Here is a 55,963-nt window from a genome sequence, read left to right as displayed (position 1 = left end):
CCTGCCAGAGACATGTGCATCATTATTTATGATATTAAAAGACTGTAAGACCACCCTGTCAGATGATCTGTTTTTCCCTTCCCACCAAAGCATCATAAGCACGGAGGAATGTTTACCCACACCTTTCTTGCCCCACTGATGCTGAGAGACAGAGAGAGTGGCCTCTGGCTCCTCGGCTCAGCAACGCTGAGAGCCACCAGCCATACAATGCTGGCCGGGTCCGGGAAGAGGGAGGGGGAGGGGGAGGAAGGGGCCTGGCTAAGTTGGAGATCTTTGACACGGTCATCCCTTTGACTTAGCAATTCACCTCCAGCACGATCACAAATCGCAACCAAAGACTGGCTGACCAGGATGTGTACTGCAGCATCATCTCTACAGCAAAAACTGGGGACTTAATAGATACCCTTTAGCAGGGAAACTAGTAAATTATGACGCACCCAAATGAAGAACAGCTGTTCCAAGTTCCTTACTGAGGAGACTTATCAAGCTGCCCTCTCAGCACAGCCAGCAGCACGTCGTCTCCTAACCTGAAGAAATGCATTGATGCGGGAAAAGACTTATGTGATAAGAGGGGTGAAAAATGGCATGTGCCAGGTAACCTTAACCGTGCAAAAATAAATAGAAAAAAAGACTGGAAGAAATATACCGCAACGTTAAGGGGGGTTATCCATAGCTACTGAGTCTTTTTAAAAGTTATTTTTTTATATTTCTAATCATTCTACGATGACATGTACTAATTTTAACACCCAAAAGAAATTCTTTCAGAAGTGAAAGAATGGCCGATAGCAGGAAATGCTGCAGAGGGGCTAAGCATAGTGTGAACTGAAAAGGAGTCACAGAATTTGGGAACCAGAGGTGGTGTTTCAATAAACGGGGTATCAGACCCCAGGTATTGGGCTTGGATTACGGAGGCAGGCTTGGGTTGAGCCGTAGCCCTGCTACTTCACATTTCGGTGACACTGGACACGTCAGTTCTCTAGACGTCAGTTCCTTCGCTGCAAGCCCTGTGTGTGGCGGAGACACGGAGCTGCTCACTGTGGGCGGCAGCCTGAGCTCAGCTGCCTGAACCACCCCCCACCACACGCCCCTAGGTCGGCCTGGCCGCGCTCCTCCACCGCGTCTGCCAGCGCCCGCGTACCTGCTACTCCGGTGGGAAACGCTACCAGGCGGTCGAGTGGAGTTATCCACCTACTCGGCACCACGGCCACAGGGACAGCGTAGTACGTCCAGATGAGCGTGACCATCAGGGCAGCCTGCAAAGACACGGCTGGTGAGTGGAGACAGCCTGCCAGCCACACAAACGATCACCACGGAAGATGAGGAAACCCGGAAACAAGCCAAGGAAACTCTCCACATCAGTGACCTCCAACCCTACCCATCCAGTCCTCACAGCCAGCAGATACACGCACACCATCAAATTAGCTGATAGAGTGACCAAGGTCTCCCACAGCGCGAGTGTTCCTTCCTCATCGAGCACCTCCTCTAAGCAGCCAGCTTACGCTAACTACACCTCATCAGTGACAAAAGTGATCTCACACCTCTCAGGTCCTTGCAAAACTAGCTACCGCTCCCACCCGCACACCCAAGTGCAGAGGTGAGCCCTCTGTGAGGTTAAGTGGCGGGACGAGACGCGCTGCCTGCCCTCTCCTCCTTTCCCAGCAGTGCTCGGTCAGCTGTCTTCCATCCCCTTCGTGGCCTTGAACGTGCCACTCGAGGAAGCGGACCTCAAAGAGCGCGGCTTGCTCGACTCCTCTCCCCGTGAGACCTCGCTCGTACCAAAGTGACAACGCCTCAGGATCAACGTCCTCAAACACACCCAAACCACCTGGGCTTTGGGGGGCTGGGCGCAAATCTTTTCCCCCAGGAAAGATCACACGTAGGACTGAAACTCGGAGACCATTTAAAGCAGCCACTAAGTGTGCGAGCGGCACATCCACACCCTCGGGCGAAGGAAGCAGCAGCAGGAGCAGGGATTGTTCAGCAGCAAAGGGAACAAGTAAACATCCCCCAGGCAAGGAAGCTGGGAATCAAAGGTCCTGGACTGAGGTGAGAATGACGTGTTCCCGCCTGGAGAGCAGACATCTACACATCACCTACACGTCTGCACACCCGGTGACAAGCAACGGCCACAGTCACCGACCGCCTTAGAAAATACGATGTCTAAATAAGCTCTCTCACTCCATACCCGCCCAGGCTCCCAACGCTGCACTGAAACAAAGGCAAAATGAAAGAACTCCAGAGAAGCGCGTCTGCTAAAAAATCCCAACATTTAACAACTCTAGAAGACAAAGGCTAAAAGAGACTAAGAGAAACAAAGGCTTCATTTTAGTCTACTTTAGAAATTCACAGAGTGTTCAGAATTACATGCTAGCAGGACCACACAGCACAGCAGCTGAAAGCGGAAAAGCCTGAATTCCCAGGCCCGGATTCTGGGCCACATGGTTCTGGAGGACAGTCCGTTACCAACTTCAGTGACCCCAGGTGACAGAATAGGACACTTACTTGCAGTATGTAGAAAGCAACGCTTATAACCCATTTTATCTTGGCCAACTGAGCTGTCCGTGCTTTCACTGAAAGGAAAAACAGGATGAAATGGTATCAGTCCTAAAAAAAATGAAGAAGGTATTCAAGCACACAGAAATGTTATTTCTCCTCATAAACTATTTTCTAACTATGTACGTAACATCTGCTCAATATACTTAGACAAGGGAGTTCCCTGATGGGCCAGTGCTTGGGACTCTGCGCTCTCACTGCCGAGGACCTGGGTTTGATCCCTGGTCGGGGAACTAGGATCCCACAAGCTGCGCAGCACAGCCAAAAAGCAAACAAACAAAATATACACACACACACACACACACACACACACACACACTTAGAAAATATAAAATAGGATTTCTTAAAAGTCACCCACTGTGCCATTATTTAAAATAGAATCACACACAGGTTATGAGATTTGAAGCTTTCATTTTAAAAACTCTTAAAGCTATTCATCTAAATCAGAGATTCTTTTACGAGGCGCTTACCAACAGGACTACCTTTTTCTTCCTGGATTTCCCAGGCCACACAGCACACTAATCCGTAAGTGGGAGTCTAGTTTGTCTCAGGCCTGGGCAGGCCCCTCTGCAGGTTTCACTAGCCACACACTCTCTCAGCACACAAGCTGACCTCCTATCCATCAAAGGAGACTGTTAGGAACGGTGGCAAACATAAAGCTGAGTAAGACCTGATCCCCAGCCTGAAGTCTACACTTGGATAAGGACACTGCTGGGCATTTTTTAGAGCATTCACAAAAGCTCCTGGAAATCCACCATGAGATTTTTCTAGGCTTCTCTCAGAAAAGTGTTGAATTTGAAAATGTCAACCTACAGAGAATGAAGAAAATCAAAGATGTTAGAGGTTTCTGTGTGGTTGTGTGGGGTTTTTTGTTTTTTGTTTTTTTTTTTTGGCCATGACTCTCGGCTTGTGGGATCTTAGTTCCCGGACCAGGGATCGAACCTGGGCCCACAGCAGTGAAAGTGCCAAGTCCTAACAACTAAACCGCAAGGGAAGTCCCCAGGCTTCTGTGTTTAGAAAGCAAAGGTTCACCAGCAAAAAAGGAGGAAGTAACAATTATTACTGGGTCTCTTCTAGACAACTTAAAACTCTCTGTCAACATCAGAACCTCAAAGATCAAAGCACATATGCCGTGCCTCTTTCTATAAAGATTTCTCTATTAATCAGCTCGTAGGAAGCTTCCCACACTACAAATGAGAACAGTACCGTGAGTTTTGAGCTTATCAGTCATCTTGTTGATCTTTCTCTCCAGCCTGGCGTATCTGGCAAACTCGTCCATCATGTTGACGGTGGAGAGCTCCTGCTTCATACCCTGGATCTCCGCTCGCATCTGTGACTCCTGCTCCACGTCCTTCTGCAGCACCCTGGACATCTGGTGGAGGTGACAGCCGGGATCAGCCTTCGCCCCCCATCCGCTTGCTGCCTCCTGCAACTGGGCACGCTACCCTTTACCCCCATGGCCAGGCTCTGCTGCCGGGTCCCCGTCCTGCTGCCCCCGACCACAGAAACGAAAACTACCCCCCCGCCATGAGTCTTTATTCAATTACGTTTTTCCTTCTGCAGATATGCCCACGGACTGCTACAGCACAAATGTATGTATCCTTCACTTTTACAGCAAAATTGTGATTACAGGGTGAAAACTGATTCCATCCCCAGAGCTTCATTCAGGTGACAAGGACCGTGCACGCCCCTCATTCCTGTAGAATTCTGTGCTAAATTAGGTGGGCAGAGCAAGGGGGGGTGCCGGGGGTCAGGGATGAAGCGGTGGCGGGTGAAGAGGGCATTCCCGCAGAGGCGCTGCCTGGCATGAGAGTCGGGGTTCCACAGCAGGAGGGGCACATGTGACAAGAGGAGGTGGTAGTGGAGGCCGAGGGTGAGTTACAAAGGACTGAGCAAGTCACGGAGACCTACTAAGGGTACTGTGAGCCAGTTTTCTCACTGTGAGCAAAGGGAGTGAGAAACATGCATCGGGAGAGAACCAGAATGAATCCCGTGGGACTGGATGAGAACTGGAGGTGCAGGTGGGAACTCGTGGTTTTCCATAGATACACAGACAGATGAAATAACAGACGTAAATGTTTGTGAAGAGCAGCCTCTGACAGCCAGGGCCCACATGGGACACGACCGGCCCAGGCGCCCTCCCCGGGGCCCTCCTGGCCGCCCGGATAGTGGAGGGGACCCAAGTGTGAGGGCACCTGCCCGCGCCGTCCCCAGACGCCCCCCACAGACACACACACCGGCCAGGACACTGCCAGCGGCCCGGGCTACACATGCAGTGGCTTCCAGGTAGCGCCCAACAACCCCCCGGGACAGGTGAAGGTCCCAGGAGAGCGAGGGGAGAGCAAGGGGACCACCCTCGCACCAGAGCAGGAAGGCCCACGGGCGACCTCGTAGGGGACTGAGAATTCCTCAGGGACTGACCCGGAGTGATGAGTGTACCTCCCCAAATCAACGCCCACGGTACCTGGTGAGATGCAAAGAGAACACAGCATCCTTTATGTGACATCCTCGCCAAACACTGGACAAGGATGTCCACAGAAGGCCATTGTGCAAAATCACTGCCCTGCGATATTTGGAAATGTCATCCTCGCAATTCAAGGAAAGACCAAGACTCCTTCTAGACTGAAGAGACATGACAAGTATGTGCTATGCATGGTGCTGACTGGGGTCCTTCTGCTATAAAGGACGTCACTGGGACGAGGAAACCCTGAACGGGACAGGAGGATTGTACCTGACAGCTGTACTGCGGGCAAGGCCACTCTTTATACACTAAAGCACTGGGGAAAGAGGGCACTCGGGTTGACAACTTACTTTCAAATGGTTCAGGAAACAAAACCAGTTCTTTCTAATGAATGTATAACTTTTCTGCACGTTTGTGTTTGTTTCACATTTTTAAAAATATATTAATAAAGATACATTAATAACCTATATTAATATACTTCTCTGTACTGGTACACAGCAGGTACACAATAAATCAGTCTGTTCCTCTAGCCCCCGGTTCCCCCCCGCCTGGTGCACAGTAGGGTGACGCTTCAGTTCGAGCTGGCCAGCCGCGCCCCTCTTCCGGGTCTCCCAGGGACGCCCGCACAGCCTCACGGGACACCAGCTGAGGCCCCCTTCCAGCGCCCGAGCAATGAGGCCCTTCGGTCTCCAGAGGGCGCCTGTGCGGCAGCACAGTGTGCTTACCACTGCGCAGCCTCCTGGAGTAGGGGGGTCTTCAAACTCAACTGTCTTGTCCCCACTACCCAACACTCTAACTAAAGGACATACACGCTAGCCAGATCCACCCTAGAGCAGAAAACAGGAATGCACCAAATTATCTTTAAAAATCACAGAATCATCTTAAAGAGCAAGGAGTTCATAGATGCTGCTTAAACTTTGTAAATCAAGAAACAGGTGCAGGGACTTCCCTGGCGATCCAGTGGTTAAGACTCCGCGCTTCCACTGACGGAGGTGTGGGTTCGATCCCTGGTCCGGGAACTAAGATTCCCGAATGCCATGTGAAACGGTGCGGCACAGCCAAAAAATCAATTAAAGGTGTATTTTTTTTTAATTTGATTTTAAAAAAACAGGTGCAGGGTGGGGAAAGGACTTTCAGAGGTGATGGAGATATTCTTTACCTTGTTTGTTTCGGTGGTTACCCTGATTAAGTGTGCCAAAACTCATCAAACTGCCCATGTACAAGAAGTGAATTTCACTGAATGCAAATTACACATCAATAAACCTGACTTTTAAAAGTAAGATTTAAAAAGAAATAGAGGGGGGACTTCCCTGGTGGCGCAATGGTTAAGAATCTGCCTGCCAATGCAGGCAACACAGATTCTAGCCCTGGTCCGGGAAGATCCCACATGCCGTGGAGCAACTAAGCCCGTGCACCACAACTACTGAGCCTGTGCCCTAGAGCCCGCGAGCCACAACTACTGAGCCCGTGAACCACAACTACCGAAGCCCATGCGCCTAGAGCCCGTGCTCCACAAAAAGAGAAGCCACCGCAGTGAGAAGCCCTCGCACAGCAACAAATACCCAACACAGCCAAAAATAAATTTAAAAAAAAAAAAAAAAGAAATAGAGGGGCAAACACGTTACGTACATAGCATTATACAGAATACAGGCTGTGCTTCACAGATTTTTTTAATCGAAGGCTTGTAGCAACCTTGCATCAACCAAGTTTACTGGCACCATTTTTCCAACAGTATTTGCTCATTTCATGTCTCTGTGTTACATTCTGGTAGTTCTCATAATATTTCAAACTTTTTTATTATTGTTATATTTATTATGGTGATCTTTGATTAGTGATTTTTTTTTTTTTTTTAGGCCACACCACGTGGCTTGCAGAATATTAGTTCCTGGACCAGGGATCGAATCCTGGCCCTCAGCAGTGAAACGGCAGAGTCCTAACCACTGGATCAGCAGGGAATTCCCTAATTAGTGATCTTTGATGTTACTACTACAACTCACTAAAGGCTCAGATGATGGTTAGCATTTTTTAGCAATAAACAATTTTTTAATTAAGGCATGTACACTTTTTTTACACAATGCTATGCTACTGCACACTTAATAGACTCTAGTGTAAACATAACTTTTTTATGCACTGGGAAACCAGAAATTGCATGTGACTCACTTTACTTCGATATTCACTTTATTGCAGTAGCCTGGAACCAAACCCGCGATATTTCCGAGGTACGCTGTACATAAAACAATTAAAAACTGCAAAGGCCAAAAATGGTTACTCAGGAGTGGAAAGTGAGTGAGGGCAGGAGAATAAACTTGAGGGGAACTGAAGAGATTTGTGGTTAAAATTAGGAAATGCAGCGCTTGAAGAAAAAATGAATATATCACATCTACAAGTACAAAAAAAGAAAATTTGGAAGTGTTTAAGTTTGCAAATAGGTACCGTTAATCCAAGACCTCCTTACAAATAACTGTTAAAATATACTAGAATTATGAATTGAAATGTAAGATTTAAGGAGATCTGAATTTTTTAAATGTTCTTAATTTTTTAAAATATTTATTTGGCTGCACCGGGTCTTAGTTGCAGTATGTGGAATCCAGTTCCCCAACCACGGATCGAACCTGGGTCCCCTACACTGGGAGCACGGAGCCCTAGCCACTGGACCACCAGGGAAGTCCCAATATTAATTTTTAAAACATAAATATCTGGGGCTTCCCTAGTGGCGCAGTGGTTAAGAATCCGCCTGCCAATGCAGGGAACACGGGTTCGAGCCCTGGTCTGGGAAGATCCCACATGCCATGGAGCAACTAAGCCCGTGCACCACAACTACTGAGCCTGCGCTCTAGAGCCCATGAGCCACAACTCCTGAGCCCGCGTGACACAACTACTGAAGCCCGCGCGCCTAGAGCCCGTGCTCCGCAACAAGAGGAGCCACTGCAATGAGAAGCCCGTACACTGCAAGGAAGAGTAGCCCCCGCTCGCCGTAACTAGAGAAAGCCCGCGCGCAGCAACGAAGACCCAATGCAGCCAAAATTAAATAAATAAAATAAATTAATTAAAAAATAATAAATATCTGAAGTCTTTTTTTTTTTTAACTTCTATCAGGTTTTTAATTTGTTTTTTTTGGCTGCGTTGGGTCTTCGTTGCTGCATGCGCACTTTCTCTAGTTGCGGCGCGCGGGCTTCTCATTGCAGTGGCTTCTCCTGTTGCGGAGCACGGGCTCTAGGCGCATGGGCTTCAGTAGTCTCTTAACCACTGTGCCACCAGGGAAGTCCCCTGAAGTTTTTATGTACTCAAAGGCGTATTAAATCTCTCACTTGACAGAAACTGATAAGTTGTGTGGGGTATGGTTTTTCAAAGACCTGGAGATGGATCCACAAATAATTCTAAAGAAGAAAAGAAAATAAGTTTTTAAAGATCAGTGAGGGATTTCCCCAGCGGTCCAGTGGTTAGGGCTTGGCACTTTTACTGCCTGCTGCCCAGGATCAAATCCTGGTCAGGGAACTGATATCCCGCAAGCGCAGGAGGAGGCCATCAATCAATAAACAAACAAACAAACAAAATTTGCTTATCACGAAAAAAAATCTGGTGGGAGAATCTGGAGAGAAAACAAAGGCAGAACCAATCCTTTGTTTCTCTTGTCCCCCAGACGCTGGCCCTCTGCCTGTGTGACATCCCAGTGTCCTCCTCAGTCACCCTCTGATCCTGTCCAAGTTGGACACTCCCTCTGCCAACACAATGCCAAGACTTGCGGTGGCACTGGGGTTGTTCAAATCCTCACTCCCCCGCTCACTGGCTGGCAACTCTCTGGACCAGACCCATCTGAAAATCGTGCCCGACATTTACAGCTCAAAGGCTCCTGCCTCCCGGAACACAGCAGGCACCCCTGGGAATGGCGGCTCAGGCGTGTCCCTAATACCGCAGGGAGACCCCTCACCCCGGGAAGGGCCCAAGGCCCAGAACAACCCCACATGCCCCTCAGCCAGAACCGGCCAAGTCAGGCCCACTCCTCGGGGCCCTGGTCTCCGGCACGTGGGAGTCCGCATCCGCCAGGCCGCACCTGCTCATGCGCACTCAACCCCCGTCGCCGCCTCTGTCCCCTCCTCAACCAGCACTTGGGGCCCATCCTCATGCCTGGTCCACAGCAAGAACTCACTAGGCGACCGTGCTCCCTGGAAACGGGGAGGGTCTCAGCAAGGCCCGCAGCGACAGGCCCTGCAGTGTCCACCCCTCACCTCAGTGGCCCGGGCCCCTAGAGGGAAAAGGGAAGCAGCCACTTTTTAGAGCAGAAAGTTAAGTGTGATTTTGAAGTTGTCAAACACAAAAGTGGCGGTCAGTCCCACACACCAAATCCCAAAGGACAGCCTGCGCTGCACCCCTGCTCAAGGTCTGCAAAGCAGGAGGTCTGTGAGGACGGGGCCCCTGGAGCCTGAGCACCGCACGCGGCTCTCCGGGACCCGCAGACCGCCCTCCAGCGCGTAGGTCCTGGGGCGCCTGCGCAGGGCACGTGCCTCGCCCGGACCCTCACCCCTCCCTCCGCCACGCCAGTCCTAGGGCGCCTGCGCAGTACACGCATCTCGCCAGGACCCGCAAGCCGCCCTCCAGCGCATCGGCCCTGGCACGCCTGCGCACGGCACGTGGCTAACTAGGAGCTCCTCCCGCCCCCAGCCACGCCAATCCTGGGGCCCGGGGCGCCTGCACAGCGCGCCTCCGCGCAGCCGGCACGGAGCGCAGCGCTCCGCAGGGTGGTCTTTGTCCCCTCTGCCTCCGCCTTTGGCTGTGTTGGATCGCAAATGCGTCCTGTGACCAGCTAGAAAGGAAACATGAAAGAACTCGCAGGAAAATTCTAACCAAGTCAACGCCAAGGAATTGGCGTCCTCATCCAGGCCCCCAGCCCCCACCCCAGTATTTGGCTGAGGTCCCATCCCAGGACCTTGCAGCACTCTGCTGGGAGAGGACTTCTTGCACTTGCGAGACTTCCTCAAGGGCCTCTCCTGACTAATGGGAAGGTGCGCCCCTTCCCTGCTCTGGCTGAAGGGAAGAAGCTTCGGAAACCCTGGAAGGAAGGCTACAGTCTGAGGGGCAGGGGCATAGCCGGTTCCCAAACTGATCCTCCGTGGAGTCTCTCCCACGTGCATCCTCAAATCAGTGCCTGCGATGGGGCGGCCTCTAATGGTCGAGACGGAGCAGCGTTTTACCCTACACAGGACCAGTGCGTTCCTTACAGCTCTTCACTGACCCTCAACACAAACCAGATCTCTTTATTACTTCTCCCTGTTTTGAACACCAGCAACTGTACTCTGCTAGGATAATGTTATCCTTCTGAACCTGGCTAACAATTCTGACAGTGTTACAACCAAGGGAAAACGGGTCTAAGAAGGCTAACTGGTTGGAGGTTAGAGAGGTTACACAGCCTGTAGGATGCAGCAAAGGAAGTGACACAGGTCCAAGGACAAACCCAGGGCTCATTCACCTGAACGACAAACAGCCACCCTGATAAGGCACAAACCTCGTGCATGTGTAGACTGCAGCAATAACTTCTTATGAGAGTGTGCTAGCTGCAGGGCACAGGTTTGGTGAAAGCTTGGTGAAGGAGCCAGAGATGATGACAGTTCTTATTTACAGCCGCTGCCATATCCCAAACTCTCTCCTCCTTCCCCCTCAGCTTATGAGAAACTAGGAACAATTCACAGAGGAATACAAAACCAACACAGCCTCTTTCAGCAATTGAGGTTAGTTTTGTGTGTGGTTCCAATATAAGGTGAAATGAGATGGGGTACATAGGAAGAATCGAAGTGATACTGCAAGTAAGATGGGCAGGCAACCCACAGAATGGGAGAAGATGTTTGCAAATCATATATCTGATAAGGAGTTAATATCCAGACTCTATAAAGAACTCCTAACTTAACCACAAAAATGCAGCCACTCACTCTCGATGTGGGCTTCCAGAGAGCGCCCTTCCCCTAGGGACAGCTCCTGAAGCCCCATTAGAAAAGGGGCCACAGACCTGAATAGACGTTTTTCAAAGATATACAGATGGCCAATAAGCAAATGAAATGATGTTCAACATCACTAATCATTAGGAAAATGCAAATCAAAACCACAAAGAGAAACCACTTTGCATCCATTAGGATGGCTATTATCCAAAAAGGAAAAATAATAACTAAAAATACCAATGTTGGAGAATGTGGAGAAACTGGAACACTTGTGCATTGCTGGTGAGAATTTACATGACGCAGCCGCTGTGGAAAACAGTGTAGCATTTTCTCAAAAAAATTAAAAACAGAATTACCATATGATCCAGCAATTCCACTTCTGGGTATTTACCCAAAAGAACTGAAAGCAGAGATTTGAATAAACACTTGTACACCAATGTTCTAGCAGCATTATTCACAATGGTCAAAAGGCAGAAACAATCCAAATGTCCATCAAAAGATGAATGAACAAACAAAATGTGGTATATACATACAGTGGAATATCATTCAGCCTTAAAAAGGACAGAAATCCTAACACAGGCTACAACAGGGATGAACCCTAAGGACATTATGCTGAGTGAAATAAGCCAGACATAAAAGGACAAATATTATATGATTTCACTTATATGAGGTGCCTAGAATAGTCAGATTCATAGAGATGGAAAGTAAAATGGCGGTTGCCAGGGACTGGGGAAGGGGCATGCGGATAACGCCCCATGTTTACTGCGGACAGAGTCTCAGTTTAGGAAGCTGCAGTTCTGGAGACGAAGGGTGATGAACGGCTGCACAACAATGTGAATGTACTCAATGCCACTGAACTATATACCTAAAGATGGTTAAAACGGTAAATTTTATGTTATGTATATTTTACCACAATTTTTAAAAAATAAGAAAAAAGAAAAGTGGGCTGGGGCCTACTCTTCAAGGGTCCTTTATGCAATGCTGAGTACTTCGGACACCATCTTAAAGACAAGGAAGCATCAGGAAAGATTCTGAACGGGGGATGGGATTAAGAGAGAACTGCCTCAGGACAACTTGGGTGATAAGGTCCTAGAATAGAGTTTTACACAAAACAGGCACCCAACGCACACCAGTAGAGTAGAACAAAAAGAAGTAGAAACCCTGTCTAGTCTTAAATACCCCACCACCACCACCAAGTTATACCAGGAGAGAAAAGCAGAACTGGGTTCCCAGGATACTGCTCCAGTGTGTGCACCCCATCTTTGAGTCTCGGCCTAAGTCAGACAGCCCCTCACTCCCACTGTCGGCCTACAGAGGGCGCCCTTCCGCGGCGCCTCACCTTCTCCACAGGCACCTCCCATCAAATATGCCACCAAACCCCCTATTCAGGCTCCAACAGGCAGAGGGGCAGACCTCGGAGAATCACAAACCAAGGATCAAACCTCCACCCCAGCAATCACTAGCTGGATGTCTTAGGACAACTACTAGACTCTGAATCAAACACACGTCCTCTGGGAGGTACAGGAAGATGGCATGACAGTCACAGCAGCCGTGGCGACTGGACACGAGGAAATTACTCACGATGGACACAACGCCCCGCAGGGAGTGCTCCCAAGTGCCCGACGCTCCTCTGGGTACAGGGAACATCACAGAGCACTGGGATTCTAAGTCTACACTGTCTCCAACCCCTCCCGCCCCAAGAATGGGGGCCCCTGCATCCTGAGACCCGTACCCAGGGACCCTGCACAGCTGCACTGCACGCGAGAAGGCGAGACTTCTCAGAGCCCCGGACGCCGTGCTGCAGGCACTGGCCCTCCCCACGCCCCCACCCCAGCAGCCTGAGGCTGCTCGACGCCCCCAGGAACCAGAGAATAACGGAAATGAGTGCGGCTGGCAGAAGGGCACTGAGAACTCCAGACCGCTGCCACGCGAAAACGTGGCCAAGCGTTATCAGGCATTTTTTTTTTCTCCCCAAAAATCCAGAAAACCGGATATGGGGGTAAAGCGTTGCGACTTGACGCTAGCAACTCACTCAAAAACATCTTAAAACACAGAACGGCCCAACCAAGACGCCTCTGCAGGCCGAATCCGGCCGTCGGGCGGCCAGTTTGAGACCCCTGTGTCTACGGCACGCTGGGGCGGCGACCCCACCGGCCCCTGGAAGGCCAGATAGCCACTTACGAAGGAGGAGAAGGACGGGAGGAGGATCCTGAGTACATTGCATCCAAACACGAAGCTGAGCACCAGCAGCCAAGCCCAGCGGTCGGCCTCGGCCGCGCTCATCTCGGAGGCTCACGGCGGCGCCAGCTCGGCTAAAGCAGCTCCACCTGGGACCAAGCCGACGGCCGCGCGTGCGCAGTGAGCCCAGCGCGCCGCAGAGGCGCGCCGCCGCGCCTGCGCACTGCGCCGCACTCGGGGAGGCGGGGCCGTCTTTTGCTCCGGACTTTGGTTCACGCCAGCCTCGCCCTTGGCCTTCCCGGCTTCCATAGAGTTCTCTCACCCGCCCCACCACGCCGCGGAACCTGTTTTCCAAATTCGGCCTCCACCGTGTCTCTGGTTTTGTTGTATCTGCAAACCACTTGTGTGATTATGTAATTAATACTTTCTTTAAACTGACTCACCTTTATTCCTAAATAAATGTATTTTTAAATAAACCTTTCCGTAAATAGAAAGCTACGGTAATGATAGTAGCAAGTAACCGTAAAAAGAAAAACGTTTTGTAAGTAGTTTTTAGTAAGTAGTGTTTACATTTCAAAGCTAAACATTGTAATAAATGTAAGTAATTTACAAGACTGCATACCTGAGGTCCTGGTTACATTCAGCCTGTAATAAAGTAGCCTACATTTATGGGAAGATGAGGTTTTACAGCAGAAGAATCCCAACGCACAGTTATGTGTAGTAGGTAAAGCAAAAGATGATTAGCTGCCTCTTCTGCCCTGGTTGGAGTCTGAGAACTAACTCCCAATCAGAATGAATCGAGGAGCTATGGTTCTACAAATTTCTGATTAAAGAAAACATGTGAAGCGAAACTATTCGATAGCGGTAGAGGGAATTATTTCCATGGAGAGGATTCTTGGCCGGTAGGTGATGCTGAACTGACCAAAACAAAAGACAGGCTTGAAGCCTGCTTCCCCTCCATAGCCTTCCCCTCCAGCTGGACCACCCAAGGCAGCCTGGCTACTAGCTACCCACTAAAGGTTTGGAAGGATTGGAAGTAGAAACCACCTCGTGAAAAGTGATGGCAGATCCTCCGGCCTCCATCTCCCGGCCCCCAGTCTCTGCTTTTCAGGCGGAAGAGGAGAGCATCGCCTGCTCCCCACCCGTACCACACCCCATCCCAGTACCACATCCCCCCAGGAGGAGGATCACCAATTCCTGGTGAGACGAGAATTTGACAAAAAACGCTGGAGAATGTCCTTGACTGTACAACAGTGGTAGGAGAGGACCAGCAGTACCTGGCCAGTGTGAACAACTCAGCTCTCTCCTATTGCTCCATTTAGGCAGCTCTTAAGAAGAGCACTAACGGTTGAAGGCTGCCAACACCATCCGAGTACCACACTAGGCCGTCAAGTTAAAAAGAAAAAAAAAAAAGTATCCGTCCCATAGAAAATAAAGATTGTGATAATGTCACAAATGGATTTCAGTCCAGAGCAAGACTGGCAGAAAATACTAACACCATTGGGGGTTTTCATCAAACCATTTCTTGTTCAGAACAAACAGATCTTGGAACCTCTGACATAATACAACAATTCCTCTTCATAGGACTTCAGAGAATGTGTTTAGCAAGCCCTATATCAGTGACTTTTATGTTGATTTTAAACCAATCACGACTGAGATTGGAGAAATGAGTACTCTAATAGAGACCAACTCTCCGTCAGAGACTCAGAGGAGTGTCAGCAGGGACCAGAGACGTGCCCAGAACTGAGCGATTTAGGGCCAGTGACTGAGGGTGGCCCACCTGAGGCAGGGTCTTCTCAAGACAGGCACACCCAGAAGGCAACACTGAAATGCAAAGTGAAAATGAGATTGCCTCAACTATTCCCAAAACAGGGAAAACAGAGCGGACAAAGAGAAGAAACAATTTAGCGGGAACTGAATTTACCTCTTCTTAGCTTTGCCCTCTTGGTTTTACTAAATGAAAATGATGATGATGATCACATATCAGGTTGAATCAAAAACAGACTGACGATCTTTCCACCGGGAACTAGGGGTACATCAATATTCAGAGTAACTTAGGTAAAATCTGCGCTGTTTATTTCAGTAACTGGCTGTCACAAACTAAGTGAAGGCAGATACCTCACTTGCACAAATTTTATAGCCAGCATATTTCTCAGTGGCTGTCAGAGGATTGGACATGTCTATATGTTGGCAGCCAGTTTTAGGTCCAGGATAGCTAACGATGAATGAAGTATTAGGATCTCTTGGAAAACTGCATTTTAGCGTAGTTGAATATTTGAGCATTCTTGTGTGTGTGTGTGGTGTGTAGGTGTGTGAGGAAGTAATCAGAGTGGAAAATATCACAGATTGTAATTCAAGCTATTTTGTTGTTTTTTAAACTTGTTAAACTTGTTTAACAAGTTTTAAAAAAGCATTTCTGCAAAATTTTAAAATGCAAATGTTAAATATCTTTAAAAGCAGCGAGGTTATTGATAGATGGTGGTCGAACAACATTGTGAATGTACTAAATGCCACTGGACTGTATGCTTTAAAATGGTTAATTCATGTCATGTGGATTTCACCTCAATTTAAGAAAAATATTGCTACAGCCAAATAACCTTTAAAATGTTTTTATTTTTGTCTCTTTGTTATGCTAGGCCCTTCTGAATATGCAAAATTCAACAGGTTAAAAATTAATCTTCTTATTGTTATTAGTGCAATAAATTTCATTTAGACCTCAAATTTTCACAGGCTTTTACTATGTCCAGAAATTTATCCCTAAATAAAACTGTCATGAGCTTTTTCTTTTTAAAAAATTATTCTAAAATAATTTCAAACTGAGAAAAATTACAAAAAATATAAGTGGTATCAAGAACACCCAATACCCTTTTTTTATATTCACCTACTTTAACGTTAACATTTTAGCCCATTTGCTTTATCTCTTTCAAAATATCACTAAGAATATTACTTTATATAATCACAGTACATTCATCAACTTCAGTGAAGTTGACATTGATACAATACTTTAATCTGCCATTTGTGTTCATTCCAGTTTTGTCAGTCCACTGAATAATGTCCTTTGTAACATTTTCCCTCCATTACAAGATCTAGCCCAGGGTCAGGCATTGCATTTAATTAACATGTCTCTTTGGCCTCCTTTAATCTGGACCATTTCCATAGCCTTGCTTTGTCTTTTATTACATTAACATTTTGGAAGAATTCGAGTCCAGTTCCTCTACATTCTCGCCAATACTCGCATGGTCAGTCTTTTAAATCTTAGTCATTCTAATAGGTGTGTAGTAGTATCTCACTATAGTTTTTTGCTATATTTGCATTTCCCTAGTGACTACTGATATCGAGCAGGTTTTCACATGCCTATTTGTCATTCTCATATCTTCCTTGATGAAGTATCTGTTCAAATCTTTTGCCCCCTTTTTTACTGAGTTGTTTATTTTCTTAGTATAGAGTTTTGAGTTCATTCTGGACACAAGTCCTCTATCTGGTATATCCTTTACAAATATTTTCTCAGTCTGTGGCTTATCGTTTCATTCTTTTAGAGGTGTCTTTTGAGGAGTAGATTTTAAACTATAGTAACAGAAATCTGCCTGGGGCTGAGGATGTGATCAAGATTGGCTGAGAAAGGACAGCAGGGATTTTTTTCCAGGTGATTTACATGTTCTAAAACTGGTTGTGGTGATGATTGCACAACTGTGTCGATTTATTAAGAATTATTGAATTTTAAACTTAAGGCAGGTGAGTTTTATGCAGTGGGTTTTTACCACAATTTAAATTATTTTTCAACTTTTAAAGATTAAAAAATTTTTTAATTTAAAGGAATTAAAGGCTTCTGTGTGTCAGACACTTTACTAACTGCAGGATATAATATTTTTTTAATAGAATATTTATTTATTTTTTTATCTTTGGCTGCGATGGGTCTTCGTTGCTGCATGCAGGCTTTCTCTAGTTGTGGTGAGCGGGGGCTACTCTTCGCTGCAGCACGCGGGCTTCTCATTGCGATGGCCTCTCTTGTTGTGGAGCTTGGGCCCTAGAGCGCAGGCTCAGTAGTTGTGGTGCACCGGCTTAGTTGCTCCGCGGCATGTGGGATCTTCGCGGACCAGGGCTTGAACCTGTGTCCCCTGCCTTGGCAGGCGGATTCTTAACCACTGCGCCACCAGGGAAGCCCTGCAGGGTATAATATGTTGATGAACCAAATGTCCTCAGTCCTTGTTCTCCTGGGGCTTAACTAAACAAATAACTGTTAAGTACTGTCAATAATTGCCAGCATACAAAGTTTTTAGAAGGGACACACAGATTTATCTAAGCAACTGCCTCTGTCCTAGTTCCAAGGTTGGATGACAGGTTTATGGGTGCTCACTAGATTGTTAGTAAAGAACATAAAATAAAAGAGGGTGGGAATTCCCTGGCGGTCCAGTGGTTAGGACTCTGTGCTTTCCCTGCCGAGGGAGCAGGTTCTATCCCCGGTTGGGGAACTAGGATCCCCCAAGCCGCGCATGGCACGGCCAAAAAAAATTAAAAATAAAAATAAATAAATAAAAGACCTCTAAACTAGTCTCCCTGCTTCTGCCCTTGAGCCCCTAAGACCCAGAGCAGTCACAGTGGTCCTTTAAAAGAAATAAAATAAAATATAATAGGGTTATGGATGAAATAATAATGTTATGTGCACCATTTAAAATTTTTTTTCAAAAATGTAGTACGAGGAGGGGGCTTCCCCGGTGGCGCAGTGGATAAGACTCTGTGCTCCCAACGAAGGGGGCCCTGGTTCGATCCCTGGTCAGGGAACTAGATCCCACACGCATGCCAAAACTAAGAGTTCACATGCCACAAACTAAGGAACCCACGTGCTGCAACTAAGGAGCCCACCAGCCACAACTAAGGAGCCCGCCTGTCACAACTAAAACCCTGTGCAACCAAATAAATAAATAATTTTTTTTAATGTAGTATGAGGAGGGAGGGATAAATTAGGAGTTTGGGATTAACATTTACACACTACTATATATAAAATAGATAACTAACAGAACCTACTGTATAGCACAGGGAACCGTACACAATATTTTGTAACAACCTATAAGAGAAAAGAAGGTATACATATATATATATAAATAACTGAGTCACCTTGCTGTACACCTGAAACTAACACAACCTTGTAAATCATCTATACTTCAACTTTAAAAATGTAGTACAGGATGCTATTAAATACAAAGGGGCCTGATCTAGTGTGCGGCTTGAGCATGTAAGAACTAATGAAGGACTTCATATAGTTCACTCTTCACCTCACACCCCTGGAAAAACACACTAGATTGATTAATGGGTCTCTGTTAGAAATTTCCAAAAGAAAAAGAGAAAAATACAGCCTTCTGATCCCCTGCACCACCCCCGCCCTCCCACCAACCGTGAACTCACTAGCACTACACCGGAAGAGGCAATTCTCTTTTCCCTTAGGTTGGCTCAGAGATGAGAGAGGTGGAAGGTTCCACATCAAGTTTCACCATGTCTTGTATACAAGACAAGCACACAAGTAGATTCAGTGAATCTACAAGTCTGAGATCACTCATCCCACTTAGGGCTGTTAATGGCAAGAATAACTTTGCTGGTCCAGCTAACAGGACAGATAATTTTTGGCAATAGGAAAGCTCTTTTTAGATCGAACCTAAATTTATGGTATTTCATACACAACGTGGTAGGCTGAGCTGATTACATAGCCTAGTATCACTGAAAGGAGCAAAGAGCATTGTACGACGTGCAAATATGATCAATACAAGCGACAGGAAAATGATGCCAAATGATGTGAAGTAAAGACTATAAGTCAGAGAATTAAACTGAATTACACTTGGGCTCAAAAAGCAGGAAAAGATATCTAAGACTCATCTATTTTTGCTAATTATTCTCTGAATGGAAAGGAAAATGAGAGGTCATTCAGATGGGAATCACATTCTATATCATTTAACTGTAATGAAATGTCACATTCTGATCCCTCTCTTCCCATTTTTTCCTTAATGAAAATTACACCAAAGGGAGTTCATCAATTACAATGCATCAGTTACAATCTAAGAAAGGATTCAGGAAGAAATCTTTATTATTATTATCTGAAAAATGTAAAAGTAGAATTAAGAAAACATTTTTTTTTTCTGCTTTTAATTGTTATTCTAGCCAACACTCCAAACCACAGATGTGGGGCAACATCTCACCAAATTTGAGACAGCTTCCTCCTGTAGGTTTATGAATGGGGCAACCCTCAAACCATGTCAGCTGAACACATCTATACCATTGCCTCTGCTTTTATTTTATTTAATTAATTTATTATTATTTTTTTGCCTCTGTTTTTAGAGTTCACACAAGCCAGGGAAACTTTGAACACTTTCATGTGATTTCAAGAGTTGGGTAGAACAAGTGCACCTTAATGATGGAGTAGACTCTTTCTGCTCAAGCCTCAAATATTACAAAGTGGCTGCCCATTTGAAGGGGTGATTCTTTTCTGAAGCCACAGAAGCTGAGCAATCTGGAAGAGATGCAGGGAGTGTTCCTGCTATAGACAGAATATTTGTGTTCCTCCAAAATTCAAAAGTTGAAACCTAATCCTTAATGTGATGGTGTTAGGAGGTGGGGCCTTGGGGGTGATCAGGTAATGGGTGTGGAGCCTTCATGAATAGGATTAGTGCCCTTATAAAAGAGACCCCAGAGAGCTGCCTTCCCCCTCCTGCCACTTGAGGACACAGCTTAAGACAGCAGTCTATGAACCAGGAAGTGGGTTCTCACCAGACAATGAATCTGCCAGCACCTTGATCTTGAACTTTCTAGCCTCCAGAATGGTGAGAAATATATTTCTGTTGTTTATAAGCCATCCAGTCTATGGCATTTTTGTTATAGCAGCCCAAACAGATTAAGACATTTCCTTTTCATATTTGGAAAGCCAAACTCAACTAGACAGCAGGAAAGAATAATGTGACCATTTTCCAGTTTCCAACTTTTTTCTTAGTGTTCTTTCTAAAATAACAATCGATACTATGGACTGCTGGAAGGGAAAGCTTATAACAATAATTCCAATGATCTTATCTAATAACAAGTATTTATATAGTCATGTATCCATAAAGTTTGCAAGCAGGCTAGAAATATACACTGCATGGTAAGTTCTATGTCTATTGGTCATCTTTGGGCTCTTTGTTTGTGTTGGGGCATTTCTGGCCAACTCATTGAGCATAGTGGTCCTTGAGAGCTCCTGTATCAGGGCCTGTATCTTTGCTTTCATCTGCATACTTTGCGTCTCATCTTTCTGCAGCAACTTGGATATCCAGCAGAGTAGTGAACAATAGGCATTCAAGTGCTCTGACCATCATCTCCCTTTGCACCTTTTGCTCACAGGCTCACACCTGCCCTAGTTTATCTTCCGTCTTCACCACATGGACAAACTGGCCCAGAGACTGGGCTTCTTGGGATACAGTACAATTCAGCACAGCGCAATAGGGTCTGGAACTCTTCCCACTTCTTCCCCTCCTTTCTACTCTCTTTAACTTAAGTCTGGTTCCCTCCCTACCACTCACTGAAACTGCTCCATCAGGACAGTTGGTGACATCGTTAGTTGTCAGTGTGGTAGACACTCTCCAATCCCTATTTGACTATCCACATCCCTGTGGTCTCAGCCCTCACAGCACATCACTTCTTTCAGCTGTGTCCTTCCCCAAAGCTCCAGACCTGTAGATCCAACTGCCCGCTGAACACTGGACGTTCCCTAAGCACTTCAAACTCAATGTGTCAACACCAAACCCACCTGCTTCCCCTCAAGCCCCCTGTGTCCCCAGCCTGGTGAGTGGTCCCCCATCCATACAGCCTACTGGACACAGATGACGATCAGCCCATCCCCCTCTTTGTCCTTCCTCACGGGGCCCTTATTTTGTTCAGGCATCCACGCCCTCTACTCTGGCCCTACCCCCGACTCCAGGGGTGGACTTGATTTGCTCTAAGAGAATCCCATCCCCCCTTGCACGTGACCCAGTTCTGACCAGTAAGTAAAGGCAATCGAGTGAGGGCTTCTGCGAAAAGAGACACGCTTTGCCTGGATGCTATAAATCTGGATGTGACATCTGGAATTGCACTTCCAGACTGAGGATGAAGCCAACTCACAAGGAGGAGTCTATAGCAGTCAGAAGCACAGCAAAAGGCAGAAAAGAACCTGAGACTGTGATAATACAGTAAGCCGCTGAATTCCCCAGTCTGGAACACTCTGTCATGGGAGATAATCTATCCTCTTATTGTTTATGCTGATTTGGGTTTCTATTACTCCTAGCCAAAACTCTCTCTCCTCTCCCTCCCACCCAATCCACTGAAGAATCCCGTCAGCTACCTCCACCAAAACACATCCCAAATCCCTCCCGCCTCCGATCTCCATCCCCACAGCCAACATCCTAGTCATTCGTTGCCTAGACAACATTAAAATTTCTCCTCTGGTCTCCCATGCCTCCTCCCAGCAACCGGACTTCACATCCCAACCTCTCACCCTGATCTCTACTTGGAGTCCAGATCAGTGACATAAGTCCCCTTCATAGCTCCACCACTGCTCTCACATCCTGGCCACTGCTTTCTTCTCTAACTACAACACGTTTCCCTCCTTCCAACACGCCAAGGTCAATCCTACCTCAGGACCTTTGTAGGAGCTGTCTCCTCTGTCCAGAGGCTTCTCCCTCAGATCCCCCCGAGGCCAGGTCATCTTACCCTTCACTTCTCTCCCCAGAGACCCCTCCTGACTATCCCATCTACTAGCCCCATTCGGCGTGCCTCCAGCACATTCTATATTGTGATAGTTTTCTTCCTTCAAGGCACTGTCACCCTGTGAAAGAATCTCGTTACCTTTTTTATTTGTACTCCCACTAGAATGGAAGCCCCATGAGGACAGGCAGCTTGACTCTTGTGTTCACCACTATATCCCTAGGTCTAGGACAGCACCTGGCACGGGGTAGGCAAACTGTTTAACTTTGTCTATCACCACCAATTCTGCCCTACATTATGCTTGTAATTCTTTTCTCTAAAATCCCTTGGGAAAAAAAAAAAAAGAGAGAGACTTCCCTGGTGGTCCAGTGGTTAAAACTCCACGCTTCCACTGCAGCAGACACAGGTTCATTCCTGGTTAGGGAACTAAGATCCTGTATGCTGTGCGGTGCAGCCGAAATAAATAAATGAATAAAATAAACTAAAATTCCTGCAAGCACCTCCGCATCGACCAGCCTGAATCAATGCGTGATTTTCCAAAGTGGGACATGTGGACCCCGGGGTGGGGTGGTGGTAAGCATACTTCTGTGAATGTATATAAAGGTCCTGAAGGTTCTTGGGGATTTTTTTAAATTTTGTGTGTTCAGGGGATCATCAACATTCAGCATCACCCAGCATAGATTGCTACTTTTGACCAAGCATTGCCTAGTTTTGTGCCTGTGTTGGGTGCGTGTTTAGGTTTGGCCCCAAGTGGGACCAGCTTTCTACAGTTTTACAGGTAATTATAAAAGCATCTATAAAATTATAGATGATTTTAATTCATAAATAGTGTTATCTAGGCTTCCCTGGTGGCGCAGTGGTTGAGAATCTGCCTGCCAATGCAGGGGACACGGGTTCGAGCCCTGGTCTGGGAGGATCCCACATGCCGCGGAGCAACTAGGCCCGTGAGCCACAACTACTGAGCCTGCGCGTCTGGAGCCTGTGCTCCGCAACAAGAGAGGCCGCGATAGTGAGAGGCCCGCGCATCGCAATGAAGAGTGGCCGCCGCTCGCCACAACTAGAGAAAGCCCTCGCACAGAAATGAAGACCCAACACAGCCAAAAATAAATAAATAAATAAATAAATAAATAAATAAATAATAATTAAAGGTGCTAATAATTAAAAAAAAAAAGTGTTATCTATATCACATGAAACCTAAGTCACACCACAAAGGGTTGAATGAATGATAATTTGTCAATTGTACACATAAGGTGCCAGAACAATCACCACAGAGATCATACGGGCCAAACACCATAGGCATGCAGCAGTTTGCTTTTAGCAAAACTCATTCTTCATGTTAATGCTGTTGGTTTAAATTTTATTGGTTTTGTAGAGATTTTGGGGTTCAAAAGTTAGTTTTAGATTTATAGTTGTTTAAAACCTCTAAGTATTAAACATTCCAACCTTATCTTAAGCTTTCAAAGACGTAAGTGAACTTTATAATAGAAATAATTTAAGTCAGGACTTGCAAGAACATTCTGTTGTTTTATACAATGTGCCACGTGACGTGTACATACGTGGTTATTCATTGCAGCGTCCTTTGTGGGAACGAAAGACTGGGAACAATTTGAAAAGTCCAGTCAATAGAGAACGGGTTTTAAAATGTTTGGCACATCTATACAGTGGACTACAGTGCAGCAATAAAAAGGAGGAGGAATCTTATCAGTACTCATAGGAAACAAACGCCATGAAGTGAAAAATGCAAGTTGTCAAAGTGTGAAAAATGAGAAAAAGGAAGAAAAAAATATATATACACACGTATTTGCTTGTATGTGCATAAAATATGTCTGGAAGGATCCACAAGAAGCAGCAACATTGGCTCCTCCTTGATGGAACCAGACATCTGGGGGGGACAGAAGTGGAATGGAGACTTCACCGGCAATCATTTTGCACTTTTGGAATTTTGAGCCACATAAATATTTCTTCCAAAAATAAACAGAAATATAAAAGGTGGCATCTATAATTATGCATGCTCACACACAGGCATCTCAAACTAAAAAGCCTCTGGAGGCTCGGCAGAAGACACAGGTGAGAAACATCAGCAGTGCTGGGACCCTGGCACTCTGGAGAAAGGAAGCCTCCTTGCAAGTTAGAAAGTCAAGTGCAGCCTGTGGAATGCACACACGAGGGAGGCCAGGAGAAGCTGAAGAGCTCAATTTGGATGCGAAATCATCTGATTCTGACATGTTGCCAAAAAAGTCTTTAAAACTTTACTGCTGATATCTAGCCAGAAATGTATACAGAAGTGCACAGCTCGATGAATATTCACAAGGCGAACACAACAGTACAAGTAACATCCAGATCAAGAAATGGAAGATGGCCAGCTCCCTAAAGCCCTCCGCTGCTCTGTTCCGGTCACTAGCCCCCGACCTACCCCCACTACTATCCTGACTTCAGACAGACTAGATTCGTTGTGCCTGCCTTAGTACAGTGTACGAACACGACCACAAGTACTGTGGTCTGGCATCTTTCTCTCAGCACTGCTCTTGCGAGATTCATCCACCTCTCGTGTGGAGTTGCAGACAGCTCTTATTGTTCATACTTCTCCATTTATTCATCCATTCTCCTGTTGGTGGGCATTTAAGTTGCTGCCAGTTTGGGCCTATAAAATAGTTCAGATATGAATATTCTATTTCATGTCTTCTTGTGAACAGGCGTAAGCATTTTTGTTGGGTATGTTTCTAGGAGTGGCATTACTGAGTCATGGAGTATCTGTTTTGCTTTTAAAAGATACTAACAGTTTTCCTACTGTGTTCCCAGTAGCTCCACGTGCTTGTTTTGGCAACTTTAAAAAAATCCCGACCAAAGCAAACATCTGTAGGCCACGAGTCTCTCTCCTCTGGCCTAGCGCATCTTCAGTTCTCATGGGAGAAAGATCTTCATGAGGTTGAGATCTCAGCACATCATCTCTTGATTAAGACCGTACGGGATTCCCTGGAGGTCCAGCGGTTAGGACTCCGAACTCTCACTGCTGAGGGCCCGGGTTCAGTCCCTGGTCAGGGGACTAAGATCCCGCAAACCGCACAGCAAAAAAACAAAACAAAAAACAAAACAAACAAACCCAAACCTTGCAATGTCTCCCACTCCTTGCATAATGGCCAAACCCCTTAGCCTGGCATCAAATGCTTTCTGCAGGCTGCCCTTCTTTTTTCTGCCTCTTTTCTTTAATCTTCACTTTCCACCGTCAATGTGCCCATCCGTGCCATTCTGAGGGCTCTGGACGGCCGTCACGTTCTGTTAAGTCTGCACGCCTTGAGATGTGCTGTCCCTCTTCCTCTGGCTTCCCCCTTCCCTTACTAGGCCAGGCCAATTTGTGTACTTTATTCTCTCCACTAAACTATCACCCCAAGTCCTTGGGAATAGTGTCCTGCCTTCAGTCTCTCTACCCCAGGGCCTATCACAATGACTGGCACAGGGCAGGTGCTCACTACATGTTTGTGACACAAACTTGGACTGTCTGATGCTATTATTTTTTAATGCAAATAGGAGAGGGGAAAAATAAAGAAAAATAACCTATAAGGGAAAAGCATCTGAAAAAGAATATATGTATATGTATAACTGAATCACTGTCCTGTACACCTGAAACTAACACAACACTGTACATCAACTATACTTCAATTTAAAAAAATTACTAATTCAACAAACATGTAATAGTTTCTGGGAACGAAGTGGTGTCAAGATTAACAGGGTTCCTACCCTCATGGAACTCATACTTCTGTGAGGGAGACAGGCAACAAATAACTAAACACATAAAGCAATTACAGAATGTGATCAGAGCCATGAAGGAAATATGCAAGGTGATATGAAAGGAAGAAACAGAAAAAGGGGATATTATATTAGAGAGGGATAGGATTGCCAGAATGGATCTCAAGAAGAAGAAAAGAAAAAAATTAGTGTTCTCATCAAAAAAAAAAAAAGAGAGAAAAGGATAAATTTCCATCTTACCCTACTCCCCCCAGTTGTTCTTCCCAAAGGCAACCACTGGCACCACGTCCTTGTGCATCTTCCTGAAATATACAATGAACGTATAACTTTATACTCAATATAGCTATTTAGTCTCAATAGATGCTGTGCAGATAACTGGAGATGGGGAGTTGCAATTCTGAACTGAAAGGTCAAGAAAGGCCTCAATGAGACGGTGACATCTGTGCAAAGATCCAAAGGGGATGAGAAATAGAGCAGCTCTGGTCTGACGCAGTGCATGAAGCATTCCAGGCAGAGGGAGCAGCAGGTGACAAGTCCTGAAGCAGGACTGCCCCGCCTACTTGAGGCTGGGAAGGTGAACCGAGGGTAGCATTGGTGAAAACCGTTTGAAGTGGGCCAGATGGTAGAGGAGTATATAAGCCACTTTAAGGACTTGAGATTTTATTTTCATTTTTTTGGCGGCGCTGCGCAGCAGGCGGGATCGTAGACTCCCCCACCAGGAACCCGCGACACCTGCAGTGGAAGCGTAGAGTCTTAACCACTGGACCACTAGGGAAGTCCAAGAATTTCTTGAATGAGAAGGGAAGGCACTAGAGTTACTGATCAGGAGTCAGAGTCTGACTGGTGGTTTTCAAAATTCACTTCTTCCGTGAAGAGCGGCCTCATTCTTTTTCGAATCACTAGAATACGTAGCTCATTAATCTACTACGTGAAGGTGAAGGTGTCATAGTTTCTCCGGGCCTTTCAAATGGTGGACATTTAGTCTGTTTCCAAATTTTCGGATTCAAAGTACTCCAGTGTTTCTTCTTCTCCATGAATTCCAGCTGACAATTTTCCGATTAAAAACTTTTTCTGCATTAACCCAACTGAATCGATCCTTCTAAACATAATTTTCTTATTCATTAACGAAACTGGGTAACATGTGACCTCACAGGTTCCGGGGTTCCCAGCTCAGACCCCCCAGACTGAAGCTCTTTCCACCTCAGAAAGGTGTTTAGGTGAGCCACGTGGTTAGAAAACAGGCAGGAGCCGGATGGGCGTGCTTCCTGTTTCACTTCTGCGCAGGAGTGGATCAGCCGGCCAGGGGGTCCGAGAGTGGGTCCGCGTCCTAGGGGCGGTGGGGGCCGGGACTCAGACGCCCACTATGCTCCTGAGACGAACCGCCTGCACCCCCGACCCCCAATGAACGGATGACTTAAAAGAAGCTACAGAAAGGCCCGACCGCGAGCAACCTTGTATGGTAGACGGGCTGCAATTCTAGGGCCTTCGCAAAGACCCGCGCCTGCGCACTGGAGCCCCGCGCGTGCCCGCGCCGACTTTCCTTCCCACGGCCTCCCTTCCCGTTCCTGCGCACTAGGACCCACTTCCCGCGGGCCAGCGAGACGGGAGACCTATTAGATAGCCTTTCTTACTGACTGAGGTGGGAGAAATTGGTTCGTACTTGAACCTGTTGTCTCTCCCTTCCCAGTTTGTGCGACCCAATTGACTCTAGAGGGGAGAGACCCTATCCTGGGGCTTTCCGGGCGCTGACGGGCGCTCAGGTATCCAGCAGGGTGGTGGGCGGGCTCACCCGGCGACCACGTGGCGGGCCTCCGCCAATCGGCGCGCAGACCGCACTTTGCAGCTCAGCTTCAAACAAACTACCGTGAGGCGAGAGCTGCCTGTGGGGCCCCGCCCCCTCGCCTGGGTCTGGGGCCCTGCGAGACGGCGGGCGGGTAGGGGCGCCGAGAGCGGGGGCGGGGCGCAGTGGTCGAGTGACGGCCCGCCTCACCTATTCGGGGCGCGGGCCGCGGCGCGGTGGGCCCCGTAGCCAATGGGCGGGGGCGGGCGGCGGGGGGCGGCCCGGCCGACGGGGAGGGGGAGCCCGCGGCTGGGGGACGCGGGGGGAGGAGGGGGCGGGCTCCCAATCCGGTTCCATCCGGTTTTCCCACCGCCCCCGCCGCGGGTCCCAGCAGCTCGGGCGGCGGGAGGAGCGGCAGCGGCCAGGCAGCCCAGCTTCGCGAAGGCTCTCGGCGCGCCGCGGCCCGCAGGCACCCGGCACGCGCCCGCCCCGCCGCCACGATGCCCAAGAGGAAGGTGAGCGGCGGCCACGGCCCGCACACGCCCCCCTCCGCCGCCCGGCCGGCCCCGGCGCCCCGCGAGGCCCAGGCCCGCCGCGCTCTCGGCACCGCTGGGCCCGGGAGGCGCCCGGACCTGCGGCGGGCGGGCGCGCGGCGGCCCCGGGCGCGCCGTTCTGGAACGTTCGGCGGCCCGAGGAGCAGGGTGGGAGATTCGAACGCGGCGGCGGGAAGCCGCTGACGTCACGCGGCCGGGCATTGTTCTCGCGGGCGGGCGGGCGGGCGCGGGGCGCGCGGGCACTTTTGTTTGCAGGCTGCGTCCACTCGCCGTCTGCTTTCTCCCGCAGGTCAGCTCCGCCGAGGGGGCGGCGAAGGAGGAGGTAAGACCGCGCTCCTCTCCCGGGGGTGGTTTCGGTTTGCACCGCACCCCGCATTCCTTGCTCATTTTCCTTTTTTTCTCCCAAAGCCCAAGAGGAGATCGGCGAGGTTGTCAGCTGTAAGTAAAGCGAGCCCTCTGACCTTTCTTTTCCGTGGGATCGTACCCAGGGAAGAAACTCAGTCCTACCTTTGCTTTTCAGAAACCAGCTCCTGCAAAAGTGGAAACGAAGCCAAAAAAGGCGGCAGGAAAGGTAGGTTTCACACTCACCTTAAGAGATCGTGGTGTCTTCGAAATGCTGCAGTGCTACCTAACGCGCATTGCCAGCAGCTGAGGTCGTGACTTTGAGAATCTCGAAATCAACTACAGTTTGATGTCCTAGTCTCCTAAAAAGTCGTAGTGTTACCTTATTTACCACTTTAATTTTATCTTATAGTAACTTCAGTAAACAATGTTTTTTCTGGTTTGGGTAAAATACAGTAGATGTAGTCATATTCCCGGTTTACGGGAACATAATGTATCACCTTAATGCTGCTGCAGAATTTGGGAAACTTAAGACGGCTAAAAATATTGGAGAATAAGTTTCGCTTACCAGGGAAATCCATTCTTTGTGTTGTGTACGTTTTGGTTAGTGGTCCTCTGTTGGTTGCATGCTTGTACTTCCTCTTTTGACAATATCAGCAACGCTAGGACTGAGGCCAGGAGATGGGGAATGTGTAAGTTTTTGCATATAAGGTGCTCGAGGCAAGGTAGGGGGACATATCTTATGTCCAGGGGTAGATCAAGAGCTGTGTTCTCTGAAAACATGATTAACAGTCTTCTAAAAGTATTTTATATACCATTATATGTATAGGAGTTCACTAAGTTACTTTATCGTTAATAGCATGATGGTTGCTGCTCTAGAATAGATTCATGATTGCTTTATTCACATTGCCGGTATTTGGGTAGTTGTTGGATATATATATGTAGGTTTGAAAACTTTAAATTGGAAAAACTAAATGTGTGCATGTTATTTGTAACTTTGTGTTTGGATCTAGCATTGATACCACCCTCTGTAAAGCTCTTCCTTGTTCTTCAGGGGAAATTCATGGTGTGATTAATTTCTGTTTACTCAAAACTTAAGTGAGAGTTTGCTCTTAGAAGTCTCTCTCCCCAAAATCCTTATCATCATTACCCCTTTCCTAAAAGTGTAGGTGAAAGGTAAACACTGCATAATCAAAGATTTCTTCCATTTCTTTAAACATTGTACAGAGCTGAGTGTAAAAATCTTAACGTTTTTTCAATAGAAAGTTCTGTTTTGTGATCCTTTTTAAGAGGGTTCAAGTAAGGTGTAGGCGTAGTGTGTCAACTTGAAATTTCTTACACCAGAAAATAATAGGATAATTCTGTAGGAGAAATAAGAGTAGGCGGGAAAAATAGTGGCTCTTGTTGCAAAAGGTCTGCTTGAACAGTGTACTATTATTACACATGTTTTATTATTTGCTTTTTTAAATAAACTGATTGGCTGGAACACTATGCCTGTTTTCTCTTTAATTTTTCAAAAAATTTATTTTTATCTTTATTGGCAGTCTTGGGTCTTCGTTGCTGCGTGCAGACTTTCTCTAGTTGTGGCGAGCGGGAACTACTCTTCGTTGCAGTGTGCGGGCTTCTCATTGCAATGGCTTCTCTTGTTGCAGAGCATGGGCTCTAGGAGCGCGGGCTTCAGTAGTTGCAGCATGCGGGCTCAGTAGTTGCGGCTCGCAGGCTCTAGGGCACAGGCTCAGTAGTTGTGGCGTGTGGGCTTAGTTGCTCCGCGGCATGTGGGATCTTCCCGGACCAGGTCTCGAACCCGTGTCCCCTGCGTTGTCAGGCGGATTCTTAATCACTGTGCCACCAGGGAAGCCCAAATTTTTCTTTCTTTCTTTATTTACCTGCATCTGTATTTTGATTTGCCCTAAAATATTTTTTTAATGAAAACAGTTCAAATTTTACCTCCAGTTGGGTTTGGGACGTCAGATATAATCAACAGGCAAGTTTTCACGTCAGTGTTCCTTGAGAAACAAACCTGTCAGTTCAGTGTTCCCAAAGGAAAATGATGGGGAGGGGGAGGAGCCTTTGTCCCCTTTTAGTTTCAATAATATACCTTTGTCTTCACAACCGAATCGTTTTAAAGCCTTAAACAGAAGGTAAAACTGTTGATATATTGATTACCATACTACAGACGTGTTGATTTATTTTGTTTTGTCTCACTTTCCAGCTGTTAATAGTTAAAATGGTATTATTTCAGTCCAGGCTATTGCATAATTCTGTTTTCACATTTCAGGTTTTACGTTTTTATGTTACTGTGATAATGGTTATTAAATTAACGAGAAATCTAAAGAAATCAGATTATAAAAGAATCATTTTTAAATACAGAAACGATTGTCACATTTCATGGTGGCAGTGTATGTAGTGGTGTTGTCCCAAATATATTTGTTTAGGTAATTTATTATTTATTCTAAAGATACTGAATTACTAGTAGTTGTCATGCATTCATGTATGGAATGCCGTTATAGAAGTTACAGTTACTATTGGTCTTATCTAAGTCGACTGTTAACTAACTACATTCTCAACTTATAGGAAATACTTAAGTGTCTCCTTCCCAGTTGATGGATGGTGTCCAGAAATACTGTTTTATATTACTTTAAAGCGGCTTAACCTTTGAATCTCTTTTATCATCATACTAACACCTGTGCTTTTCAGATTCTTCAAACACCTAAATGAAAACGATAAACTCAAAATTGATCCTTTTAGCTACTCATTATATGATACCAAGGGACTAACTGTAGCAGAACTGTAGTAGGATAGTCAGTCTGACCTTAACAACATGGTGCTTTTCTCAGGTGAATGGTCTTACTGTGAGGGTAACCATCTCGTCAAGACAGTGGTTATTTGACAATTTGATTATTGTTCCTGCTTAAAGAGTTTGGGGGTGGGTAGGGTTACAGTGGGGAAGAGATTCCTCCAGCGGTTCTTCACTTCATTTGTTCTCTCATGTGGAACTTCAGAGAATAGCGGGTAATTGAGAAAGTGGAGAAGGGTCGTAGCTGACGCTTTAGGTTTAATTGTCGTAAGTCTGATGACGCTTGGTGTGCAGGTGCTGTTAGGGGTCTCCTCAGTGTGCTGTGTGGTCCTGGTTACTGGGGGTGGACCTTAAGGTGTGTCCTGTAACTCGGAGTGACACGCGACCTCATTAACGTTGCAACTGTGGTGGATGCAATCTCTCTAGCAAGTCAGAAAATGTTAGTAAGTGCAGAGTTGATACTTAAAATATACTCTTGTTCTGTCACAGGATAAATCTTCTGACAAAAAAGTGCAAACAAAAGGGAAAAGGGGAGCAAAGGGAAAACAGGCTGAAGTGGCTAACCAAGAGACTAAAGAAGACTTACCTGCAGAAAATGGAGAAACTAAAAATGAGGAGGTCAGAGGTGTTTGTGTGTTGTTCGTTTTGACTCTGAAGAGTGGATAATAAACTGTATATTTTTATGTAGCAGATAAGGCAGTCTTTATCCTTTATGATATTGAACAAAGTTTTGTACAGTAACTCCCAAGTGAATGGACAGATATTAGATCATATTTGAAAATATATGTGTAAATGGGTTTTTTAAGTGAGTGAACGAGAAATTGTAATGTACTCAGAATTTCAAACTCAGATTCATGATCTTTATTGTATATGGGGTTCATTAATTTAATTGCTGGTGTGAGTTTTTAAAAAGATTTAATTTACTAAATGGTATAACACATTTTTCTTTCTTTAACATGACCTAGGGGTTTTCTTTAAACAAATATTCTAGGCTTTTTTTTTTTTTTTCTTCCAAATTGCCATCTGTAGAACTGTTAATAATCTTGTTTGGTTTTTATATTCTGGATATTGCTTTAAATTTTTTTTTAATCGATTCCCTTCGTTTGTCATATTTTTCCCACTTTCTAATAAAGAAGGCTTATTTTTCTTAAAAGCCACTTGTCTAGGATTAAGTAGTAACTTAGATTAAGCAATTAAAAAGATTGATGTCCTTAATCTTTATCCTTTTAAGCTCTGAGAAAAAGGTTTTACCTTAAAAAAAAAAGTGTGTTGCAAGGTTGTGGTAAATAACTTTTTAAGCCAAGCCTTTTTTTTTTTTAACATTGGCTAAGCAGAAAATATAAATAGAGTATTAATTTTTAGACTGTTATATTTATAGATCAGATTTTAAAGTAATAACTACTTACTCCCCCGATTTGCAGTCACAAATTCCTAAATCTAACCCCAAGTCAAATATTATGTGATAGTAAGATGAAATTAACTAATCCAGTTATAAGGGGAGAATGAGGCCTTCTGATCCCTTTTATCAACTACAGTTGATTCTCGTTATTCATGATGGTTGTGTTCTGTAAGGTTGCTCTGTATACTGGACAGTTGCTCATAGTGGAAATTCTCAAAATGTTCTCATCACAACATTTCCATCAACAGATCAAACCATAACCTATTTTATGTGTGTCTGTTTAATGTATGTTTTTGGTAAGTTAATATTGAACTCAGGGCCAACAGAAACAGCACTGTAACTCGTGCCTCAGTGAAGCTGTCTAACGTGTGTCTTCTCCATATGGCACGTCACAACCTTCTTGCACAGCACATAGTACTGGACGCCACTACACTTGTCTAGTCAACATTGTTGACCAAAAGCACAAAAAAAATGTGAAATGTGTGGCACTAAATAGACTGTGAAAAAGACACTTGTTTACAGTGTTGCAGCTGAAACAAGGCAGAAGGGCCTCAGCTGGGAATGTCTGTGTCAGGTGACTCATTTTTTGCTGGTCTGTATCTGCACATACATGACCATGGAACATGAAACGTAAGTATTGATTTTGGGGTTACAAATAAATTTTAGTGAGTTAGTAAACTTATAAATACAGAATCTACAAATAATGAGGATTGAATGTATTGTTAAGACTTAATAATAGTTGTAATGAGTAAAACTTACACTGTGTTAAATGCTAAATATCTCTAACGTTATAACACTGACACAGAAGTCAAACGTTCAGTCACTGTTTTTCCTTTGATTTTGCAGAGCCCAGCTTCTGATGAAGCAGGAGAGAAAGAAGCCAAGTCTGATTAATATCACACACCTGGTCCTATCAGTGGTCCCTGTTTCCCTTCTTGTACAATCCAGAGGAATATTTTTATCAACTATTTTGTAAATGCAAGTTTTTTAGTAGCTCTAGAAACATTTTTAAAAAGGAAGGAATCCCACCTCATCCCATTTTTTAAGTGTAAATGCTTTTTTTTAAGAGGTGAAATCATTTGCTGGTTGTTTATTTTTTGGTACAACCAGAAAATAGTGGGATATTGAATATGGGAGGCTTTGATTGTCTTGGGTGTCAGCTTAACATTCCACAGATGGAGGGTAGCTTTTATATCCTATAATACAAAGCATACTAAATGGCAGTTTGGAGTCAGTTGTGCATTTAATGTCTTAAACACTTTAAATTACTTCTCTTCCCACGTTGTTTTTGGTAGAATTGTTTCCTAAAGCAAACCACTCACCCCTTGATCTTGGCTCTCCTGGGCACAATTTTGTGCACTCTGTAACAACTTTGGTCGTGGTAGTCCAGTTTTTTTAGTAACTGTTAATGTGCTGTGAACGATTGACAATTTGAGTATGTAGTGTATATGATATTAAATTGTGAACTAGTGGGATTTAACGATGTAACAGCATATCAATATTTGAAGATATTGGTACTTGATATCCTGCGAAGGAAAATTTGCCCCCAAATTTTAAGCTGGAAAGTCACTGGAATAACTGTTCAGAAAAGAATCACAACTACATGATTTTTTAGGTTTTTGGTACGTATGTTGAGAATTGTGTACAAATTGAAATGTCTGTGTACTGATCCTCAAAACAACCAATAAAATCTCAATTATGAAAGAATTTCTTGAAGCACATGAATTAAGTTGTGGTTTAAATTTCATTTTAAAGAATTTTTACATTTCTTCCAAAGTCAATAAAATTTTGGAAGAGTGGAATACTTCATTTTTTCTATAATACTTCAACAGTGTACTTTGAAGATGCTTTTGTGACTAAATTGGCTTAATGGGAAATCAGTCCCCTGTTCTCTGAAGCAAAATAAATACGTAATTATTCACTCTTCTTATGAAGTAAGCTTATAAATACTGAATAAGCTAGCACTAAATCTAGTAGGTTTGTATTTGTGTATTTCGAGATTCGCTTTCATGCAAGTCCTTGTCCTGTTTTGCCATCTAAATAGTCTTTAGAGGTGGTACTGGACACTGCTGATTTGGCACATGCAGAAGTGGAGCCAGAGATGGCACCTTGCCAAGGTCACCGCTAAAGAGGGAGAGGCCTTGGAATGAAGTTTAGAACTCAACGTTTGATGTTATTTTGCCTGTGGACTTGATTAGTAGGAGGCAAGAATGCTTTAAAAATTAGTCCTTGGGGGGACTTCCCTGGCGGTCCAGTGGTTAAGACTGAGCTTCCAACGCAGGGGCTGCAGGTTCAATCCCTGGTTGGGGAGCTAAGGTCCTACATGCTACGTTGCTGTGTGGCCTGGCCAAAGATTAAAGACGAGTCCCGGGGGATCATAGAACTCTGCAAGGGCTGTGTGCTGCTGGAATGAACAGTGTCATGGAATGAACAGAGCTCACAGGGAGTGGTGAGGTGTGGCATCGTGAAACGTGAAACTACAGAAAGAAATGCAGAGGACATTGATTTGGGTTGAAATGACACCCAAAAGAGGGCTTTGGCAACTCTTGGGGAGTGGGAAAGTTCTTGGAGGACCTGAAACCATGATGCAGGTAGATTTGCCTGTAGTTTCTAAGTTTTGTTAAGACTTTGGATATGCAAATTTAAATGGAGCTGAAACATTTTCGCTTGCTATGTGTATGCGTACTTCATGCAATTTTTTGGTACCAGAATTTCTAGCAGCTATTTGTTGCAGTTAAAGGGATATCTAAAAAAATAAAGGGAATTCCCTGGTGGTCCAGTGTTTTAAGGCTCCACGTTCCCAATGCAGGGAGCCTAGGTTCGATCCCTGGTCAGGGAGCGAGATCCCATATGCCTTGACTGAGAACCCCCATGCTGCAACTAAGACCTGGTGCAGCCAAATAGATAAATATTTAAAAACTAAAAAATAAACCAATGGGGAAAAAAACTACTGAATTTTAACCCTGTAACCCATCTGGCAGTGATCATTTCATATTACCCAACCGTCCACCCCTAGGAATGTGATAAATGTTTACAGACACAAAGATTTTCTTATTCTGAACTCATTGCTAGTAATATGTTTAAAGAGATTTATTAATTTTCTAAAAAGCACAACAGGTAAGGTTTTTTCACTTCTTGTTGTATAGATTGATACCTAAAAGAAATTGCCTCTTTTGTAGAAAATTGGAATGTAGTACTTCTAGATCCTTGCCTTAAGCATTATCCCTTTATGATTTTTTTATGATAAAATGAACCCTCAAGTGGGTGTTCAGCTGTCAAAAGAAAACAATTACTTTAAAAAAAAAAACCCAAAAAACACGCTGAGGCATCTTTTCTGGGATCAGTACTTAGAAAAAGTTAATTTCTTGTCCTTTCAACAACTAGTTGAATGAGAACTGAGTGATAGGAATGGTTGAGTGGACGTCAGTTCAGACGTCCTAGAAGGACAAGGAAGATAGCTGTTTAGTAATAATGCTAACAAATCAGTCTCATTTGTTAACTAGAAAAGGCAGTCAGCAAGAACCCTGCATTCTCTTGGCTTGTTTGAGGTTGAATGTGACCTTTCAGATGTAGACTAAGAGGAATTAAGGCATGGAACCTGGTGCCTGATGCGGAGATGCATGATAAAATTGTGGAGGGCCCGGGAAAAGAGTCTGTTTGGGTGTTTGGGAAGTGTGTATACAAGCGTGAGGGCGGGGGCAGGGAGGAGAAGTGTGTGTGTGTGTGTGTGTGTGTGTGTGTGTGTAATTTCAGTACAGGGGCAATCCGTGCTCACTGGGGGAAAAACTCAGGAAACAAGCTAAAAACACCCGAAATTATAATTCACTCACTAGGCAACTATTTAAAGATGCGTTTTTCTCAGATCCTTTTCTGTGTTTTTACGAGTTTACAAAATTGGTGTCATTATACATCCGTTTTTTGTTTTTTTTTTTTTGTTTTTTGGTTTGTTTGTTGTTGTTTTTGTCTTTTAGGCCAAGCCTCACGGCTTGCAAGTTCCCCGACCAAGGATTGAACCCATGCCCCCTGCAGTGGGGACATGGAGTCCTAACCACTGGCCGGCCAGGGAATTCCCGCTACATCCTGGTTTGTAATCTTTCTCATACTGTGAACTTTCTCCTAGGTTAATGAGTATACTTACATAGCATTTGTAAGCACTGCATACTATTTTATTTCAAGAATGTAATTTGTCAGACATTTAGACATTTTCCCCATTAAGATAAGCATTGTGAAACTAAAATACGGGTGATTTCTATTAATGCATACAGATATATCCTAAATATGTATTTGCCTGTCAGTCCACAGCTGTTCCATGAGTTTGCAGTAAAAATACGTAACTGCAAGACAGTTGAGAGTTTCAAAACATTAAACTTGAATAGGTGATGAAGAGTCTTAAATAGATGATGGGAAGCAGCTCAGTAACAAATTGGTTTTCAGATCATAAATGTTTAGGGTTGTTAAAAAAAAAACCCTGAAAAATAAAGTAAAATCGTTTAATCCCAGAAGCTAAAAGTAATTATTTTCAACGTGTTGAATTTTCTTCATATATGTTTGGATTTTTCTTTATTTGTAAAATGTTTTAACGTTTGCTTAATAATTCATTGTATGGCTGTGCCATAATTTGGCCATTACAGCTTTTTTTTTAAATTAAGGATAATTTTACCCTTACTCAGAAGCAGTACAGTATACTAAATCCCCATGTTCTAGTCAAACAGTCCCCAAAGCCATCCAACCATTGCTAAGCTAGCCCATCCTTATTATTTTGACGTAAATAAGGATGGATATTTTAAAAATAGTATCTATAAATAGGAACTTAAAAGGGAACAAAATGCACAGGAAGCGGATATTTACATAGGTAATAAAAATTATTAATTTATCTTTGGTCTTTTACACATTTTGTCAGGGGGTTGGTTACATGCAGATTCAATTTAGCGAGAAGCTGCTTTTTTCTTTTTTTTTTAATCCAGTGTGGCTAGTTCCATTTTAAGCATCAACATATTACCTTCGGATGCTGATTCCACATAGATTTTTTTTTTTTAAGTAAAACATTTGCTCGTTTATTGAATAGCATTAGATTAATAGGAAGCATTAAAGAATTGAATACCAGAGACCAAAAAAAAAAGTCTGTGCAAAAGATGTGAGTAAAAAAAAAAGTTCATCAAAGCCAAGGTATAAAAGAATACATCTAAGTATCACCCTTTAAATCCTTTTCCTGAATATTCTATGAATTTAAGTCTGGGGATCTTTGAATGTTATTAGCTTTTATCTGTGACAATAAATCTTATAAAGGAACTCTTTAAAAGTAGAAGAAGGACCTCGTTCCTCTTGATAGTGAGCTTTTAAACGAAGGATATCTATTATGTGAACCCTCAGTCTCTTAGAAGGCTGAAATTCCATGGGTTTCCCAGGCAGCTTTTAAGATCTCTTATGGAAGCTTGCTATTCCTAGGGTGTAAAATGATTGAAATGCATTCCATCATTTCCTCCTTAATTGAAGCCACATGTTCAGATTAGAGTTTTAAATTCTCATTCCCTTATTTTGTAGAAAATTCAGCATTCAACAACAGGTATGTTATTGAAAGAAATCTATATCATTTATAACTAAGTAACTGTCCTTCAAGAAACTTTCCTCCTTGATGACTAAGAATGCAAACTCTAAGTTTGTAGGGTACTGTAATCAAAATCTCAAGTTTGCCCCATCAGCTTCTGCAAGGTTATTTGCACATAGATTCTCATGCTTGAGCAGATGGGGAAGATCTTTTTCCTGGAAAAGATCCAACCAAACAAAACTAAAACTGAGGGCAGGAATGAAGGGGGAATGCAGGTGTTCTTGGTGGGAATATTGGCATCAGGCAGTCGTTTTCTTAAACACTGGAACTGGTGAAGTTGAAAAAGCACTTTTTCTTGACACTCTCATTAGTTTTTGTGTCCATTTGGCTCCAGGGTTCAAGCAGATAACTGACTTATTCTTCATCCAGGCTATGATTTCTGTGTTTGGACATTCATTCCCAGGGGGCAAGATTTGAATCTTTCCAATGAGCAAAATGGAGACAAAGTTGAAGGTCTCTCGGATGCATTTACACTTTAAGTTTGTGTTATAGTTCTCCAGGACACCATGGACTGGAGAGAGGCTGCAGACCAGCAGCACAAGAAGCAGAGATCCTGGGGGGTGAACCTCATTCTGCGTCAAGGTGAAGTTCCCACACTGATTTTTTTAAAAGTAAGTGGGTGTTGGGAAATTTTCGGAGGGCGTGGAAATGTAAAGTGATGTGATTAGAAAGTTCGTAGGAAGAAGGGAAGCCACAGTGCAGGGATGCAAGAGATAGTCTGGACGTGGTGCAAATGCAGATCTGAGTCAAGGGTGGTTACAGCAGCTTCATCGCCTTTGGTTGCAGAAGACTGTGACCCCACAAGGGAAGGGGCGAAGGATTGGTAATAGGACTTAACTGGAGTGATAATAATGCCTTTCCCAGGGGATCCAAGGAGCTAAAGCAGTGCCTGCACACAGTACCTGATATAATATCTGATGCTATTCCTCAGTGATTTTCAGAGCTTACGGTAACTAGATTCTTGGTGGATTTATTCCCCTTTACAACGGTGTATGTTGTTGGGTAAAGCCTTAGAAAATACTTTTGATTGAACCAACTTTAAGTTGAGTGCTATAAATGAGAACTTTTGCTCATAAGATCTGGCTGCGGTACTTACTAGACTATGGCGTTGGTTAAGTCCCGCAATGTTTCCTTACATCTTTAACTGTGAAGATTACTGTTGTGTTTTAGGTTTAATTCATAACTGTAAATTCTGTTAATATTACATTTTATCTCTGAAAGCACTTTGTTACCCAGAGAAAATTCAAGTTGAAAAATGTATGAAAACTAATGATACATTCAAGTTATGTATGAAAAAATTTAAATACACTAATCTGTTATGCATGATTCATAGAGAGGAAAAGCTGAAAGTCTTGCATGCTTGGATGTGTCTGTATAAGGATTTGGCTGTGTATTAAAATATGCAAGATTATAATTTCCACCAATGCTGATTTGGGTTTTCACAAGAAATATATTTAAAGACAGTCTTAGCTGTTGTAGCATGATTTCTCACTTTTTGCTTCACTTCTTATTTATCTTATTTTTTTTTTTAATTTTATTTTTGGCTGCGTCGTTGGGTCTTCATTGTGGTGCGCGGGCTTCTCATTGCAGTGGCTTCTTTTGTTGCGGAGCACGGGCTCTAGGCGCGGGGGCTTCAGTAGTTGTGGCACGTGGGCTCAGTAGTTGTGGCTCGTGGGCTCTAGAGCACAGGCTCAGTAGTTGTGGTGCACGGGCTTAGTTGCTCCGCGGCATGTGGGATCTTCCCGGACCAGGGCTCGAACCCGTGTCCCCTGCATTGGCAGGCGGAGTCTTAACCACTGCGCCACCAGGGAAGTCCCAGAGAAAAATGCCCATTTTTGATGCTGGCCAAGACTCATTTTGAGTCCCGAAGTTCAGAAGAGCAGTGTGCTCCCTTGCCAAGTATCCAGGCTCTGTTTATCCCGACATCTAAAAGAACCATTTTGTTCATATTAGCTCAATTAAATTAGTTGAATTTAATATTTAGTTCATTTTGGCTTCATAGATAAATAAGAGGGGCTTCCCTGGTGGTGCAGTGGTTGAGAATCCGCCTGCCAGTGCAGGGGACACGAGTTCGAGCCCTGGTCCGGGAAGATCCCACATGCCGCGGAGCAACTAAGCCCGTACGCCACAACTACTGATCCCACGTGCCACAACTACTGAAGCCCGTGCACCTAGAGCCCGTGCTCCACAACAAGAGAAGCCACCACAATGAGAAACCCGTGCACCGCAACGAAGAGTAGCCCCCGCTCGCCGCAACTAGAGAAAGCCCACGCACAGCAACGAAGACCCAATGCAGCCAAACATAAATAAATGTATTTTAAAAGATGGGCATTTTTCTCTACAAAGAAAAATATGAGGGCTTCCCTGGTGGCGCAGTGGTTGAGAATCTGCCTGCCAATGCAGGGGACACGGGTTCGAGCCCTGGTCTGGGAGGATCCCACATGCCGCAGAGCAACTAAGCCCGTGAGCCACAGCTATTGAGTCTGCGCGTCTGGAGCCTGTGCTCTGCAACGGGAGAGGCCGTGACAGTGAGAGGCCCACGCACCGTGATGAGGAGTGGCCCCCGCTCACCGCAACTAGAGAAAGCCCTCACACAGAAACGAAGACCCAACACAGCCAAAAATAAATAAATAAAGAAATAAATAAATAAATTTATTAAAAAAAAAAAAAGAAAGAAAAATATGACTTGACTGAAGGACGTAAAAGATCTGAATAGATGAGGAATACAATGTTCCTAAGAAGAGTCAATATTTAAGAGGGTCAGTTCTTTACATCTAAAAATGTAATGCAATTCCAATCAGAGTGCCAGTAGAATTTCCATCAGGAATTGGAAATCTGATTCTAAAGTTCATCAGAAAGAGAAAATTGTGAGACTAGTCAAGAATTTCTTGATAAAAGAATATGAATAAGGGAGGCCGTGCCCTACCAGATATCAAAATGTCCTCTAAAACTACAGTAATAAAAGCAACGTGAGGGACTTCCCTGGTGGTCCAGTGGTTAAGACTCCTTGCTCCCAATGCAGGGGGCCCGGGTTCGATCCCTGGTCGGGGAAACTAGGTCCCGCATGCCACAGCTAAAACAAAGATCCTGCATGCCGCAGCTAAAGATCCCGCACACGGCAGCGAAGAGCCCGCATGCCACAACTAAGACCTGGCGCAGCCAAATAAATAAATAAATATTTTAAAAAATTAAAATAAAAGTAATGTGATTTTGGAGCAGAAATAAACAAAAAGATCAATGAAACAGAATAGGCCAAAACATTAATTTATGATAAATGTGGCATTTCAAATCACTGAGGAAGAGACCATTCGGAAAAAAGTTTCAGTCCAATTGGCTATCCATTTAGGAAACTATCAATTAGTAAATTAGGTTCTCTACCTTGCACCACACACAAAAATTCCAATAGATTAAAAAATCTAAATATAGAAAAACTCTGAAAGTACAGAATAGTTTTATAATTATGAAATGGAGAAGGCCTGCCTTTCTCCACAAAGTAATAAATCTGAAGCCATAAAGGAAAAGCTGCATATTTGATTTTGTAATATTTTTAACTTTTATTTGGTGTTATTTAAATATCTGAGAAATGTTAGAGAGGGAGAAAATATTTGCAATACGTATAACAAACTGTTAAATGTCCAAAGTATAGAAAGAATTCCTTTGGTCAATATGAAAAAGAAAAAACTCAACAGAAATAAGAGCAAATGATATGAAAAGACAATTCACAAAAGAAATATAAATTTTAAAAATAGTTATTTTTTTAATTGGAAAATATGCATACCATAACATTGCTGTTTCAACCATTTTTAAGTGTACAGTTCTCTGGCATTAAGTACATTTACATTGTTCTGCAACCATCACCACCATTCATCTCCAGAACTTTTTCATCTTCCCCATTGAAACTCTGTATCCATTAAACAATAATTTCCCATTCTCTCCTCCCCCCAGCCCCTGGCACCCACCATTCTACTTTCTGTCTGCATGGATTTGACTAAGTACTTCATGTAAGTGGAATCATGTAGTATTTGTCATTTTGGGCTTATTTCACTTAGCATAACTTCAAAGTTTCATCCATGTTGTGGCATGTGTCAGAATTTCCTTCCTTTTTAAGGCTGAATAATATTCCATGTTTTGTACGTAACACATTTTTTTAATCCATTCTTCTGTTGATGGACACTTGGGTTGCCCCCATCTCTTGGCTACTGTAAATAACGCTGCTATAAACTTGAGTACAGATTGTCCTCGACTTACGATAGAGTTACATCCTGATAAACCCCTCCTAAATTTAAAATAGCATTAAGTTGAAAATGTATTTAATACACCTAACCTACCGAACATCCTAGCTTAGCTTCGCTGACCTTAAACATGCTCAAAACACTTACATTAGCCTACAGTTGGGCAAAATCATCTAATACAAAGCCTATTTTGTAACAAAGTGTTGACTGTCTCCTGTAATTTATTGAATACTGCACTGAAAGTGGAAAACAATGGCTGTCTGGGTACAGAGTGGTTGTTGGTGTCCGGTTGTTTACTCTCGTGATTGCGGGGCTGGCTGGGACCTGTGGCTGCTGTTGCCCAGCACCCCGAGGGAGTATCAGGCAGCATGTTGCTAGCTCGGGAAAAGATCTCAATTCACAGTTCAAATTTGTGAATGCGTATCACTTTCACACCATTGTAACGTCAAAAATCATAAGTAAAACATCATAAGTCAGGGACCGTCTGTATACAAATATCTGTTTACATCTCTGCTTTCAGTTCTTTTGAGTATATATCCAGCAGTGGAATTGCTGGATCATATGGTAATTCTAGGTTCAATTTTCTGAGGAATCATCATACGATTTTCCACAGTGGCTTCACCATTTTACATTCCCACCAGCAGTGCACCAGTGTTCCAATTTCTCCACATCCTTGTTAACATTTGTTATTTTCTGTAAAAAATAGTTTTAACTGCACTAGAGATGAGTGCAAATAAAAACAACAGATACCATCTTCACCTATTGATTGGTTAAAAAAATGAAAAAGAATGATTTTTCATGTTGGTAAGGATGTGGGTTTAAGGGCATGCCTTTACACTTGCTGGGTCAAAGTGTAAATTGGAATGACCTTTTTAGAGCACAATTTGGTAATAACTTATAAAAATTTTAAATTAACATATCTTTTGTGATGGCTAACTTTATATGCCAGTGTGGCTGGTCCATGGTGCCCAGATATCTGGTCAAACATTATTCTAGATGTTTCTCTGAAGGTGTTTTTGAATGAAATTTGCATTTTAAATGGTGAACTTAGAGTAAAGCAGCTTGCCTTCCATAATGTGGTGGGCCTCATCTAATCAGTTGAAGACCTGCATAGAACAAAAGACTGACTTCCCCTGAGCAAGAGGGCTTTCTGCAGCAGATGGTCTTGGGACTTGAACTGCAGACTTGGGACTTGCCAGCCTCCATAACTGCGTGAGCCAATTCCTTTAAATAAATCTCTCTCTATATATTACACATTCTGTTTCTCTGAATGTGTTTAATACATCCTTTGACCTAACAATTTACTTTCGAAGAATCTACTCATAAGAAAATTGCAATTGCACAAGGATATACATACAAGAACATTCAATGTAATAGAATTTGTAATAGTGTCCAAATATCCAACAATAGATTATAGTATATCATCATTGTTCCATATTATGGAATAGCACTTGGCTAAAAAGAATATGATAGACCTGTATATGTTGACAGAGAAGGAGTTCCAGAATATGTGGGTAAGTAATAAATGCCAGTTGCAAAAGAATATGATTCCGTTCTCATGAATGTATTTGGATGAGCATGGAATAAGGGCACTTGTAAACAGTTAACCGTGGCTACTCCCCCCAGAGAGAGGGCTTCAAGGCAGAGGGGAGCAATGGTTAGAAAGGGAATTTAACTTTTGAATTTATTTGTCTATATGATTTGAATTTATTGAAACAAGTCCATAATACTTTTGTAAAAAACTTTTTGAAACCAAGGAGAGAAAAAGAAATCCAGGTCCAGATCAGTTTTTTTAGAGGTTAGCTACAGAGTCTCAAAAAAGGACCAAGAGGCTGGGGTTCCCACTTCAGGGTGAACTGGACAAATCCCTTGGTGGGTCTGGGGGTCCTGAACAAAGTCGGAGCTTTGGGTCTTCTCTGGGGTAATTTTAACCCCTCCCTTCCACCCCACCCCGAACTGGCCAAGAATCAGGGTCGTGGAGGTTGAGGAGAGAAGGGTACCCGACTCAGAACAACTGAACTGAGTGGCAGCTGATGGGAGGTTACAGATTCCAGCAGCATCAGCAATTTATTGATAAGTTGAAGACATTTCTGAAGAAGATCTTGCGGTCAACCCTTGATGAGACATGCCTTGGCAGGAAAGAGGAACAGTATACTTCACAGAGGTTTGCCATTAAACAGAAGTGTGCCCTCTGCATTTCAGTATGGACATCTCCACCATCTGCTCTGTCACAGTTCCTTTTGGATGAAAGGCTCTGGAAAGAAATCTTCAAGTATCCATAAAAGTATCGTAAAAGACGAGTTGGGGGCATTCAAGGAGAAGACGGTCACTTGAAAAGAATCTATTCCCATCTCTTATAGTGCTGTGTGCACCCTCCCTCCTTTATCCTTCCCTAAATCCCTCCAAGAAAAAATCCCTTTCACAGAGGTCTACAACCTCCATGTAGATAGACAAAAAGCTGAGAAAGGGCTTAAGTGTCTGAGGATGAGGCAAGGCATTTGAATATCCAAAAATAGTTTTTTAAAAAATACCTTCAGCTGCATGATGTAGGGGAGGTTATTTGTTTGTTTGCCGCCCTGCACGGCTTCCTTTCCCAACCAGGAATCGAACCCGGGCCCCCTGCAGTGGAAGCGCGGAGTCCCAATCACTGGACCGCCAGGGAAGTCCCCTAGGGGGTATATTTTTGAATTAGGGTCCTTTTTAACTTACTTCATGACTGGTTTGGGGACTATATGCTGATTTATCCCCAGCTCTGGCAGCAAGCACTGGAAATAAAATAATCAGGGACCCAATATGCTTGACCATCTAGCTCTTTGCTCATGTTGCATGAAAAGTGATTTATCAGTGAAAGGCTCACTGGTAAAACAACAGTGTGGGATCAGGAAGATAGAGTCACGCACTCATTCAACATGTGGGTATTAGGACGGCCCCTGTGTCTGGGTAAGGTGAGAGATACTTCAGTGAACAGACAAGTTCCCTGCCTTGTTGGAGCTTACGTTCTACTGAGGAGGCCAGCAGGAGACAAATGAAAACTACATACATGAGATAATTTCAGGAAGTCAGGTTATAAAAAAACAAAATGAGGGCAAGACTCTAGAAAATGGAACCATGATATTTTGCAGAGGGTGTTTAGGGAAAGCTGCCTTGGGGCAGCGGCATCTCTGAAGAGACATAGAGGAAAGGAGCCCCCCATGTGAGGGTCTGCTGGAAGAGCATTCTGATCAGAAGAAACAGCAAGTGCAAAGGCCCTGAGGTTGACATGAGCTGGGTTTAGTCCAGGAAGTAAAGGCAGGCTTAATCAGGGTTAGGAAGAGCAGTAGGGGCTGAGGAGAAATAGGTACGCAGGAGCCAGATCACAGAAAGAGTCTGGGTTTTGTTCCGAGTGTGATGGGAAAACACTGTGAACAGGGGATCAATGTGCTCCAGTTTATACTTTTAAATGCTAACTCTGGGGCTTCCCTGGTGGCGCAGTGGGTAAGAATCAGCCTGCCAATGCAGGGGACACGGGTTCGATCCCTGGTCCGGGAAGATCCCACATGCCACAGAGCAACTAAGCCTGTGCGCCACAACTACTGAGCCTGCACTCTAGAGCCCATGAGTCACAACTACTGAGCCCACACGCCACAACTACTGAAGCCCATGCACCTAGAGCCTGTCCTCCGCAACAGGAGAAGCCACTGCAATGAGAAGCCTGCGCACCACAACGAAGAGTAGCCCCCGCTCGCTGCAACTAGAGAAAGCCTGTGCACAGCAACAAAGACCCAATGCAGCCAAAAATAAAAATAAATTTATTTAAAAAAATAAAAATAAATAAATTTATTAAAAAAATAAAAATAAATAAAAGCTAACTCTGGCTGCTGGAACAAATTGCCACAACATTGGTGGCTTAAAACCACACAAGTTTATCACCTTGCAGTTCTGGAGGTCAGAAATCTGAGATGCATCTCATTGGGCTTAAAACCAAGGTGTCAGCAGGATGGCGTTCATTCTGGAGATTCTAGGCAACATTCTGGTTCCTTGTCTTTTCCAGCTTCTGGAGGCCGCCTGCATTCCTTGGCTTGTGTGCCACCCCTCAGTGATTGCATCACGTTGTCCACTGTTTCTGCTGTCACATCTTTCTCTGCCTCTGACCCTCCTGCCTCACTTCCCTTTACAAAGACATTGGGCCCACCCGGATAATCCAGAAGAATCTCCCTGTGTCAAATCCGTAACTTCATCCCATCTGCAAAATCCATTTACTGTGTAAGGTAACAAAGTCACAGGTTCCAGGATTTGGACGTGGACACCTTTGGGGGCCATCGTTCTGCCTACTACACAGGACAAGAGTGGAAGTGAGACAGCAAAGGAGGCTGAGAGGGGAGATGGTTTGCACCTTGGAGGGCGTGTTTTTTTGTTTTGTTTTCATTTTTGTTTTTGTTTTTGGCCACACCGCACAGCATTTGGGATCTTTGTTCCCCAAACCCGTGTCCCCTGCATTGGGAGCATGGAGTCTTAACCACTGGACCGCCAGGGAAGTCTCTGGAGGGCGTTTTTTCAGTCCACACCTTTAGGGTGAGATTGACCTGGAGGAGTTGTTGCCCCAGTAGAGAAAGGACTCTTTTTTTTAAATTAATTTATTTTTTGGCTGCGTTGGGTCTTCGTTGCTGTGCGTGGCCTTCTCATTGCAGTGGCTTCTCTTGTTGCAGAGCACGGGCTCTAAGCACGCGGGCCTCAGCAGTTGCGGCATGCGGGCTCAGTAGTTGTGGCTCACGGGCTTTGTTGCTCCGCGGCATGTGGGATCTTCCCAGACCAGGGCTCGAACCCGTGTCCCCTGCATTGGCAGGCGGATTCTCAACCACTGCGCCACCAGGGAAGCCCGAGAAAGGACTCTTGTTGGCAGCTTCAGTTCCTACCAGGTCCCGCATCTCTTGGCAAAGAGGGTAAAGAGAATGAAATTTTGTTTCCAGAAAGTTGTAAAGCAGTAGACAGTAAAATTCTACTCTCAGACAATGGAATTGAAAATTGTCTTCACTTCACATGTAAAGACCCTGCCCCTGAAAGGGTTCATGGGTGCCTAGTAAATTGTTCAAGTCTTCCTTTATCAGGAGATTGACATACGCAGATATTTTAATTTTATTTTGAAAAAAACAAAATGTAGGGTCTTTGCCTCTCACCAAACTTGCCCACGTGAACTCATTCTTGTTTCTAGGCCTTTCCTCAGACTTTTTTTCCACCAGGAAAGCCCTTGATTTGCTGTGCCTGAATTCTACTCTTCTTTTTTATTTTTTATTTTTAAATTTATTTATTTTATTTATTTATTTTTGGCTGTGTTGGGTCTTCGTTGCTGGGCGCGGGCTTTCTCTAGTTGCAGCGAGCGGGGGCTACTCTCCGTTGCGGTGCACGGGCTTCTCATTGCGGTGGCTTCTCTTGTTGCGGAGCAGGGGCTCTAGGCACGTGGGCTTCAGTAGTTGTGGCACGCGGGCTCAGTAGTTGTGGCTCGTGGGCTCTAGAGCGCAGGCTCAGTAGTTGTGGTGCACGGGCTCAGTTGCTCCGCGGCATGTGGGATCTTCCCGGACCAGGGCTCGAACCCGTGTCCCCTGCATTGGCAGGCGGATTCTTAACCACTGCACCACCAAGGAAGCCCTCTACTCTTCTTTAAAATCACACCTCCTAGGAAGCCTCCTTAGATTTTTCTAGTCCGCATCGAGGGCTATCTTCTTTGAACTCTTACATTATAGTCACCAAGAGTAATATAAAAGCGCCCATTCATTGTTTACCCGCTATGTTTTTAATATACTTTAAGTATATTACCTAATTTCATTCTCACAAAACCCTACAAAAGAAGAATCATGTCCACATAATATACAGGAAAACTGCAGCAGACACAGATTAAGCAACTAGCTAGAAAGCTGCATGGCTAGAATTTGAACTCAGTTTTATCTGGCTCAATTTTAACCTTCCAATAAAAGTTTAGTTTCCCCAATTTGTGGTACAGTTTTTGTCCCAATATTTTATTACGATAGTCTCAGATGTACAGAAAAGTTGACAATTTTATAGAGAACACCTATGTACCCACCACCTAGATTCTACAATTGATGTTTTCACTATACTTGCTTTATTCCATATCTTTCTGTCCGTCTACCCGTTCCTTCCTGCATCCAACAATTCATCTTGTTTTTTTCATTTATTTCAAGGTCAGTTGCAGACATCAGGACACTTCCCCCTAATACTTCAGCATGCATATAATTAATTAGAGTTCAATATTTGTTTATGGTTCTATTTTTTTCTTTTGAGGTGAAATTTGCATCTGCTGAAATGTACAAATCTCAAGTGTACTGTTGATGAGACACACCTGTGTAACCCAAACCCCTATCAAGATATAGAAAATCATCATCACCCCAGAAATCCCCTCACACCCCTTCCTGTTCCATCATTACTCCCACTCCAGTCTTACCTTATCCACCATAGATTAGCTGTGCCTATTCTAGAACTTCATGTAAATAGAATCACGTGATATGTACTCTTGTAACAGGCTTCTTTCACTCAGGAATGTTTTTGAGATTCATCCATGTTACTGCATGTATCAGTTCATTCCTTTTTTTTTTACTGAAGTATAGTTGATTTACAATGTTGTCTTCATTTCAGGTGTAAAGCAAGGGGATTCAGTTATACATATACATATATTCTTTTTCAGATTCTTTTCCCTTATAGGTTATTACAAAATATTGAGTATAGTTCCCTGTGCTATACAGTAGGTCTTTGTTGGTTATCTATTTTATATATAGTAGTGTGTATCTGTTAATCCCAAACTCCTAATTTATCCCTCCCCCAACGCTGTTCATTCCTTTTTATTGTTGAGTAGAAATTCAGTGTATGAATATACCACAATTTGTTTATCCAGTTTCATATTGAAGGACAGCTGGACTATTTCCATTTGTTGGCTATTATGAATAAAGCTGCAGTGACCATTCTGGTACAAAGGGGTTTTTGTGGACATGTTTTCACTTCTCACAGATAAACATGATACAATTTTGAGTTCCCAAGTTGCTGTAATCATGGACTAAATTGGAGATGGTATATTTTTAGAAAGGTAAAAATGTGGCTCTTATTACTAGGAAAACTGCTTGTTTCAACCAGTAAACCAAGAAAGTTTATCTTGTTCAAAGCAAGGTCAGCAAACACATGTGTTGAGTCCCCGTTATGGATCAGGTGCTGTTCAGAGCATCCTGAACTTGGCGACAGTGAGAATACACGCTCCTGCCTGCAAGGTGGGAAGCTGTCTGCTTTCCATACCTCTTCATCTTCTGAGCTTAGAACAGCACCAGGGCACATAATAAACACTCGATGAATACTTTTTGGGTGAAATAAATGAGAAATTTGTGTACCCGTTACTCAAAAAGGCTTGGGAGAGACATGACCTCAATTATATATTTTTAAAACACCCGCCCAAACCTGCTTTTAGATCTTCAAGGCTCTGGAAAGTGACTGTGATTTTATATCTATATCTATATCTATATACCCATTCTAGAAGTTTCAATAATTGACTGAGGAATTCAGCAGTACCTATCAAATTAAAATGTAGCATTTCCCATGTCCCAGTTATGCCATTTTTTAGTACCTACCCTAAAGAAACACAAGAGAGCACAAGGAGGGAAGACAAAGATGTTAATGGCAGAAATGTTTGTATTGATAGTAATGGCGGAAATTGATAAGAGCCCAGTGTCTCTCAGTAGGGGATTGGCTAAATTAACTTCATCAAATCCTGCTTCATAAGCCTAAGACCTCCTTTACATTCACCACACCTTTTATGTTTGGGGGCCCCCTTAGGAAAAAAAAGGAAACATGAAAATAAGAACTTGCACTCTTAGTGGAGGAGACAGGGATGAACAGGCAAAGCACAGAGGACTTTTAGGGCAGTGAAACTGGTCTGTGTGATACCATAATGATGGATACCTGTCATTAGATATTTGTCTAAACCTATAGATTGTACAACACCAAGGGTGAACCCTAATGTAAACTATGGCCTTTGGATGGTAATGATGTGTCAGTGCAGCGTCATCAGTTGTAACGAAAGTACCATCTGGTGTGGATGCTGATATCAGGGGACGCTATTCATGTGTGGGGACACGAGGTAGAGGGAACTCTCCATAACTTCCAGTCAGTTTTGCTGTGAACCTAAAACTGCTCGAAAAAAAAAAAATCTATTAAAAGAGATTTTTCTTTTTGGCCGCACTTCGCGGCTTGCAGGATCTTAGTTTCCTGACCAGGGATCGAACTTGTGACCCCTGCAGTGGAAGCACAGAGTCTTAGCCACTGGACCACCAGGGAATTCCCAAGAGATTTTTTTAAAAACCCAAACTTGTATTCTCTTCTCAGCTAAATTCTACCCAGAACTGTGTATACCTTTCTCATAAATAAATCAAGAAATTTGAAAATTTGAACATACTATGTGTGTAAAATTTGTGGGAGAAACCTTGGCTTAACAATAATGCCAGCTTAAAAAAAAAAAAACAATAATGCAAACTAGCTGTTCAATTTTACTACTTTAATAAACAGTTGCCCTGTGAACACACTAAATGCCACTGCATTGTACGCTGAAAATGGTTATAATGGTAAGTTTTGTGTTATATATATTTTAGCACAATGAAAAACAGAAACAGTTGTCCTGCTAATGAATCCCCCCTGGAGTGACTGGGTCACCTCTGCTCCAGGAAAGGTTGTAAAAACCCCAGGATTCTTCCCGGCTTCGATGAGACTCTTGGTTGCAGGCAAAGCCCTCCACCCACTATCCCAGAAATCTTCATAGCAGCATGCATTGTTCATAGCCGTAAAACACTAGAAACAGTCCAGACGTCCGTCCACAAGAGAATGGGTTAATAAATGGTGTACATCCATCCAATAGCATATTAAACAGTTCTTAAAAATGAATGAACCACAGTTACATGCAACAAGGCTGAAACAGAAACAATACTGTATGGAGTGAAAGAAAATCTCAACCAAGCATACACAGGTTTTCATTTATTTGCTTCCATTTATTTGCCTCCATCCACCTGCTCTCTGTCCTCTTTTTTTTTTTTTTTTTTTTGGCTGCTCTGCAAGGCCACTCTGGTCTTGTCCTTCTTGGTTCCCACAACTTAGGCCCCAACTTGTAGCTCCTTTAATACAATCTTTTCCTTTGAACCATGAGAGTGGATGTTTGTTTTGGGAGAGATCTCAGCTGATACAACTACATATGATCTTATTTTTTCAAAGCTCAAAACCAAGGATGCTAAACAGTATGCTATGGAAGGAACCCTATATACCTAGTAAAACTATTCATAACTAAAAACCAAAGCAGTGTCTGATAAACATACAGTTCAGGCCAGTGGGTACCTCTGGGGGCCAAGCAGGGAATAAAATTGGGAGGTTAACTTCAACAGTGTTGATCATGTTTTGTTTTGTTTTGGTTTTTGGCTGTGCCGCTCAGCTTTGGGATCTTAGTTCCCTGACCAGGGATTGAACCTGGGCCTTGGCAGTAAAAGTGAAACAGGAGGGAAGGGGGCAGGGCACAACCTTTGAAAGAATGACATAGCCTGAGGACCTAACATAAATGGATGAGAACCAAATGGGTCCAAGATGGTGGACAGGTAGACTTCCACTAGACCTTGAGCCTCAGTATACGCTCATTGTAACACATCAGCAAGCTAAATGACACACCCACAGGCTCCATGACAGTTCTAAGGAGACCATAATGATCAAAAAGTGGGTGGTGGCCCAATTCCTGGAAATCCCTGCCCCTTCCTAAAATAGCTGGAATGCTCCCCCCACTCATTAGCCTATGAACTTACCCACCCCTATAAAAACTGACAACCCCCATACGCTGGTGCCTTTCTCACCTTCTGAGATGGCCCACACTCTGTCTGTGGAGTGTGTTTCTCTCTAAGTAAATCCACTTCTTACCCATCACTTTGTCTCTCACTGAATTCTTTCTGCGATGAGACATCAAGAACCTGAGCTTCATTAAGTCCTGAAACCAGGTGTGTGATCTCAGTTGGAAGACTGTGGGTTTTGGCTGGGTTCGAGTCCCAGACTCATGGGTTCAAGTCCCAATCTGAGGTGCATGGTTTCAAAAGCACCGAGTCCTAACCACTGGACTGCCAGGGAATTCCCGATCATGGTCTAACTCTTTAATTGGATGGTGTGTTCAAGGGAGTTCATTTTAATACTGGGCTTCATGACTTAATACATAAATTATTTTACATAAATCAACTTTAAAAGCTAAAATATGGGGGACAGACAGATCTCCTAAAACATAAGAAAAAGAAAAAATCTCATAGGAGACTGAAGTAAATGTCATAACATAACATTATGCAATAAGCTAGTTGGTACAGCTCAGAGGCAGAAAAAAACCCTTGGACTAATTTCTAGGTTATTTATTGTTAAGTTTTAAGAGTTCTCTACATATTCTGCATAGCAATCCCTTATCAGATCCATGATTTGCAAATGTTTTCCCCATCTTTCACTGGGATTTTGATTAAGAAGAATTTGGGCTAGTTGTCTTAGTCCATTTGGGCTGCTATAACAAAATGCTAGACTGGATGGCTTACACAACAAACATTTATTTGGTAGAGTTCTGGAGGCTGGAAGTCCAGATCAAAGTGCTAGCAGATTTGGTGTCTGTTGAGAGTCCACTTCCTGGTTCTTAGACAGCTATCTTTTAACTGTTTTGTCAGGTGGCAGAAGGGACAAGGGAGCTCTTGGGGTCTCTTTTATAAGGGCACTAATCCCATTCATGAGGGTTCCACCCTCATGACCTAATCACCCCCCAAAGCCCCACCTCCTAAGACCATCACACTTGGGGTAAACTTTCAGTATAGGAATATTGGACAGGGGGGGACTCAAACACTTAGTCTATATCAGTAGACATCCCAGATCTCGTCAAGTGCTTAATACACCACCCTATGGAATAGCGGGACAGTTTAAAAAACGAAAAACACAGGGGATCTACTAAAACAAAGATTTTCAAAATATTGTTAGAGAGAGAGAGAAGCAAATTAATTTAATAATTAAATTGCATTTAATCTCAAGCAAATTAATCATTGCATGATTTTATTTATGTTAAAAAAAAACAGGGACTTCCTGGTGGCACAGTAGATAAGAATCTGCCTGCCAATGCAGGGGACATGGGTTTGATGCCGGGTCTGGGAAGATCCCACATGCCTCGGGGCAAGTAAGCCTGTGCGCCACAATTACTGAAGCCCACGTGCCCAGAGCCCATGCTCCGCAACTTGAGAAGCCACCACAAGGAGAAGCCCGTGCACCACAACGAAGAGTAGCCCCCACTCGCCACAACTAGAGAAAGCCCACGCTCAGCAACGAAGACCCAACACAGCCAAAAATAAATAAAATATTAAATCTTAAAAAAAAAAAAAGTAATCAAACTTGGCATCACCTCACAATATCCAGAGTGATATTGTGCCCCTCCTAATATGAAGCAGTGAAAACTAAATGGTATCACCTATGAGACAATCTTGTCCAAAATGTTTGGCCTGAATCTAATCATGAAGAATAATTGCACAAATTCAAAATGTGAAACAGTTCAGAAGACAAATGGCCTGGACTCTTGCAAAAAGTCAATTTCTAAACAAACGTGGGAGACAATAGATGAACAACAAGGACCTACCGTTTAGCACAGGGATCTATACTCAATATCTTGTAATAACCTATGATGGAAAAGAATGGAAAAGGAATATATATATATATATAGAACTGAATCACTATGTTGTACACCTGAAACTTATCTTATATTGTAAATCAACTATACTTCAATTAAAAAACAAAAAACAAAAAACAAAGTTAGGGGAGAAGGTTGGGGAAGGAACAATTCTAGAGGCCAAAGAAATAAAACCAAACATAGTACATGAAACTTGATTGGATCCTGGATCAAAAAAAAATTGTTATACTTGACAATTTTAGACAATTGGAGAAATTTGAATATACACTGCCTAGTAGATAACTTTGAAAGATTCTTGTTTATTTTCTTGGATGTCATCAAGTACTGTGATCATGTGGGATAATGTCCTTATTCTTAGTAGGTATGAAACGGAGCAGGACGCTATGGTCCTTGCCCCCCCCCCATCCCCTCTGCCTACCTTTTGTCTGTGGAAAAACTTTAGCCAAAGAATAAGTTTAATCAGAGAAGTGAGAAAATGCAGAAACAAAGGAAAAGAGTCAAAGGAGACCAAATAATAATAATGTAGTCATTAAACATAGTCAAGGACCTTTAGTTCCCTCTTAAGGGCTACAGATAATATTCTGAGCCATGTCCTGTGAGCTGTCTTATAGATAATGAAACCCCCGCCAGGTGGAAGAAGTTAACTACATGATGACCAGACTGTAGCTATGACATAAGCTGCCACAGTTCCAAGAATTGGCCTCAAGGAAGTGGGAACAAACCGACCCTGGAACTGAAGACTAACTGTACTTAAAACAATCAAGATGATGCTGATCAGACCACCGATGACCCATTTCAAGATGACTGGCAGGGACTTCCCTGGTGGCGCAGTGGTTAAGAATCCGCCTGCCAATGCAGGGGGCACGGGTTCGAGCCCTGCTCCGGGAAGATCCCACGTGCTGTAGAGCAACTAAGCCCATGCACCACAGCTACTGGGCCTGTGCTCTAGAGCCCTCAAGCCACAACTATTGAAGCCCGCGTGCCACAATTATTGAAGCCCCCGCGCCTAGAGCCCATGCTTCTCAACAAGAGAAGCCACCGCAATGAGAAGCCCACACACCACAACAAAGAGTAGCCTCCGCTCGCCGCAACTAGAGAAAGTCTGTGTGCAGCAACGAAGACCCAATGCAACTAAAAATAAATAAAAATAAAATTAAAAAAAAAAAAGATGACCGTCAGAGCTGCCTGTGCTGTTTCTGCATGTAGCCCCTCCCTCAGCCTATAAAAGCTCTTGCCCACTGATTGTCAGTGGGGGAAGTCCGTCTTCGGAAAGGTATCTGTCCTCCCCCCGTCCCCTGTTGCCGGCATCCAAAATAAAGCAAGCTTTCCTTTCCACCACCCTTGACTCTTTATTGGCTTTTGAGTGGTGAGCAGCCAGTTATAGGTACATGTTAAATTATTTGAGATGAAAAGTCATGATGTGTATGACTTGTTTCACATGGGTCAGATGAAATAAATATAAGCCAGTGTGGCAAAAAGTTAACAATTGATGGACTACATAAAGGATATACAAGGTTTCTTTAGTACCATTCTCTCAACTTTTCTATAGGCTTGGTGAATGTCAAGATAAAAATTTGAGGGGGAAGAATGCAAAACAACAGTAAAAGAAGAGCATCACTTGGTTAATGAAACACTTGCGCTTTGACGTTGTTAAACTTGGCATTGCATTTATTTGGAATCTTGAAATAAATATTTTTAAAATGTGGATATTTTTGCTGAAGCATCTAAATTTAGGTTACAGGGTAGCCATGGAGAAATATTTGCCCTTTGAATCAGATGCTGAAAAGGTAGAGTTGATTTTGGCAGGGTGTGCCCTGCCTACTGGCTAGAAGAAAATGTTCTCCCTATGCTAATCATATTTGAGTTTTACAGTACAACTATTCACAAGATACATTTGCTGTTTACCTAATAGGAGTTAGGACAGAAATCATCCCTCTTATGGAAAGGAGGAGCTAGAGGAATCTAACAGATGGGGTAACGATAAAAACTATATGGAGAGGGT

At 43.9% G+C, this 55,963-nt stretch overlaps 3 protein-coding genes across 3 annotated transcripts in view; 1 reads left to right on the top strand and 2 right to left on the bottom strand.

The window, feature by feature from the left end:
• The window catches only part of GET1 (guided entry of tail-anchored proteins factor 1), a 14,810-nt gene extending 1,511 nt beyond the window's left edge, over nt 1–13,299 (bottom strand). The window contains exons 1-4 of the mRNA XM_059921580.1: nt 13,123–13,299; nt 3,760–3,925; nt 2,503–2,570; nt 1,139–1,253 (exon numbers count right to left, since the gene is read on the bottom strand). Of these exons, the coding sequence (XP_059777563.1) occupies nt 1,139–1,253; nt 2,503–2,570; nt 3,760–3,925; nt 13,123–13,224 (451 nt within the window). The 5' untranslated portion in view covers nt 13,225–13,299. The remainder of the gene's footprint in view (nt 1–1,138; nt 1,254–2,502; nt 2,571–3,759; nt 3,926–13,122) is intronic.
• Nucleotides 13,300–27,666: 14,367 nt separating this feature from the next.
• HMGN1 (high mobility group nucleosome binding domain 1) lies at nt 27,667–33,417 on the top strand. The gene is made up of 6 exons (XM_059921578.1): nt 27,667–27,855; nt 28,184–28,216; nt 28,303–28,332; nt 28,415–28,465; nt 31,523–31,651; nt 33,279–33,417. Exons 1-6 carry the CDS (start codon nt 27,841–27,843, stop codon nt 33,324–33,326), a joined length of 306 nt encoding a protein of 101 aa, XP_059777561.1. The 5' UTR covers nt 27,667–27,840; the 3' UTR covers nt 33,327–33,417.
• A 4,859-nt stretch (nt 33,418–38,276) lies between these two features.
• Nucleotides 38,277–46,568, bottom strand: LOC132364461 (C-X-C motif chemokine 13-like). The gene is made up of 2 exons (XM_059920025.1): nt 46,509–46,568; nt 38,277–38,633 (listed from the first exon to the last, which is right to left on the bottom strand). Exons 1-2 carry the CDS (start codon nt 46,566–46,568, stop codon nt 38,277–38,279), a joined length of 417 nt encoding a protein of 138 aa, XP_059776008.1.
• Nucleotides 46,569–55,963: the final 9,395 nt, after the last annotated feature.

The sequence above is a fragment of the Balaenoptera ricei genome, chromosome 4 (genome assembly GCF_028023285.1).
Source record: "Balaenoptera ricei isolate mBalRic1 chromosome 4, mBalRic1.hap2, whole genome shotgun sequence".
Taxonomy (NCBI): Eukaryota; Metazoa; Chordata; class Mammalia; order Artiodactyla; family Balaenopteridae; genus Balaenoptera; species Balaenoptera ricei.
Note: the sequence above shows the minus strand (reverse complement) of the source record. Positions and strands in the feature narration are given on the sequence as shown.

Coding starts and splice junctions, on each gene's coding strand:
- HMGN1 (XM_059921578.1), top strand. Junction 28,217..28,302: donor AGGGGGCGGCGAAGGAGGAG/GTAAGACCGCGC, acceptor TTTCTCCCAAAG/CCCAAGAGGAGATCGGCGAG. Junction 28,466..31,522: donor CAAAAAAGGCGGCAGGAAAG/GTAGGTTTCACA, acceptor GTTCTGTCACAG/GATAAATCTTCTGACAAAAA.
- LOC132364461 (XM_059920025.1), bottom strand. CDS start 46,568: ATGGCCCCCAAAGGTGTCCACGTCCAAATCCTGGAACCTGTGACTTTG. Junction 38,634..46,508: donor TGACTTTGTTACCTTACACA/GTAAATGGATTT, acceptor TAAAAAAATCAG/TGTGGGAACTTCACCTTGAC.